Here is a 72089-nt window from a genome sequence, read left to right on the forward strand (position 1 = left end):
TAAGTTATGCTCACATATTAGAAAATGTCTTCTAATATAAATACGAGCTACAGAAAGAATATAGCGAGAGAAGATCCAGCTGCTTCATGTATTCGCATTGCCCACAGCAGCGGAACGAGTTTGAATAGATGTTATTAAATTATACGTTTTCTCAAAATCACCGCCTATCATCATTTATTTATTTCTTTTCTTTTTAACCTTGATACTAAATGTAGCAAATTCTTTATCTTCTAATTTGCTACAACTTAAATCTTTTAGTACCCCAATATATAATTCTTAGCTTAAACTCTAAATATTTGAGCATGTCTACCATCTTTTCTTTCTCCAACAAAAATTAAAGAATACTAAAAACAATTTTATTTTTAAAAGGACTTTACCAAGTTTGATTTGAATACCTCTTGATCTCTTGATCGATGTTGATTCATTATCTTTTCTTCTATTTTTTTTTTGTTTTTGTGAAGAACCCTTTAAAAAAAGATCAAGATTTATTTCTGCTTTTAATGACCAACAAAATATTAAAAACAATTTTCTAGAGACATCATTCTTGGGCTCATTTCCGAGATGTTGAGATGTTGCTTCATTTATAAGTTATGCTCAAATAAATTAAAATGTATTCTAATATAAAAACGAGTTGGAATTGTGTTTGAATAGATGTTATTAAATTATACACTTTCTCAAAATCACCACATATCAACATTTATTTACTTTTTTTTCTTAGTATCATGATACTAAGGGAGTGCTTGATTCAAATAAAGGAATGAGAATAATAATAAAAATGAGATTGATAGATGTGTGGAATGAGAATGAGTATGATTGATAGAAGTGTAGTTTTGATTAAAATCTTGTAATAATTATCATTACCATTGATAGTAGTGGATTTGTTTATAGAAATCACTAATAATAATATTTTATTTGTACAATAATTAATTTTTATTTATATATTTATAAACTTTATTAATTTTATTTATTCCTATTATTACCCATTAAAAAATATATATAGATATATAAATTAATTAATTCAATATTATATATATATATAAATAAATAAATAAATAAGAAATAAGAGAAATAATTAGTAAAAAAAATTATTAATAAGTTTTATATTTAATATTTAATATTTTATTCTTTATATATATATATATATTAATTATTATCGATGTAATTTAGTTATTTATAGTATTATAAATTTTAATGGGTTTATTTGAATAAAGTTAATTTTATAATTTTTAATTTATAAAAATATATTTTATGAAAAAAAATTATTATCTTATACTAAAATTAATTAAACGAAAATCACTAAAATTGTAAAATACTATGCCATATAAAACAATAAAAACCAATAAATATATGAAATCACACCTAACAAACACATTTTATATATATCCATTCAAATAAAGAAAAATTCATATTTAAAATTTTATTTGTAATGAATCTTATACAAAATTATAAGTACTAATCTGAGAAAAATGAAAAACATGTAAAAAAAAATATGGAGAAAAGAAAAACAATAGAAGAAAATATATGGAGAAAAGAAAAACAATAGAAGACGGTGAAAAAAATAATAGAGTGAGGAGAGGAGGAGTGGATGAGGGGATTAAATTATTTCCGAGTTCACGAATTTATTTTACTATTTATCAATTAAAACTACGTACCAAACATCCATATTTAATCCCTTCTTATTTCAAAGTAAAAAAACACTTACCAAACACGCTTTAAATGATAGCAAATTCTTTATCTTCTCATTCTCATGTGCTACAACTTATGAATCTTTTAGTACCTAATATAATGATTCTTAGCTTAAACTCTCTAAATGTTTGAGCATGTCAACCTCTCTCATTCTTCTTCTTTATATATATATATATATATATATATATATATATATATATATATATATATATATATATATATATATATATGAATATTAAGAAATTATTGAAAAATAGATAAAAGTAAAGAGTTGATTAATTAATATAAAAGAAAGAGAGATAAAATATATTAATATTTAATTAATAAATATATAAATAAAAAAATAAAAATTAACTCTATTTACTAAAAAGGGTTAAATGAGTCTATTTTTGATAGTAAATATGTTTAAATGATCTTTTATTAGTTCAGTAAACTTTTTTTCTTTACTTATGGATGAAAATGGAGACTCTTATGTTAGAATCCAAAAAAATAATTGGGCAGCATAGGGTCGTGAATAATGAAAGCTTGGGTGTTTTTCAGGTTTTTTTGGTTGATTGGTGTGTTCCGTCTGTGTCGGTATTTTTTGAGGTGTGTTGTTTTTCTTCTCCGTGTGTTTTTTCTTCGCACTCCTTACCTATTTTTATACTCATAAGAGTCATTAAGCTAGAGTTGCTAGGTTTGTGTCTTGACCTTTTAGACTTCCTTTTAAAAAAAAAAAAAAATGAAACCTGCAAAGTTAAATAAAAATATTAATCATAAATCAATTATTTCATAATCAATTATAACTAATCATATCTTTTCATTTAAAAAAACTCAGTCTTCTTTTCAACACAGCTCATAATATTTTTCAAAGATCCTAATTAATTTATATTTTATTTTAAAAATTATTTAATGTAAAAGGAAAAAACAAAGCCAATATTAGTTATTAAAACAATTTATTAACTAAGATTTATTTAGTTTAACTAAAATCTATTTTAAAATTTTAAATTAATTTTGAAATTTAATTGTAAAATATATTTTTTTCAAAACTAATTAAGTATTTTGATTAATAGATCTTAACTATAATAATAGCCCAAATTATTTCAATTTGAACTATTATCACCTTATTATATATTTTTTTATTAATAATTTGAAATCAAATATTTTCGGAATCCTATAAACATATCAATGGTTCCAAAAGGTAATTGTTAATTTAATAATCTATGCAATGAGCTCATATATGGATTTTGTATATCAATATCATCGAGATTTATTAAAAATATAAACTATGTAATTAAGGAGTGAAAAATAAGTATATACAAAATGCCCCTCTTTGATAAAGTTGGTAAAAATCACTCGATTTGGAAAATGTATTTTCAAGTTTGAGAAATAGGCACTGCATTTGGAAATTTCCAATTTATAGTTTACTTCAGATTTATTCAACAAAGAGAGTAAATCTAACGAGTCCATTGGGAGACTCGCGTAATGACTCTTTGTCTTTTAGACCGTGGTAGGGTGATCGATCATTTCACCTTTTGATTCAGCCGCAAAGGTGGACTGTGGAGAAAGTTCCACTTTTAGAAAATTAAAAACGGATCTGTTCTTATCCTTTAGGCGATGCGTTGTAGAAGACGATCACCGGTTGAAACCACGCTATTTTAAGGTTATCTGGAGAATACAGGACGCGCCGTTGGCGCTCTTTCAAGCCACATGCGTTCCATTGTGTTTTGATGGATGGAGCTTATGTTCACATTAGTTGTACCGGTGCATCTCAGACGCACACTTCTTTGGTTATAACCAGCTAAGCGGGCGCGTCTAAAGCGTTGAATGAGATTCCAACGTCCATCTGATGTCTTTGGTCCTTGCTGTAGCCAATTTCACAGATGTTAGTTCTTCTTCATTCAAAAATAAATAAATATATATATTAAATCCTTAAATATTTGTTTGAAATTGATTTTTTTTACCTTTTGACTTTAATTTTGATCTTTTTAAATACATAAAATATTAAAATAAAGATGATTATATTTTGTATATTTTTAGGGATAAATAAATAATTTTTGGGATGAAATGGTTACCTCATTTCATTCTAAATTATTTATTTTAATTCCTTAATTTTTTTTCTAAAATTATTTTAAAATAAAATGAGTAAAACGTTTATTATTATATATATATATATATATATTTGTTTATTTTGATCATTTCTCTTTATTAATTAGGCTATTATGTTGATAACTTAAAAAAAAAATACCCGACACTCAAAATATATATATATATATATATATTTTTTTTCTAAATTAATAGATAATAATTTTTAGGTAAATATAAACAAGTAGCTTTTTTTCTTCTATTCCATTTTTTTAATCTTCTCATATACCATTAATTTCTGTGATTCTCTTATAAAAAAAATGATAGGTCATTAGTGCATGCATAACATTTTTTTTTTTTTTTTCTCAAGACCAAGAACTTGATTAGTTGGGTTTATTAAAAAAATATTAATTTATTAGAATATAAGATAATATATATATATATATATAAAAGATATTATCACAATATTATATTCATTAGTATATTATATTATATTATATTATAATATTAGTTATTATATTATATTATATTATAATATTAATTTCTATATAAATTCAATAATGTCTATATAATAGACATAACCGAAATATATATCATTTAATACAATCTTTCTTTCTTAATTCTAAGAAACCTTCATCAAATCTAATTTTATCCAATTTTTCATATATCTCAATTCATAACCAAATTATTAAAATATCATTTGTTTAAAAGAAAATATTATCAACATATATTAATATTTTTTAATTCTTTTACCAAAATATACTTACATTTTCAAAACCTCACCCATAAACATTTTGTTTACTTCTTTTTAACATTGATACTAAATGTTAACAACTTCTTTTTCTTTTCGATCCTTTATATTCGTCATGCCGCAACTTATTAATCTTTTTTACCCCCCATAAACATCTTGTTTACTTCTTTTTAACATTGATACTAAATGTTAACAACTTCTTTTTCTTTTCGATCCTTTATATTCGTCATGCCGCAACTTATTAATCTTTTTTACCCTCTTATACAAAATCTCTAACCTATACTCCAAATTATTGGAGTTGTGTCTTTTTTTTTTACCATCATATATGTTAAAATAAAGAAAGATTTTATTAGAATGATATAATGAATTATGTGGTCTATTATATAGACATTACATTCGACTTATAAGGAAATTAATAATATAATATAATATACTAATGATATTATCACAATTTATAATATTACATTATATTATCTTATATTCTAACAATATACATAATTACTAGCTCTACTTTATTTTCATTTTCCGACAAAGAAAAAAGATACTTAATTTTCTTAAAAGAGTTCTACCAAATTTGAATAGGAGACCTCATGATCGATGATATCAATTGTTAATCTTTTCTCCTACTTTTGAATCTTTTTGAGACGAACCCTTTCTAAAAAGACCAAAATTAACTTTTTTTTTAAAGACCAGCGAAATACTATTAACAATACGTAAAAGGGCCCAAGTTTTAAGACATAATATTTTTGTACCCTTCGATATTGAATCCCTAGCTTGAACTCCAAGTTGTTGAAGCATTTCTTCTTTTTGTAAACTCCCATATAGAATCCCTAGCTTAAACAATTTTTTTTTGGAGAATGTCTATATTCTTTATTTTCTCTCAAAAGAATCAATTCTTCTTTTCTCTCATAAAAACATGATCTTACATGCAGTAGTATGCTTACTGTAACAAAATCAATTGTAATTAATTGAGAAGAAAAATTACTAAAGTGTAAAAAGAAATTGCAACAACTCAAATAGTGTTAAAGAACAGTGGGAAAATACATTATATATATATATATATATATATATTTTTTTTTTTTACAAGAGTATTAATTATTAGACTTGAAGGAAACAAATGCAAATGCAATTAATTAAAAGGACAAGAACATTGTTGTGTTGTCAACCATGGACAGAATACTTGACAACAAAAGAATAGTATTACAGCTGTTCATTATTTATGACTCCATCCGCCAGCTGCATCCATCAAGTCTTTATGAATACGTGGAAGAATAATGAGATTACAAGTCATCTTTATCCATGTGGTCTCCATGCACAACCAAAATTCCTTTGTATAAATGATTATCAGATCATCTCCTTCAACATATCCACCAACCAACTGAAACAAAAACAAATACTCACCAAATTCGTTAACCTTAACAAAAATGATGAAGCTCACAATTGTTTCAGCTCTTCTCGTTGTGGTTGTCCTCACCATGGGAGAGGCTTCAACCGCCTTTAGGACTATCATCATTGAGGAGGAGACAGCAACTGGGAGCAACCCGAGGGGAATGGAGGATATGTGCGTGGATCAGTTGATGAGTCAACAAATGTTGTCTCAATGTCAGATGTGCGTAGAAAAGATGGTGCACAAGAGTTTGATGAACCCAATGAGAGGGGAGGAGGAATGCATGGACATGTGCTGCCAGCAACTTAGGAGCATGGACGAGGAATGCAGGTGTGTTGGATTCAAATCGGCCGTGCGCATGCAGATGCAGAGAGTCACCTCTAAGAGGATCGATGAGAAGATTATGCGCGAAGCAGAGAGGATGTATTCTCAATGCAATCTCTCCCCTCGCACTTGCCATATGAGGCATCGTAGTGCGTAGATCCAGATGTTGAGATAAGCGTCAACCCAAAATAAGCGATACATGTTCATCTTGTCTTCTTGTTGATTATATGAGATGTACACGAAGAAATAATAAGGAAGCACATTATCATGTGCACTTTTTTTTATTTGATCCTACTTACCTTTGGTATTCATCTCATTTTATGAATAAAGAAAATATGAAAACACATTAATACTTAAAGAGTTTAAGTCAACAACATATCCCGTAGTCGCTGCCTCCTTTTGGAGATTTTCGGCCAGAATTTCTGGCGACGGAATCTTGAACTTCTTCCCCGGCATGTTCGGCACAATTGCTCGGTCACGCTGCGTCAGAATCAAGATCGTCGGCACGGTCGAGATCGGCACAATTGCTCGGTCACGCGATTTAGTTTATATGGTAGTCGGTTACGGGAAACTTACGTCCGGCACGATATGAACGTCTAGCACGTTCGGCACATCGGGGAAAAATCGTCTAGGGTGTGAAAATAAGGTCGTTTCAAGATTGTTGTTCCGACTTTAATCCATTGTTCTAAAGTCTTATTGGAATATGAGTAAAAAGAAAAAACAACAATAAGTAAAAAAAACTATAAAAAGAAATGAACAAAAAAAAGTGCTTCCCAAAAGTCTTTGGAAAATAATACAGGGATCAAGGAGAAAAAAAAACCCACCTAAAACTGAAATTTACTCAAGAATTCTTGATGAATATGAAGTAATAGTAAAATGGTCTGTTGCAACAATAAAGGAGTTAATAAAAACTCCTAAATCGAAGACCTATACTATCAAAAGTAATTTTATATGAAAAATCAATGAAGTCTGAAAAACAACATTGGGATAAAAGCTGAAAATCATGCATATAAAGGAAAAATCTACTTGGACAATGTACATACAAAAGTGGAGGTACTGAATTCTCCTTTTGAATTTAAATTGTTTGCTGTAGTAATATAAAATTGTGTTGGAGAATGAGAAATGTAGTGGTGGGAAACTACATAGGAAAGAATATAGACTCCTTCATAGTCACCAAAAAAGCACTTATGAAACAATGAGAGGAAAATGGACCAGAGAAAATTTCAGTAAATGTACATGATCTTTATAAACGAAATTTAAGAAGGGATCAAATTTGGATGAAATTTTGAAAAATGGACATACATATATTGGATCCAACTGCATGAAGTTGGAAAGATGGTTTGAATATTTGAACATTTTAAGCATGCATAAGGAAACATCTTAGATATGGTTCAAATTTTGAAATATCCCTGTACACATGTATAATGTAGAAACTCTTAGTCATTTTGCAAATTTATTGGGTAGACAATTATATATGGACCCAATTACTGAAGGAGGAGAACATATTTCATTTGCTATAATTAGCATTGAGGTGCATCCTTGAAGCACATTGAGAGATAAAATAACAGTGGCTGACAGGAAAGAAAAATATACTATCATGGAAATCACTTATGAGTGGAGGCCACACATGTGTTCATTCTGTAATACTTTCCAACATGTCAGTACAAAATGTGCTCAAGCTAAGGAAGAAGAGCAGAGTTTACTAAAAGACGAGGAAGAAAAAATGCAGGAAAATAAAATAGAGGAGTTTAACAACAAAGAGCATAATGTGGAGGAAAAGTAGGAAGTTGAAGCCAATGAGGACTCTAAAAAGGAAGAAATCAATGTGATTGAAGAAAAGAGGGTAAATGAGACTTTGATTAAGAAGATGATAAATATTATAATGAAACAGAGGTTGAAGAAAAAGAATGAAGTTGATTTTCAAACAAGTCAAGTTGTAGTAGAGGAAACCAAAAAGAAAGATACTTAGACTAATCAAGTTGAAGCAGAGGACACCAAAACTCATGTTGAAGGAAAAAATGTAAGAATCCTGAAATTTAAGTAGATGATAACAAAGATAAGAACATTGAAGTCCTGAAAAAGAACTCTTTCTATCAGATTAGCACGGGTTCATACAAATAAATATTACACAATGGGAATAATAAAGCTTCATCGCATTCTTCAATTCAATCTTCTTACATCGCAAGAGAAAGGGGAATCGAAAGGGGAAGGGGAAGGGGAAGGGGAAGGTCTTATGAAGTAACATGTTTATATAGAAATAAACACCCTGATTGGGATAGTTAGGATCTGTTTTTTTATTGTATTTTTTTCATTTATAATCTTTGTTGTTTGTTTTTGCGAAAGATACTAATCAGTTTCTTTAGGGTCTTTTGATTGTCATCCTTTAATCATAGCTATGGTTTGTCTAGATTTGATTTTTGAACCTCCCAATTTTGGGATTTTTTATGAAATGGTATTTACCGTTTTCCAAAAAAAAGACGATGCCCCAACCCATTTAGAGAAATAGTCAATGACTACGAGTATGAACTCATGTCCATTGGAAGTATGGGATAGATTTTCCCAATGACATCAATACCCCGTGTAGAAAAGGGCCATGGTGATGTTATATTGCACAACAAAGATGCTGAAGTATGCTTTAAAATAGCATAGATTTGACATTGTTGATAGTTTTTCACATAACTGACACATTATTAGTTTTGCCAATAATATCCGAGACAACGTATTTTCTTGGCAAGAGTTAGTCCATTCATGTGTGGACCACACACTCCAACGTGTACTTCTTCTATGATCCGTCGTGTTTCGGGACCATCAATGTAGAGCATGTTTTGACCATTAAAAGATTGTCTACATAGCTTGTTAGCTATCCAAACATAGTTGGTGGAATAATGGCGCATGACTCTTTGTTTCTTAGCCCGAAAATGGGACGGATATTCTTCATACTCTATGTAATTTTGAAAAATATCGAACCATGGTTTGGTGGGAACTTGAATGGAGGCTACCACTCCAACAGTATCGAAAACGGGCTTTTGTTTCTGCATGATTTTAAGAGGTTTGACCTTAATCCCAACATGAATTTGGGTCATAGCTACTAGTGTAGATAAAGCATCGGCAAAGCGATTTTGGCTTTTTGTCACGTGTACAAAAGACACGTGATCGAACTTTTCGTTATAACGGAGGAGGCAAGTGTGATAGGGTTTAAGATTTTCCCTCTTACTTGCCATATTTCGTTGACATGGGATATAACCAAGTTAGAGTCGCTAACTATATCTAGTTTGATTGCTCCTCTTTCATATGCAATCTTGAGACCTGTGAGACATGCTTCATACGCAGCCTCATTGTTGGGTAAAAAATATTCTAACTTAATAGAAATGAGATTATATGTCCCTTTGGGATCTACCAAGAGAATTCCAATTCCATAGCTATGTTTGGATGAAGCTTCGTCAAACATTAACTTCCATGTGTCTAAAGAGATAGACATTTTGGAGTCATCAAGAAAGTCGAGTTCAAATGAAGGCTCGACCGTGATAGGTTGATCAACTAAGAAGTCTGCTACAACGTTTCCTTTAATGGATTTATGAACCGTGTATACAATATCGTACTTAGAGATCATCATCATCCATTTAGCGAGTCTAGGCGACAATAGCGTTCGCTAAAATAGATAATGGATTGGAATCATTCGGGATACTAGTTTGACTAGGTGGGTTGCATATAGTATCTCAATCGTTTAGTGATCCATGCAAGTGCCCAACACACTTTCTCGGGTGTCTAATAATTCAATTCGTACCTAGTAATTCTCTTGTTTAGGTAGTACACGACGACTTCGAGTTTATCCTCATTTTCTTGAGCCAACAGGCTGCCCATAACTGAGTATGTTATTGTGAGATAAAGAATTAAGGGAACACTAGGCTTGGAGGCATAAGGACAGTCGATGACTTTAGAAAGTCTTTAGTTTTGTCAAATACTTGTTAACAAATTCATCCCATTGGAATTTTTTTATCCTTTTTCAGTAACATGAAAAGAGGATCATAAGTGATAATCAACGTGTTGATGAACCGACTAATAAACTGGATTTTGCCATGGAAGCCTCGGACTTCTCTCTCATTTCGTGGGGTAAGCATAGCCGTAATCGCCTCGATTTTGGAGGGGTCGAATTTTATTCCGCGTTGGGTAATGAGAAATCCTAGCATCTTACCGATGGTGACTCCGAAAGAACACTTCTTTGGGTTCAACCGAAGCCGATATTTTCGAATTCTTTGCAAGAATTTTTCTAAGTTGGGAATATGTCCCTAACGATCTTGGGATTTTACGATCATGTTGTCTATGTATACTTCCACCTCTTTATAGATCATGTCGTGTAAGATCATTGTTACTACTATTTGATAAGTAGTCCCGACGTTTTTTAGACCAAAGGACATGACTCTGAAACAGAACGTGCCTACCTCTATAATGAATGTAGTTTTCTTCTTATCTTCTTCAGTGATCAGGAATTGGTTATATCCTGAAAATCTATCCATGAAAGACAACAGTTGATTGCCAACTGCATGATCGACTAGAATGGTGATATGGGGAAAAGGAAAACTATCCTTAGGTCTAGCTTTGTTCAGATCGTGGTAGTCTACAGTCTACACGCACGCGCATCCTTCCATCCTTTTTCAAAACGGGAACCACATTGACTATCCATATGGGGTAGTCCACAGTTTCAAGGAATCCTACTTCCAACTATTTTTTGGACTTCATCCTTAACCTTGGCAAAAATTCAGTTTTTATCCGTCTTAACTTTTGTTTAACGGGTTTGGCCTCTAGATAGAGGGGTATACAATGTTGGACAATACTAGGGTCTACACTCGGCATGTCTTTGTAAGACTAGGCAAACACGTCTTTATTGGTCTTTAGTAATCCTACCATCTCATGAATTTCGGCGTCACTCAGACTTTGTCCAATCAACACGATTTGAGGATCGTCTTGCGTATTGAGGTTTATCTCAATTGTCGTTTAAGCTGCCGAAATGATTTCGTTCTCGTGTTCCAAGATGTTTTTTATTTCAAAAATAAATTCAGACTGAAATGAAACATCATCATATGAAACATATTTGAAACTGCACTCTAGAGTTTTATTGGATGCTTTATTATAAAAAACAGATGACATCTCATCAGGATTGTCATTACAGACGTCTTTATTTATACAACATCAGACACTTTCTTACAAACTAGTTTTTTCACAAACTAAAAAGGGGGTGTTGTTATCATCAACTTCCAGGTTAACTTTAGGAGTCTTGTTAGTTGATGGTAGGTTTGTGGAATTATTCTTACAAGAACTTTCATCATCCGAGCCTTCTGTCGTCACATCGAGATCGTTCCTTACCATCTTTTCCAGGTTTTTATGCCTATAAGCAGTCTTTTTTCTAATCATGTTAACGAATGAGTTAGGATGGTGAGAACAATCTAAGAAAAATTAGAAACATAGATAGCGTGTTTGTGAATCTTGATTAAAGAAAGGTTTGGGGAAGACAAAATACAAGCTTCCCCTTGTCGAACAAACTGTCCATTTAAGGTTGGAGGGATAGGTATATATTGCTTAAATATTTTACTTTTTCTAGAACCTTCACAACCTATTAGAGTATATCCGATACCGATATTGTCTGAGTCGTAACAAGACTAGGGAAAGGAAGGCATGCCAATGACATTTGGTCCTAGCCCATTCCTGGGAAATATTCCATCTTCTACATGAGATGCTTGGATATGAGGCTATATGAAGTGAAGTTAGGAACTTGATACGAATCATGGCTTCGCCTAAATATAAGACAAATATCGAATCCACTCAGTTACATGCCTGGGTCGCTGGAATGAGTTGAGTCGATGATGGTGGTGACGTATTTTTTACCTTCTATAGTGATGAGTTTACGGTTCTCCATGAATCATATTTTTTGATGTAGGGTAAACAAGAGCTTTAGCCTGACGCAACCAAGTTGTATCCAAGATTAGGTTGTACGATGGTTGCATATTGATTACACATAATTCTACCTCAAAATGTACGTCAGCTACATAAATCATGGTTCAAAAACTTCCCATGATTTCTCGACGAGAATTATCAAATCCTTGGACACACTAGTCTAAGGGAAGGATTTTATTGGCAGAAATGTCGATTTGTTGGAGGGTCTTTCATGGACATATATTCAATGTTGATCCGATGTTGATCAGAGTCATAGGAATGACTTTGTTGGTCATTTTATAGAGATGTAAAGTGCCTTAACATGGATTTCTTCAGGAACATGTATATCTTTGTCTTCGAAACCTATCATGTTGATCTGTGGAGTTGAGGAGATGATACCAACCAACTCTTCAAGAGTAATGTAGATTGTTATACTAACCTTGCTAAGTTCATTTAACATATTCTACATGTGTTCGATAGAATACATCAACATTTCTCAGATGGAAATGTTGGCGCTCGTTTTCTTAAGTTGAGTAAGATGACTATTGCATGGGTTCTGAGCTCTGGGCTCATTGTCTCTTCTTGGGCCGTCAGATCGTCTAGAAAGATTAACTGTATTTGCAGGGGTTATTTTGTGCTTGAAAGTTTAAATTATTTAGATAATCTTAATATTATTTGTTGGATGAAAGTTGAATAATATATAATACTTTCAAGTAATAATATAGAGATTCTTGGGCTCATTTTCTAGATGTTGCCTCATTTATAAGTTATGCTCACATAAATGAAAATGTCTTCTAATATAAATACGAGCTGCAGACTGCGTTTGAATAGATGTTAATAAAGTACACACTTTCCCAAAATCACCCAGGACTATCAATATTTATTTACTTTCTTTTCTTTTTAACCTTGATACTAAATGATAGTAAATTTTTTATCTTCTCATGTGCTACAACTTATCATTTGCTACAACTTATGAATCTTTTAATACCCAATATATCATTCTTAGCTTAAACTCTAAATGTTTGAGCATGTCTACCTTCTTTTATTTCTCAAAAAAAAAAAAAGTATACTGAAAACAATATTTTTTTAAAAGGACTTTACTAAGTTTGATTTGGAGATCTCTTGTTCGATGTCGATTCATTATATTTTCTTCTATTATTTTTTTTATTTTTTTTGAAGAACCCTTTCAAAAAAATCAAGATTTATTTCTGTTTTTAATGACCAACAAATATTAATTTTTTTTTTCTAGAGACAGCATTCTTTGGCTCATTTCCTAGATGTTGCTTCATTTATAAGTTATGCTCACATAAATGAAATGTCTTCTAATATAAATAAGATCTATAGACTACTGGAGTGGAACTGAGTTTAGATACATGTTATTAAATCGCACACTTTCTCAAAATCACCATCTATCAACATTTATTTACTTCTTTTGCTTTAAACCTTGATACTAAATGGTAGCAAATTCTTTATCTTATCATTTGTAATAACTTATGAATCTTTTAGTATCCAATATATAATTCTTAGCTTAAACTTGTTTGAGAATGTCTACCTTCTTTTCTTTCTCCAACAAAAATACTGAAAACATTTTTTTTTAAAGACTTTACCAAGTTTGATTTGGAGACCTCTTGATCGATGTTAAATCATTATCTTTTCTTCTCTTCTTTTTTTAAGAACCCTTTCAAAAAGGATAAAAATTTATTTTCAAAAAGGATAAAAATTTATTTCTGTTTTTAATGACCAACAAAATATTAAAAACAATTTTTAATATTTCTGGTAGCAAATTCTTTATCTTCTCATTTGTAACAACTTATGAATCTTTTAGTACCCAATATATAATTCTTAGCTTAAACTCTTTTGAGCATGTCTACCTTCTTTTCTTTCTCAAAAAAAAAATACTGAAAACAATTTAAAAGGGCCCAACCGGTGACCTCTTGATCTGCAGTCAAATGCTCTACCACTGAGCTATGGACCCCTTATGAAAATAAAAATTACTCAAAACTTATTCATCATTCGATTGGATACTCATAAGAGTCATTAACCGTGTCGGTGTTTTTCAAGGTGTGATTGTTTTTCTTCTCTGAGTCTTTTTTCTTCGCAGCCTTTGACCTCTTTTTATACTCATAAGAGTCATTAACCTAGGGTTGCTAGGTTTATGTCTGCTCGATTTGGGCCATTTAGACTTCCCTCTTTTTTTTTCAAAAAAAAGGAAACCTGCAAAGTCAAATATATATATATATTATTTCATAATCAATTATAACTAATCATATATATTCATTCCAAATAAACTTGTTTTCTTTCCAAGACAACTTCATAAAGGCGCAACCATGGAGACTAACATGAGTAAAAACATGATGTTTTTTCTTTTAGCCACCAAAGTACAAAAAAACTTAATGTGTTTGCAGACAGAATAAGTGGTTGCGAAGGAGATGAATCTGTGGCATTGTCGATTTAAGCATTTAAACTAGAAAGGGTTAAAACTGCTGTCACAAAAGAAGATGGTTATTGGGCTTCCTAATCTGAAGGCCACAAAGGAGATTTGCGATGTTTGCCTGATCGGAAAACAACACAGAGAGAGGATGTCAAGAAAATGTTCATGGCGAGCATCGAGGCAGCTTCAACTAGTTCATTCAGATATATGTGGGCCTATCACTCCAATTTCGCATAGTGGAAAGAGTTGTATACTGAGTTTCATTGACGATTTTTTTCAAAAAACATGGTGTATTTCCTCCATGAAAAATCTGAAGCTTTCGCTACTTTCAAGTTCTTCAAAGCGAGCGTAGAGAATGAAATTGATGGATTCATAGCTTTCTTGAGGACAGATCGGGGTAGAGAGTTTACATCTAATGAATTTGGAGAATTTTGTAAATTCCATGACATCAACCGTCAATTAACAACAACATTCACACCACAACAGAACGACGCCGCGGAGAAAAAACCGGACAATCATGAATGCAGTCCGATTTATGCTCAAAGACAAACAAGTTCCTAAGATGTTCTGGTCCGAGGCTACCAGATGGAGTGTGTATGTCCAAAACCGATCTCCAATGGTGGTGATAGAGGGAATGACTCCCAAAAAAGCTTGGAGCAGTACGAAACTGGTGGTGGAATACTTTCGCGTGTTTGGGTGCATAGGGTATGTGCATATACTAGATAAAAAGAGAAGTAAATTGGATGATAAAAGTAAGAAATGTATTTTTCTAGGGGTTAGTGATGAATCAAAGGCATTAGGCTATATGATCCAATGACAAAGAAAATTTGAATAAACAAAGATGTTGTGTTCGATGAAAGAAACGCCGGGATTGTGATCAAACTGATGTAGAAGGAAAAATTCTTGAATGTGGAGACGAAGAAGGAGAGAACGTAGAAGAAGGAGGAGATGATGCGATAATTGTTACAAGTCCTATGATGTCAAGTGGAGATTTGTCTGCGTCGAGTGCATCGGGTGGTAGCTCGACTCCACCAAGTCCAGTTTTGAGTCCAAGTTCGACGTCTTCTCCAAGCTCAAGCAACAATTCTCCAAGAGCATCTGAAAGAGAAGCAACTGGAGGGACACGTCCACGCAGAACACCAAGAACACCAAAATACTTGGCTGATTATGTTGTAGGATATGGAGAAGACGGAGACTTTTCTGCCATGCTACTGATGATGATATCAGAAAGTGATCCGGTTCAATTTGATGAGGCAATGAAAGACAATGTTTTGAGAGAAGTTATGGAACGCGAAATCAAATCGATTGCGAGGAAAAATACATGTGAGCTAACCACTTTACCTAGAGGCGTCAAACCAATTAGAGTGAAATGGGTTTATAAAACCAAGCTGAATGAAGATGGTGAAGTCGATAAAAACAAGGCGAGGTTGGTAGCAAAAGGTTATGCTCAATGCTATGGCATAAACTATACCGAAGTCTTCGCTCTAGTTGTAAGGCTCGACACAATTCGAACCATACTTGATATTGATGCACAATCGAATTGGGAGATTTTTCAGTTGGATGTCAAGAGCGCGTTTTTACATAGAGATTTGAAGGAGGATGTGTATGTGAGATAGTCAGAAGGGTTTATAAAGAAAGGGAAAGAAGTAAAGGTGTATAAGCTGAAGAAGGCACTATATGGGCTTAAATAGGCCCCGCGAGCGTGGTATAGACGAATTGAAGGATATTTTCTGAAGGAGGAATTTGAAACATATCCCAGCGAACACACTTTGTTTACTAAGACAAGAGGAGGTAATATTTTCGTTGTTAGTCTATATGTCGATGATTTATATTTACCGGGAATGATAAGACTATGTGTGAAGAGTTTAAAAAGTCGATGACGCTGGAATTCGAGATGTCAGATTTAGGAAAAATGAAGCATTTTATTGGGATTGAAGTGAAACAGAGTAATGCAGGAATCTTTATTTGCCAAAGATGATATGCTCGTGAGGTTTTATCAATATTTGGGATGGAGGAAAGCAACACAATTAAAAATCCCATCGTGCCGGGAACGAAACTCACAAAAGATGAAAATGGTGAGAAAGTAGATGAAACCATGTTCAAACAATTGGTTGGGAGCCTCATATATTTAATAATGACTCGATTTGATATATGAAGTGTGTCTTATAAGTCGATTCATGGCAAGTCCAAGGATGTAACATTGTCTTGCTGTAAAAAGGATTCTACAATACTTGAAATGTACGACTGAACTTGGTATTTTTTACAGGAGAAGCAAGAGAAAAAGTCCAAGACTCTTGGCTTTCACATATAGTGACTACACTGACGACTTATATGTTCGCAAGAGCACAACCGGATGCGCGTTCTTGATGGAATCAGATGCAATATCTTGGGCATCAAAGAAACAACCAATTGTTGCACTTTCTACCATCGAGGCAGAATACATAACAATTGTTCTGTGCTTGTCAGTGCGTTTGGCTTAGAAGAATTTTAGAGAATATTGGAGTTGAGGAAGAATCAGCAACTATGATTAATTGTGACAACAATTCCACCATACAACTGTCAAAGCATCCAGTTCTTCACGAGAAAAGAAAGCACATCGAAGTAAGATTTCATTATCTAAGGGAGTTGGTGAATGAAAAAACTGTCAAACTAGAATACTAATTAACAAATAATAAAGTCGCGGATATCTTTACCAAACCGTTGAAGTTGTAATTGCTTGGAATAGTTAGCTTGTCTGAAATAAGCTAAATTCAGAGGCATTAGCTGAAAGGAAGGTATGTTGGAGTTTGAATAAGTTATTGGTTATTTTGTAACCGTCAATAGTGTCAAGTTCTTTATTGAGATCATGTATTAAAGTAATGGGATTGAGGTAGTGATGCGGTGCGAGTCGAAGAGGCGTTTATGCGAAAGTTGCAGCATCCGAAAATATCTCGCAAGTGTCAGATTTCGACGATTGCCTAGTGTTTTTCGGGCGGAAACGTGGTGCTGTGAAGAAGTCATGGCTTTGCCATGAGGTATGATGGTTTAAGGCCATCTGACGACGTTTAGGGGCTCAAAATCGCATTTTTATTAGTTTAGGGTGTTTTTTGCAATTTATTAAAAGTTGTTTATTTCTTTTGTAAGCTAGGGTTTGAGTATTTAAAGAATCTTAAAACACTTTGTTATGGGAAGATTATTAATCAGAAAACGAGGTTTCCTCAATATCTATCGACTTTCGGTATTCGTAAGAATCAACGAATCTTGATAAAGGTTCATCCTAGCCACGCACGCTGCATCAGTTGGTATCAGTTTCCAGTCGACCCTGAGGTATGCCGCCCCGAAGACAGCCGCGCAACCCTACCCCTGGTGCTGATGATGGTGACCTTGCTGAGTTGCGACGTGAAAACGCTGAGTTTCGCCGTGATAACGACGATTTGAGGCGGCAGGTTGAATGGTTGACGCAACGGATGGATGCATCTATGCACATGCACCACCCTGAAGATGATGTTACGATGACAGATGAAAACCCTCTCGGTGGTCTTCGGAATCGATCCCCTGAACGCCCCAATCATCGCTGGGAGCAGGCTTTCAGGGTGGACATCCCTAAGTTCGATGGTAGTCTATCACCGGAAGAGTTTATTGATTGGCTTTCTCAGGTTGAAGAGATTCTGGATTTCAAGGAAGTTCCTGCAGATCGTCGTGTACCCCTTGTTACGATCCGCTTACATGGTCGTGCACAAGCATGGTGGCAGCAGTTGAAACAGACACGTGTTCGTCATGGTAAGGCAAAGCTCACGAATTGGGACAAATTCAGGAAGCATATTGGGGCTGCGTTTCTACCATATAATTACGAACGTAACCTGTACCAGCGGTTCCAGAATCTTCGTCAGGGTTCTCGTTCTGTGGATGACTATTCCACTGAATTTTACACCTTTGTGGCTCGTGTTGACCTGTCTGAGTCCCCTCTCCAGTTGGTTTCTCGCTATATTGGTGGCCTTCGCCTCCAGTTGCAGGATATTTTGAATATGTTTGATCCATTGACTGTTTCTGAAGCACATCAGCGTGCTTCACAGGCTGAGAAACAACTAGCCAGGCACGGTTCGGGTAGCTTTGGAAAACAGGTTGTCCCCACTAGTGGCATTGGTTCTTCTTCCCAGCCGGCCCATCCCACCCCAGCCCCCCCGCAGGGACGTCCCGGTGGCTTGCGTTGTTTCAATTGTGGTGAAGTTGGCCATCGCCAAGCAGAGTGTCGCAACCCAAAGTCCACCAATCGTGGTCTTTTTACCGAGGTGGATGATCCTGACTCTGCTCTTCCTTCAGATTCAGCCCCAGTGTATGATGTTTATGATGATGAGGCAGCGGAGGAGTATGTTTCTGGTGATGTTGGCCCCCTTTTGGTGATTCGTCGATCATGTTTAACCCCTCGTGCTCCTGACAACGAGTGGTTACGCAATAATCTGTTCCATTCCACTTGTACCATCGGTGGCAAAGTTTGCACCTTCATCATTGATGCTGGGAGTTGTGAGAATGTGATTTCTGAGGTTGCAGTTTCGAAGCTGGGTCTGTCCACTGAACCTCATCCCAAGCCTTATCGCCTGTCCTAGCTGAGTCAAGGTACGGATGTTACAGTTTCCAAGCGCGTACTTGTTAATTTTTCCATTGGTTCCCATTATCGTGATGCTGTATATTGTGATGTGGTTCCTATGGATGCTTGTCACCTTTTACTTGGTCGCCCTTGGCAGTTTGATCATTCTGTTATACATGATGGGCGTGCTAATACCTACACGTTCTTATTTCATGGTACCAAGATTGTGTTGATGCCAAATCAGCCCAAGAAGGGTGCTGCCCCCACTCATCATGCGTCCCCCCCTGCCACCTTGTTGTCTCGGGGTCCTTTTCAGACCGCCATGGTCGAATCGGACATGGTGTTTGCTCTATTTTGTTCGCTGATTACCTGTGGTGCTAGTTCTGAGGTGCCTATTCCAGTGCAGCCGCTGTTACAGGAGTTTGCAGATGTTTTTCCTGAGAATCTGCCTTGTGCCTTGCCTCCTTTGCGTGATATCTAGCATCACATTGACATGGTTCCAGGTGCTGCCCTACCCAACCGTCCTCATTACCGCATGAGTCCCAAAGAACATGAAGAGTTGCGTAGACAGGTGGAGGACTTGCTGGCTAAGGGACACATTCGAGAGAGCCTTAGTCCCTGTGCTGTCCCGGCCCTTCTTACCCCAAAAAAGGATGGGTCTTGGCGTATGTGCATTGATAGTCGTGCTATCAACAAGATTACAGTGCGTTATCGGTTTCCTATTCCCCGGTTGGATGACTTGTTGGATCAGTTGGGTGGTGCTTCTGATCGGGACACTCGCTTTGTGAGTCACTTTTGGAGGAGTCTTTGGCGTTTGGTTAATACTCAGCTGAATTTTAGCAGTGCCTATCACCCGCAAACTGTTGGCCAAACTGAAGTTGTTAATAGGTCTTTGGGGAACCTTCTGCGCAGTTTAGTTGGGGATCATCCTAAGGCTTGGGATCTGAAGCTGCCTCAGGCCGAGTTTGCTCACAATCATATTGTTAATCGCTCCACTGGTTTCAGTCCTTTCCATGTGATTTACGGGCTGTCTCCGCGTGCTCCTCTTGATTTGTTAGCGCTGCCCAGCAAGGTGCGTCCTCATTCCACTGCTGCGGATTTTGTTGGTCAGTTGGCTCAGGTTCATCAGACCACTCATGACCGCTTGGTTGCTGCTACTGCCAAGTACAAGGAGAAGGCTGATTCGAGAAGGCGTGCTGTTGATTTTGAAGTTGGTGACTTTGTGTGGGCTAGTCTGACTAAGGATCGTTTTCCAGCTCATGAATATAGCAAGCTTGTTGCTAAGAAGATTGGTCCTGTTGAGATTGTGGAGAAGATCAACCCCAATGCTTATCGTTCACGCCTTCCCAGCCATGTGCGTACCTCTGATGTGTTCAATGTGAAGCATCTTGTTCCTTTTGTGGGTGAGTCTTCTTCTGATGAGGATGATGCGGTTCCAGATTCGAGGACGAATCTTTTCTACCCTGGGGGGAATGATGCGGTGCGAGTCGAAGAGGCGTTTATGCGAAAGTTGCAGCATCCGAAAATATCTCGCAAGTGTCAGATTTCGACGATTGCCTAGTGTTTTTCGGGCGGAAACGTGGTGCTGTGAAGAAGTCATGGCTTTGCCATGAGGTATGATGGTTTAAGGCCATCTGACGACGTTTAGGGGCTCAAAATCGCATTTTTATTAGTTTAGGGTGTTTTTTGCAATTTATTAAAAGTTGTTTATTTCTTTTGCAAGCTAGGGTTTGAGTATTTAAAGAATCTTAAAACACTTTGTTATGGGAAGATTATTAATCAGAAAACGAGGTTTCCTCAATATCTATCGACTTTCGGTATTCGTAAGAATCAACGAATCTTGATAAAGGTTCATCCTAGCCACGCACGCTGCATCAGGTAGCATGTAGTGGAGTCAGTTCCATAATTTTTAGTTTATTTTAAACTGTTTCCTTTGTGTTTATATAGATTATCACTTTTCAGTTTAACAATTTAGCATGGGACATCCATACTGAAGTAAATAAAAGAGGGGAAGAAATCAGAGTGTTTGGATTCAAATCCTTGACCACAACCCACTAGCATCTGACATCTACTTAGCATGCTCTACGTCCATAGCCTATGCTCGATCCTCCCTACCCTTCTTCAACATCCGGATCTCTTCCGAGCCTGGCCCAAACCTATATAACTCTTTATCTAGGGCTGACCCTGAGGTAAGGCAACCTATGCAGTTTGTCACGGGCTCAGTCTTTTCACTGATGATCCGTGCAGCACTAGTTACGATCTTCGCAAGAACGAGTAACTAGTCAGCCTTACTCGACGCAACACTCGGCGTTTAATAGAATTGACACAAGAATTCTAGAGAGAGGGAGTAACTCTTACAAAGAATAGTATATTACTCGAATACTTGGTGATTTACAATGTAATACTTCACAGGTATTTATAGGACTAATTCTAGCTGTTACATTGATTATGCACTAATTTAGGGATTCCTTATAATTATCAATCAAGGACATTCCTAATTAAGGACATTCCTTTTATATGTCAATTAGTGATGCACTAATCAAGGAATTCCTTTTAACTCTCAATTAGGTGTGCTAATCAAGGACCTTCCTTCCAGCTTCCTTCCAGTCTAGAATCTTCCTTGGGTTGGGCTTAAGAGGGCTCAAGCCTCCTCCTCTTCTTGGGCCAGGAGGATTGGGCCGTGACATTCTCCTTAAGCCTCCTCTTCCTGGGCCAGGAAGATTGGGCTGTGACATTCTCCCCCACTCAATCTGGCGACGTCCTCGTTGCTTCCTCCTTGTAGGCTTGGTTGATGTCTCCACATGAGATAAAAGTTTTGAGCGACGTGCTGGTTTTCTAACCCGTTTCTTCTATAAGAAAGGGCCTTTGTATTGCCTCACAAGCCCCTTATGAATTTTTGAAAATTGTCTCTCTTGATGGAGGAGAAATTTTACTATTACTCGGTTTCCTCCGAACTCCAAGTGTCTTCTCTTCTTTTCCTCCCATTTCTTCATTCTTTTGGCGGTCTTGGCTATTTCGCACTTCTCTTTCTTGAATGGAAACTCCTCTGGTTGCCTCTTCAATTCCTCCAATTTGGGAGGTTTAATGCGATAAAGAACCGTCGCCGATGGTTTAGTAATTTGACTAACTCTTCTCTGTGATCCACCTCTCTCTTATGGTGGGATTTCTCTGATAATCCAGAGGGTATTACATCATGACCTTTCTCTAGGACAGTTGTAACTTCTGGATGTATCTTCTCTTTAGACGTCGTTTTCTCATCTTCTTTCACAGTGACAAAAGATGATGGGTAGGTGTCCTCCGCACCTTTTGAGAGTTGCATGGCAGATAGGTGCCTAGTTTCTCTCTTGCCCTCTCTTGTTAGAGGTATTGTGCGAGTATTACATTGCTCTAGAATGTACATCATATTGGCAGAAGGGAGTAGGATGACATTTACCTTGTCTAGGAACTCTATGCCGAGAACCATTTTGTAGTCATTCATGTCGATAATGGAGAAATCCAGAAGGCCGGTCCACTCCCCCAAGCTGATCTTTACATTACGAGCAACTCCATAAGTCGCACTTGGTGCCGAGTTGACTGCTTTAAGCCACCCTTTCTCTTTAGTGTACTTAACCCCCAGTCTTCTCGCCTCCTTTACCTCTAGAAAATTGTTGTTGGCTCCCGTATCCAACAAAGCTTTAACCATGTGGTTTCTTACTCTAGTTTCCACAAATAGTCGTCCTTTCTTCGCGGACTTTGACTTATCAAACTTTACTGTAACGACACTAAGTAGGTTTAACGACCCCAATCGAGCTTCATCGTGAAGACGTTCTTGCTCCTCCATCAATGCTGATAGTTTGTTCTTCATTGGGCACTCTCTTGCTTTGTGCGGCCCTTCACAAAAGAAACACTTTATCCGGGGTTTCTCTCCACGTTTCTCGTCCCGATCTCCTTTACCATTGGATTTGATAAACTTAACTGAGTCTTCATTGTTATGGAGATGGTCTCCACCATTTTCCCCATTGTCATTCCTCTCATAGGTCGACTTTGGTTTCTCTTGCCTTCTCATCTCGACAAGAGATTCAGCCACGGCAATTGCGGATCTTAGATCTTGGACACTACGTCGTTCCAATTCTAACTTCGCCCACATTTATAGACCGTTAGTGAAGGCAAACAAGGCTTCGTCGTCTGAGTAGTTAGGGATCTCAAGGAGAGTAGCGATGAACTCCTTGACATACTCTTGATACTCCCTCTTTGTGAGAGCCGCCGCAACTTGGCCCTTGCTTCTCGAATAGCGTTTTCAGGATAGAACTGTCTCTTGAGTTCCTCCTTGAATTCACCCCAGGTATTGATAGAACACGTACCTTTTCCAATATCGCTACTCCTTCGCCTCCACCATAGCATCACAGTGTCTTCCAGGTATGTCGTGGCAGTATCTATCTTTCTCGCCTCTTCTACTAGGCCGAGTGCTTTGAAATATTGACCCAGACTCCATAGGAAGTTGTCAATCTCTTTCGCATTCCTCTCGCCTAAATACGCTTTAGGCCTTGGAATGTCTATCTTTATTGGATTAGGGACTCCTACAGGCGCGCGTCCGCACTCTTGCGCAACCGCCTTCTTGAGTAACGCTACATCCTCTTCGGTAGTTTGTAACTTATAAATCATTACCTCGAGTTTCTCAGTCAAGGTCCTAATTTCACCAAGGAGGGTCTGCTCCACGATCTGAGCTTGTTCTTGACACTTGGACAAGCCTTCAGTCAGGGCACCTTGCATTCCTCCTCGGAGTTTGTCTATCTCCTTCTCAAGCTCGGCAATGTGTTCCTCTAAGTCCCCGTCATTATCTTGTCCGTACGCCACGGTGAGTTCTACCTTCTCCAACCTGGCGATAATGTCAACGATAACATCTCTTGATCTTTCTCTGTCTTTGGTAGCTTTAGTTCCTCCCGCCTGAACTTTGCAAGAGTTCTTACCATCTTCTCTAGTCCCGTGGGGAAGATTCTCTACTTCGTCCACGACCTTTGAAGTTTCTTCCGATCTCCTCGTCATTTCAGCTCTGATACCAATTGTCACGGGCTCAGTCTTTTCACTGACGATCCGTGCGGCACTAGTTACGATATTCGCAAGAACGAGTAACTAGTCAGCCTTACTCGACGCAACACTCGGCGTTTAATAGAATTGACACAAAAATTCTAGAGAGAGGGAGTAACTCTTACAAAGAATAGTATATTACTCGAATACTTGGTGATTTACAATGTAATACTTCACAGGTATTTATAGGACTAATTCTAACTGTTACATTGATTGTGCACTAATTTGGGGATTCCTTATAATTATCAATCAAGGACATTCCTAATTAAGGACATTCCTAATTAAGGACATTCCTTTTATATGTCAATTAGTGATGCACTAATCAAGGAATTCCTTTTAACTCTCAATTCGCTAATCAAGGACCTTCCTTCAAGTCTAGAATCTTCCTTGGGTTGGGCTTAAGAGGGCTCAAGCCTCCTCCTCTTCTTGGGCCAGGAGGATTGAGCCGTGACATTCTCCTTAAGCCTCCTCTTCCTGGGCCAGGAAGATTAGGCTGTGACAAGTTGCATAGGGCCCCAATTTTTTAATATTTAATAATATTATTAATTATATATTATATTATTAATCTTATTTTTTCTTTTTTTATTTAATATTAACTTTTTAATCTTTTATTTCCATATTATAATATATTAATTATTTATATCTCATTTTATATTATTAAAATTAAAAAAGTTATTAAAAAAAATTATTTCTTATTTTAAAGGTCCCAAAATTTATATTTGCGTATGTTGTATTAGTTCTCATGTTCTATATCTAATACTTCGAATTAGATACTCCAAATGATTTTATTAAATTCCAAAATATAAAAAATGATTTAAAATAATAGTATTGATAATTTTGCAAATTATCTCTAATTTAGGATCCGTTTGAAATAATTCCTATATTTTATCAAATTTTATTAGTCTTTAATTCGAGCTCTATCACTCATATTTTTCATACACGATTCTAATGATTTTCTTGACCATCCTATATACTAATATTAATTCTTTTAAATGGTATGAAGTTTTAATAATTTATTTTCCCTCTCGCTACAAGTATATCTTGCCTTATTTAAACATAGTCTACTATGAATCTTTTAATCATAGGCTAGAGAATCAGATTTCAGCCTCTTATAAGCATCTCTATGTTTTAAATTATCATTTTTTTTTAAATTATCATGTCACAAACAGAGCCAGCCCTGACGTTTGGGATCCTTAAACCTAAAAAAAAAAAAAAAGTGATTTTTGATTTCTAGAAAGAAAGGATAAAAAAAAAAGTTTTTATAAAATTTGAACTAATAATAATTATATATTTTCTTCCCAAACCATTAGACAATTTAAAAATTATAAAAATTTATTCTTTATTTTATTTAATGTACTGCATGAATACCTAAAACAAAATATGCCGTAAAAGTCAGAATTTGTTTTCCTTATCATTATTATCCATCTATCTATTAATTTTAATATTTTTTCTTTTGCATGTCTTATATTTTACTTTTCTTAATTTCTTTTAACAATATAGTAGATTAATCATTGAAATTAAATATATATTCATTTTATCTCAAAGTTTAAATTTATTTATATTTTAAGTTAATTAAATATAAGTTTATTACTAATATCAAATAAATTATATAAAATTAATACTAGATTAAATAAAATAAATAATATAATAAATTGTTTATAATTTGTATTTCAAATTAAATTAATGTATTCATAATTTTGTAGGTTAAAAATCAAACAAGTGATTAATATTTTGGATTCAGTTTCTTCTGATACTGAGGCGGCCGAGGAACAAAAGTTGTAGTTGCCGTGAAGAATCAATCAAAATGTAAAGAGAGTATGGATTTTGGAAAGCGAAATCGAAGAGAGACAGTAGAGAAGAGACGGCTCTAGCAAGAGAGGCTATTGATTTCGAGTTTTATTTTTGAAATGTCGATTGATTGGGCTTGAACGATGAACGAATACAACTCTTACCATCCTACCTTGAACGATGAACGAATTTCCTCAAGTAAATCACCACTCTATACAGGTGTATGTTCATTGCTCTCCAATTCCTAATTATCCTCTTATGTCCCTTATAATTTGTGTTTTATGATCGATAGTCTTAACTTTGTTTGTTGTTATATAGTATTAGGAATGAAGGTTCGACTAACATCGGTTGCATCTTCCTCACGAGCTTCTTCTTCTCCATCCTCTGATCGGTTACTTCTATCCTCTTTCTTTTGTTCATTCCCTCTGTTTCTCCATCCCTTAGCTCAACCACATATTCCTAAGTTGCTTCTTTTCTTCTTCAGCTTTTACTCTCACTAGTTCTTGAGAAGTAACACCTAAAGAAGCATAATATTGTGCAAATTTGAGATGATCGATTCATCATACAAATTGACACCCTATTTCCCTCTCAACTCAGTAAATTGTAAAGAATATTGGTTTGCCTGCACAATGATCCTGAAGTGTGTTATATTATGTCTAAATGTGCTAAGCATATGCCTTATATTTGATTGGAAATTCATTTCTTGGTAGAAATTTCCTAGCACCTTGGTTTTCATATTCTGGGTATTCATATTCTTATTGTTCTTATTATATATAATTATAATATATTTTTTCATGGAGATGGGGATCATGAATATGATTCTCCAAATTGAATTCTTTTGTAGTTGACATGATTCTTTCTTTGTATTGGGCTAAAATTAAACAACAAGGTGACTGTGAGTCTGATGTAAACCAATATGATTCAGGTATTGGACTCAAATTCTTCAAGAAAACTCCAATATTTTTTAGTTCAAACATCAACAATAGTCAGATTAATAAGCTCCATGGATACACTTCAAACCCCTCAATGATATTGAGATACATATGGCTTAGTGAAATTCTTATTTATGTCAGAGGCTATTAGGCCAAAAGTAATATTCATTGTGATGTCATTTCAAAAGCTTACAACATGCTTTGGGATGATGTATGTTATTTACTCATAACTGATAATTAATTTTAAATTTTCTTTCTTCAATGTGATTATTATTTCTTTCCAGTTTGATATATCTTATGATAAATTCATATGCAGAATTGATGAGAAGCATGAAAAGATTGTAAAGGAATTCTATTACAGTAGTGACATTTTACAGAGCGGATTATGAGGGATTTTATTGTATTAACTACGAGGAGTATAAGGTGAGATTCTTCATTTTAACTTGTACATCTTGCATTTTTTTGAACTTTCTTCTTACATTTTCTTTGTTAATTTTAGAGGCTTTACAATTTTTTACAATTTTTTTTGTTAAATTAATACAACATGATGGATGAGTTGTTCAATCAATTAGTAATTTTAAAATATGCCCTGTGCACTTTAAGCCACGTGTTTCAAGAAAATATGACAATTACTTTTTTTTTTCTTTCAAAGAACCAGGAGAAATTGGAATAGACTCTAGCGCAGAGAATCTAGAGTCTGTGCAGCCACCTTATCGTTTAAATGAAGTGTTCGTTTAAATGAAGTGTTCGTTTAAATGAAGTGTGATTATGAAGATTTTTAGAAAAGAACTATTACTATAATTTATGTTCAAATGAAACTTCTTTATTGAGAGCTTTGATATAAAGAAGAATTTATAATGAGATGTTATTTTAACTTTTGTAAGTACAAAACTGGATCAAAAGTGGCTTCTATTTCTCGAACATTAGCGGATTGGGGTATCATAGTTCCCCAATGACAACAATCAGACCATTTATGTTTGGTCTGATGCTTTACTTGTGGTATAGTCACTTCCTTTGTCTCTTTTGGTCAAGTTGCATTTAATTTCGTCCTCTCGATTTCTATCACATTTTTGTTAGATTAACATTTTTGATGTTTGGATTATTGTTTATTTCACAAATAACTTTTCAACTTTCACTACTTTTCACTACTTTTCACTCTTTCAACATCAAATATAAACGGTTATATTTCTACACTCTTGGAGGACGAGCAATCCAGTTTAGAAGTCGTCGTTATTTCAGGTTGACCCGCTTCACTATATAGGAAAGATATAATGATATTCATGCTTAAATTTATGATTTCACCTAGTTAGTATTTTTTCTCTATTAGGGTCTTGGACATTATTTATTTTGTGCCAAATAATCTAAATCTAGGTTTTAACCTTTTATTATTTTATTTATTTATTTGAAACTTAATTCCGGGGATGTCGTTAGAAATAAAATTTTATTTTTTTGAGAACATGTTATTTTAACCATTTATTTTCTCGATCTGTAGGATATATTGCGATTTCATGCTGTCTACTGGCCAACAATGTTAATGTCAGATGGATTAAGCCTCCCAAAAGAGTGTTTGGCCATGGATTTTTGACCAAGATGAGTTATTGACAAAGGTGAGTAGTTTTTTCCATTCTTAAATATTGTTATTCTTTATTATAGATTGGGTTCAACAATGATAAAATGACATAAATATAGGAAATCATTAGAGGGGAATTCGATTGAACCAAATGAGTTGGTGAGTAGATTTGGTTCAGAGTTGGTACTTCTTCTTTAGGAGTGGGAGTTTGGAAATGAAGGGGATCATCGTCAATGCTCATCTCATCTCGTCAATTTATCATCTTTAAAATATTTTTAGTATTTTAGGATACAAATTAGTTTAATTAATTTTTAAATCATTAAAATATTATTAAAAAAATTAATATCTAATTAATGTTTTTTTATTTGACTATGATACGATTATATAAAATAATATTGTTGAGAATATTCATGATTTTTTTTTGTTATTATTTAAATTGTAAATAATGACTAAAAAATGATCTTTTAAATATTATTTTTATTATTGTTTTGTTTTAAAAGAAAATACAAAAATAAAAATTCAGAATAAATTGTTAAAATAAATTTTAAAAAAATCAAAAAAAAAAATATAAATCAAAATTATTGAAAATTAAATATATTTTTGGCGACGCTTAAATTAATGTTACAAGCGTTTAATATTATACGTCAATATAATTTGGAGACGCTTTTAAGGGTTGATAGAAGTTTTTTAAACGTCGCCCGAAGTCTAGTTGAAGTTTCGTAATAGAGATTGTCTTTTAGACAGACTTGGATACAATGCTGACGCTTTTCTTATGTGTAAAGAAAAAATTAAGTGACAACTCTTGACCGACAAGTTTGAAGATCTAAAAATACGTGTAATCTAATTTTAAGGTTTGCATTTTTACACACTTAATATTTTGCTTGAAAAACTATTTAACGACTAATTATGAGCCTAAACTTTTCAAAAAGACCCGATCGATTTATTTATTTCAAAATTCAAGTTATATTTTATTTATTTCTTTAGAAAACACGGTGCAAAATTTTAACCGTACAATAGATATAATTATATGGTTTCTTTTCTTATTTTCAAACTTTGGTAACATTACTTCTTTAACCAATTTAAAAAGAATATTTTTGGAAGAAGATTCAAAATGATACAGAGAATTAGTTATTCATAATAAATACAACTAGTTATGAATTTATAACACCATCAAAACAGTTCTTCTAAACCTCCAATATCCAAATAACAAAAATAAATACAATTTTATCTTTAATCTTTCTCTAACAGATAATAAACCTAACATGATTAAGAGCAATGACATAATATCTTCATTCCATCTTCATTCCTTCTCAAAAAGTTAGATAGTCTGGTTCGCTTAACTGAAAATAAACATAAATTCACAACTTTATATGATTTTTAATATAAATTATTCTGTAGTATAAAATTTAAAATGATTACTTACCTCTTTCATCATTAAACTAATAAGATCCTCATCGAAAGAGTTATCATCGATGTTCTTTTCCAGCTCTTCTTCTATGTGCCTCATATAACCATTATTGGTCCATTGATTTTCATCATAAATACGACTTTCCATATGTAATGGATTCTCAACAATTGTTGACAAATCCTTTTGCGAGGGATTGAATTTAATCCCATTGTCTTCATTTTGACCTATAAATTTGAAAAGAGATTAGATATTTTTCTATAACTTAGTTTGTTATTTCTCTACATTATAATTTTTATAATAATTAAAAGAAATAAATAAGTTACCTAAATTTGATATAGGCAGAGACATTGCTACAATTGAGTTTTGGTCATTGGTTGGAGGCAATTGAAAAGGAATATCAGCAACACCAAAAGATTTTGGAGGAGGTAGATATGGTTGAAGTCCAATAAAATGATTATTGGTCGGACCGGTACAAAATACTGTATTATTTGGAACGGAATGAACGTTTGTCATGTTGAATCTATTCCACATACAAGTACTAGGTGTCATAACAGAAGTAGATGCCATAGGTTTTTGAATATTTGTAGATGTGGGAGATGCCATGGTCCTCGTGGTTGGAATCTTTCCTTTCTTTAATCCATTTTTGTAATTCTGTTCATAATGCAAGAACAAACTAAATGTTTAAAATATGAATTTTTTATAACATTGTTTAAATTAGTTACCTGTAAATGACTAGCAATGTGGCCGCGATTAAGTTGAGGTTCATTCATCATTTCCAATATTTTATTCGGAACCGCTTCTACAAAATTTCAAAAATAACGATTACAAATTTGATCTGTAACATGTAATATATATATATATATATAGGTGATGGAATAATTTATTACTTGAACCGAGTTTATCAACAACATCAGAAAATTTGTCTTGTAAAGGTTTCGACCATGAGACCCTAGGTTTCTTTGGAGCACACTCTTTTTCTTCAATTTTGTTTTCCCTTTCTCTTATCATGGGAGTTTTAGGATTCATGAAAGTCGTCGATCTAGGAGGATCGAACAATTTCTTCCTGAGAACATGTTGCCAAATGTTTCTAAGAACCTCTATACGAACAGGCTTTACAAGGTAGTCTCGAGCTCCATTTATCACACCTTTTAATACCATATCTTTGTTGTCGTTTTCAGATATAACTATAAGAAAAAAATAATAATATCAATTTTGACATGATCTAGCATACATGAAGAAAAAACAGATCAAAAATTTAGTGGCGCACCTATGATCGGAATGCCAATTTCAAGTGTTATGATCTTCAAGAACTCAAAATCAACCATATGTTTGGTTTGAGTAATGAGAATGTCAAATTCATCTTTATTCTTCCTCAATAGTTCAAGAGCTTTAGTTGCTTCCATTGTTGCAGTAACTACAATTCCAAAATAAAAACATTAATTATAATAATTAAATTAATATAGAAAATAATTTAACATATATAAGTGTTTTGTTTTATCTAATAATAATTTTGTTTGAGTTTAACATGTTGGCCGATATAGAAAACTAATTGTTTTGTTCTATTTATCATAATTTTAAAAGAGATCTTTTTTTAAAAAAAAAAAATTGATAATTGTGGTGGGAAAAACAAGACTTTATATGTTTTCACAATAATCAATATTGAAAGATTGCTAACTATGATAAGATAAATTGTTGAATAACATTGATACATTGAAATAACAAAATACCTTTATATTTGCATGTATGAAGATCCGTACACAGTAGTTTCAAGCAATCAACATTGTCATCTACGGCGAGAACTCTTAAACCTTCGGGAAACTTCATAACGTTAGTGATTGTTGACATAATTGTATTTAAGTAGAATTGTATTCGTCTTGAAAATAGATTCTTAATTGAATTGTATATATATAGTGTAGATGAAATTCAAATTAAGGAAGTCGTGTAACTAATTTAGGAAGTTTACATGTAGATATATTCCTTTTTTTAGTTTAGATATTTCCTAAACTCATATCATTCTTTTTTTTTAACTTAGATATTTTCTAAACTCATCTACCATAATTATTATTATTATGGAAGATATGAGTTTAGAAAATACCTAAACTAAAAAAGGAATATGTCTACATGCAAACTTCCTAAATTAGTTACGCGACTTCTTTAATTTGAATTTCATCTACACTATATATACAATTCAATTAAGAATCTATTTTCAAGACGAACACAATTCTACCTTAAACATAAAAAACTCAAATTTAAATTTTGAAAATTCAAAAATCGGGTTTTCTGTTCTTGGGCTAATCTTCAAGAACAACTGCCAAGAAAACTTCCCAACATGTTTCTAATGATGTTGGACAACTATTTGGATAATTTTTTATCCATCCCGATCATGTTTGATTAAAATAAAAAATTTCAAAATAAATTAAAATTTTGAGTTCTTGAATTGGTCAAAATGAACTGCCAGTGTTCATTTTTAGTACCAAAAACCCGATTTTTGACTACAAACTTTTTTTGAACAAATCGATCATCACTCAGGTCGATTGATTCCTTGTGATGATGTTCTAAATGTTCCTAGGAGTTTTATGAAGCTACATAGACCCTTGGATCGAAGAATCTAAGCCTCCATCAAAATTATAAAACTTGAAATTTTAATATTTCTTGAGGACTAAGAGGTACGACTAGGACCAAGAGGTCCGACCGATGACCCAGGATCGAGAGGTCCGACTGATGATTTTTATTTCCGACCGAGAAAGCTAACATAGGATCGAGGAATCTCGCACCCGACCGAGAATTCCCAAACTTGGGACTAACCGATGGTTTTTACACCCCGATTGAGAATTCTAGCCAAGAACGAGAATCCTTAGCACCTAGACCTAGGCTTTTTAGCTAGGACCGATAGGTCCGACCGAGGATCATAAGCCCTGACCGAGAGGCTATTGACCTAGGATGGAGGGTCCTTACCCCTCGACCGATAAAAACGAACCCAAGACCTAGGACATCGGTTCTAAGGTCTGTTAGGTTCCCATTTTCCTAACCCAAAATTATTTTTATAATTTTGAAACCCAAACCATTTTCTAAAAATCCCGAAAAATTAAAAAAATGATTTCAAAATATTTTTGGGATATTTTCACACAATATTTAGACAAAGGACGATTTAGGATTTATGTTTAAAGCCTAATGACTTTAAAAACTAATGTTCTTCAGGTCTTTTTCTCCATAATCAACGTCATCTGTAACTGGTATGAGCATTTAAATAATTGTTGTTATAAGTCTTTAAATACGCACAAACCTACGCATGTCTATGACCAAAAGAATAATCGGTTAAATAAAAAGTTATACAACCAATTTTCAAATTTTCAAAAGTCAAATTTATATGTAGAGACCGTTTTTAAACTGGGTCAAGAAAATGAAGTGCGAAAGCTCTTTCTCGAGTATCAACAAACTTGTACTAAAATGAAACTTTAATTAAAAATATGGATGAACACATAAGCCTTTTTTATTGATTTTAGGTTAAGGGGAGGACTCGGTCCTAAGGCAAAAAACTCGGTCGGGCTCCAAGGTCCTAGGCTAAAACCATCAGTCGCGGGCTCGGTCATTCCTCAAGAAAATTGGCCGCGGTTCTTAGTCCTGGCTGAAGAAAATCGATCGCGGTCCTCGATCCTGGCTGAAGAACACTGATCGCGGTCCTCGGTCCTGGCTCAAGAACACTAGTCCTGTTAGTAAATCATCGGTCTTGCTCCATGGTTCTGGAAAACTTTTACCGGTCTTGAACCACGGTCCTGTGTCTGTTTTCTCGGTCATAGGCTAAAACCTTATAACTGAATTTTCTTATATTAGCCCAAAATTTTAGAAGTCCATAACTTTTAATTGGGATCATAAAATCATGATTTGTAAACTACTGTAAGCTCATATGTTCACGAAGAACAAAATTTCTAACATAAGTCACAATTTTGAAGCCCTTACAAGGATCAATTTTAAAACACCATTTATAAGTCAAATCTTGGGATCTTTTAAATTAGGTCATTTTAATATCCGATTTGTATTTCATTAACTTTGAAATGATGAATATAGTTGATCTAAACAAAAACAAAATATCATAACATAATTAGAATAGTTTTTGAAAATTGAATCAAAATCCAAAAAATTACAAACACTCAATTTGATCAAACATGATCAAAGTGATGAAATAGTTGCTTGGAATTCATCCTAACATGTTAACAAACACGTATAACAACTAATTGGATCAAAAAAATCTGCATTAAAAGCAAGAATACAGTAATTTCCAAAATCTAATTTTCAAGCTTTATTTTTAAAATTTTAATTTGATCAAACATGATCAAAAACGTGATTATAGTTGCTTAGAAATCATTCAAACGTGTTAACAAACATGTATAGAAACTAATTGAACTAGTTTTCAAGTTATATTTTTTGAAATTTTTTATATTTGTGGATTTGATCCGATTTTTTTCAAAATAAAGCTTATATATGATATATAAAATGATTCTAAATAAAGAAATTTCGGTATCAATGTTAAGAACAAGATCAAACCGATCAAACATAAGAAATCTAAAAAAAATTCAAATTTTAAATCACAAATCATGATACAAATGATTTTAAAGCATACCAACAACTAGAGAACAGTCCTAAGAGATGTTTTATGCTTTTTCGAAGCTTGGATCGCGATTGGGATCATCGGAGACAGTTTTTACAGAAACTATTCTTCGCCGGAATTTGGATCCGTCAATTGAAGTTGTAAGAGACTGTGATTATTTGATGTATTGGTAGTGGAGGGGTGAGGGAGTATTTATACTACCCTAAGGTCGGTCGTGGATAATTCGGGATGAATTTGACCTCCGACAATCTTATCCCTAATTTTATCCCCGCAACTGGTAGCCTTATCCAGGGCAGGATACGGCTTCTAAATAAAGCGTTATTGTAGGTGCTGACGAGAGGAGCACGTGGCCAAAAAATCAAGGAATTTGATCGCCTATGGAGGAAGCTAGAGTTTCTGAAAGATCGCACATAGGCGAGGTTGCGTTTCCAGCGAGCTCTACGTCCTAACAAAGAAGACGAAGGAAACAACGTCGTTTTGGGTGACGGAAGTTCCGTTTGGTTCCGTCCGCGGTCAGCCCGATTGACTAATTGGGTTAGTCTATCACGTTAGTTGATCGAGTGCGGACGCGTGCACACTTGATCCGTTATAGCAGGAGTCTGGCACGTTTTGGACTGTATTTGGGCGCTCATCTGATGGTCCAGAATCCTGGTGCAAAGATTCAATAAAATTTCAGCTACAAATGATTATTCAATTTTATTTTTATTTAAAATGTTTTTAAAAATCAATTTTTAATCCCTTTTAAATCCATTTTTCACCAAAAATTTCACAAAAAATATTTTTAGAATCATAATAACAATTATGAATATATTTTATTTTATTAGTATTTTTGGGAATTATGGGTATTTTATTTAATTGCTTTAAGTCATAAATTAAACATAATTCTTGATTAAATCACAATTAAATATTTTTAACCTCTTCTTTGGTCTAATTTGTGTAAATAAATACAATATTTTATCCTCAAATTATTTTTGGAATTTTAGAAACTTTCCTTAATTAGGGTTTAATTATCACAATAATTAACCATGAATTAGGTTTTAATTCCTTCTTCAAGTTATTTTAAATATAAAAATCCAAAATATTATTTTAATATTATTAAAATTAATTATATTATTTACAGAAGTCAAATATTCGATGATCGTACCAAGTTGGAAACAACACATTTCTTCCTACAAGAGATGGCCCTACTATGGTGGAAGAGGCGTGAAACAGATATTGAACGAGACATGTTGCGAATGGAGACGTGGGAGGATTTCAATACCGATTTCAAGCGCCAATTCTTCCTAGAGAATGCTGATTTTGAGGCACGGAAGAGGTTAAGTCAACTTGTGCACAACAGGACCATCAAGGAATATGTGAAGGAGTTCCAAGATTTGATTCGCAAGTTACCTAGTCTAACATAATAGGAGGCCATGTTCGCGTTTGTTAATGGCCTAAAGACTTGGGCACGGTTAGAGTTGCAAAGGGCCGAGGTGAAGAACGTCTCCGAGGCAATGGCGGTTGTGAAGAGGCTGATCGAGCTTAGGGTGTTTCTGGATAGGCCGAAGCTCATCCGAGGTGATGAGGAGAATGGTGGTGAAGATTGCCCACATGACAAAGAGAAATGTGGGGGAGACCGTCCACCCGAGAAGGGGCATGCACAACAACTCGGAGAGGCAAACCTACTAATCGAGTAAGTCAAGAGTTTATCATATTTGAGGTGCTCATAATCACATAAAGTTTATGTGCCCATTCAAGGGGAGAAAGTTTGTAGCAGTTAAAGGAACCGAGTCCTTCGAGGAAGAGGAGGGGACTCTAGTAGGATCCTTAAGACTACTCAATGATTTGAAAACTAGTGTTGCAGAGCCGATCAAGGAAACAAAGAGGGGTTCGATGTTCGTGGATGCTTTGATCGGGGGAAGGTGCATCAGGGCACTATTGAATACATGAGCAACTCACAACTTCATGCTTGAAGGAGTAGCCAAGGCGTCGGGTCTTCGCATCAACCTAATGAGAGGGACGATCATGTCCTTTAATGTAGCCAAGTCGGTGGTCGGGGAGGCTAAGAAAGTGACACACTAAGATTGAAGACTGGAATGGGATAATCTTGTTTATCTTAGTCCCTATGGAAGACTTACGATGTAGACATGTAGTGTTGGAACTACAATGGTTCGATCATGTATGCGCTTGTATAATGTCTTTTCTAATTTCTTAATCATTTTGGATCACAAGAAGACTAGTGTGATACCAACAAGAAGAGAATTAGAGAGAATGGGCGTATTCTCGATGATGCGATTTAGCCGAGGTCACAAACATGGTAAATGGACGTTTTCCACTTTTTCTAGAAGGGATGATATGGACGATTCCAAGGGAAAATGGGAAGTACTCAAGGGAGTCCAAAGAGCATGCAGGAAGGCCTTCGAGGGGCTCAAGGCTAAAGGCGCCAAAAAACCATCAAATATGGCCACAAGTAACGTTGGTCGAAGTCAGTCTACCTTCACTCTCGCCAAATCCTTAGAAAATGAAGTAGACCGTGCTCGAACATCTTTGGATGAAGCAACCAAGAAGATGAAGAAAAGAGCAGATCTGGAGAGGTAGATGCGTGTAGTTGAGGAAGGGGACAAAGGAAAGGGGAAATTACCTCGCAACTATTGAAGTCTTTGTGATCGGTGCTCAAGGGGCAAGCCCCTTGAGCACCGATACGAGGGATCGTGGAAATTCGAGAGACGTGTGGGAAACGTCTCATATCGGTTGGAGTTGACCACAATAAATTCATCTGAGCATCGGTCTAAGGTCGAGACGAGAATGGCCACGACTTAGGTGGGGGAGAATGTCACGGCCCAATCAAATGGGGTGACTAAAACCCAAAAGATGAGAAGTCCTTCATGCATATATCCTAGAATGTTCTAGAATGCTCTAGATATTGCTAGGTTTTGGTATGTTTTTCTCTTTTTTGGAACTCTTTAGAATTCTCTAGGAGTTCCTAGTTTAGGTAAGGTCATGGAACTCTCTAGAATTTTTAGAAATTTCTAAACTATATAGATAAGAGAACTCTCTAAAATTCTCTAGAAGTTCTCAAGAGTATGTAATTAGTAGAATTCTCTAGTGTCTCTGGGAATTCTTGGGTCTAGGTTAGGTAATAGAAGTGTTTAGAAATCTCTAGATTGAGAAGGATCTAGAAAGATCTATCCACTTGTATATAAACAAATCTTGATCATAAACTAAGCATCTCATAATTTTGTACCTCACACTTGTAAAGTATTAAACAAAAGACAAGTTATTCTCCTAATTCTTTTTCCCTCAAAGTGAGCATAATTTAAGAGACTCACTAGCTAGTATTGTGAAACACTTAGGCCTTGTTCTCTTTGGGTTATTTGAAAAAAACTCAAACAAAATCAATTTTCCAATCAATCATTTCTCAACAATCACATCACTCATTTCATTAACCAAAATACTAAAATACCCTATATTTTAAATTATTGTTTTTTATTTGATATATATATATATACCCTTTAAGTCATTTTACCAAAAATAATCATCATTTTCTTAAAATCATCACCAATCATTATTATTTTCTCCCTCTAAATTTTAAAAAAAAAACAAAAATGAATAAATTAAAACTACCCACTAAAATTTAATCCAATACTCGTTAATTATAGCCGAGCCAATATAGTGAAAAAATAATCAATCCAATCATTTTATATTTAATGTAGAAAGTGACCATGATGTTATATATATATATTATTATTATTATTTTCCTTTTCAGCAAGAACCAACCAAATGTAAATATATATATATATATATATGTACTTGTGAATAATCAGATCCAGGATTGGATATGTATTACTTATTTAATTTTAAAAAATTAAATTTTAAATAAAAGAATATTATAATAATTGACAAAAACTAAAAACTAAATAACCTACATTTTCATTTTCGTAGATAAATTTTTTATTTGTTTATTACAAATCCACAACAAAATAAAAATAAAAATAAATAAAAGCCCTCCATATAGAAATTATTTCTTGCAACTTATATACATGAAACATCAAAAGTAGCCAAAAGAAAGTAATCATCAAAGATAATCCAACCAAAAGAAAGATCATCAAAGATAGCAGAAAGACATAGCTAATTATGGTTAATAGTCATTGCTTTTATATCTTGAATCAATCGATTAAGATCACGCGACGAGGACCCATCTTCTTCAATGGATTGTCTAGCTAGACGAGCCATCTGATCTGAACACCGATTAAACTTATCCGACATGATTTCCCGAACCATCTTCTCAACCTGAAATCGATCCCTAGTATCCTTCATATCCAAACCCAATTTCCAAACCTCACCCACAAACCTGCTGTTCAATTGCTGATCCACAAAGTATGGCCAACAAAGCATCGGTTTCCCTTCGTATATACTCTCTAGAGTTGAATTCCAACCACTATGTGTCAAGAACCCACCAACTGAAGGGTGACTTAGAACCTCCTCTTGTGGCGCCCATCCCACTATGTATCCCCTGCTACTCTTCTCCTCTCTCAACCATCCCCCGCCTCCGCCGCCGGTAATCGCGTCATCTCTGATGACCCATAAGAACCTGTGTCCGCTATTCACCAATCCTTGACGGAATTCGGTCATTTGCTCAATTGTAAGGACTACTATACTACCGAAGCTAACATAGATGACTGATTTCTCCGGTTGGGCGTTTAGCCAGGACAGGCAGCTTCTATCTTCTTCATCACGGAAGTTGGAAGATCTCGACGATGTTTCCGTCGATAATTTGTAGTTCAGATGGGCGTGGAGAGGTCCGATTGTGTAGAGATTTGGACATAGAGTGCGTATGTGAGACAGAAGTGGGCCTTCAAGTTCTTCGAAGCTGTTGAGTATTAATCCATCTGCTCGAGGGGAAAGATTAATCTCACTCAAGTATAATCTCAGATTTGGATCTGTTAAGTCACCGGCACGGCAGAAACTTGGTAGATCTCGACGCCGGAGGAATCCTTCCATCCCGGGAACACTTTTAATCGGAACATCCAAATCATCATCATCAAAGGGTAATTCGCCGGCTTCGAATAATTTTGGGAGACAAAACACCAGCCAAAGGAAACAAGGACTAATGGTTCTAGTACAAATTATGGGTATACCCAATTCCCTCGCTACTTCGATTGTAAATCCCAATATCCCATCTCCTATCACACAATTCACAGGCGGTCGGACGTGTTCATAATCATCGGTGCTTTTCCTCCGAAGCATTTCCTTGAATAACGGTTTGGTTGTGTTCTCCAAGGAATCGAAGATCTCCATGAAAGTATCGGCGGTTCGAGGATGGTCTTCCGGCAGGCCATCGGAGATGGTGTCAAGGTAGAAACCTGGGTACCGACTGAAATGGGAATGGATCTTGCTGTTGCGACGGTTGATGTGGTCGGTGACGAGGAAGGTAACATGAAGACCGCCGATACAGAGGAGTTCGGCGAGTTTCAGGAGAGAGTTCACTGGTCCTTGTAGAGGGAGAGGGAAGATTAGGACATGAGGAGGAGGAGGAGAGAGACGACTTTCTTTTTGCTCCATTTCTGTATCTGTCTCTTCCTCAATTGCCTTCATTGTATTTATTGATTAATACAAGAGTTTCTCTTCTATTATCCTATTATCAAATATAGATTTAGTTGTAATTTGTTAAGTACTTAGTTATTTTGTTGAAATTTGTTTCAAGATTTGTGAATTAGTTTTAATCTTCTAACTGTATTCAAGTTTTATTAGTTTAATTAACAATGGAAATAATAACTATTTTATAATACATTTTTAATATAGTAACTAAAGGAAAATTATTAACTTACATATGTTAAGGCTTTTATTACCCTTTATATCAAAGATGTAAACAATCTTAATTTATTGAAAAAATAACAAACTCATTAGTTTCAATCAAAAAAAAAAACAAGTGGTTTGTAATTCTATTTAGTTATTTTTTATTTAGTTTCTTAGAAGAAAAATGATTGGGAGAGGGAATTTGAGGGAGAGAATAGGGGAATGAATGATGTGGCGCAATTTGATTAGTAAAAAAAATAACAAAATTTCTCCTTATTCTCTATCTCCTCACCCTTTATCATTTTTCCAACCAGTAATGTAGTAAGAGCATCTCCAACGCATGACCTGTGCCCGCATGGGACAGCGTGGAAAAGGGCAGGTCATTGGTTTTTTTCATTTTTTGCATTGGAGATAGAAGCAAAAAGAGGGCAGTGCCCTCTATGCCGGTCATGCCCTCCTCTGACTTTTTCATCATTATATAATATAATATATTATATAATATAGGAATATTAGTTATATATTTAATTATAATATTTTTTCATACTATTTTTAAGTAACAATATAATAACATTAAATAAATATATATTCTAAAGTTTTACTATAAGATAGGAATATTAATTATATATTAAATTATAATAATATTAATTATATATTTAATTATAAAAATATTATAATATTTTATTATACTATAAAAATATTAATTATATATTCTTAAATTTTCCTATAATATAGGAATATATGTTATATATTCTCAAATTTATTCGTTTTTAATATTATTTAATTAAATTAATATATTTTTTATTAATTATATTAACACGTGAGTTTAAAATCTCAAATTTTCCTATAATATAGCTATAATATATATAATATAGGAATATTAGTTATAATATTTCTATATTATAAATTAATATTATAAATTAGTTATTTATTTAAAATATTATAAATAAAATTTATTATTTAGATAAGAGGGCGGGCAGAAGCATTGGAGTGTTTTGGACAACTATAATGTGTGCCCCCTTTCTGCTGATGTGGAATATTGATTTCACAAAATAAGAGGGCAGAGGTCTTGTGCGCTGCTGATGCTCTAACACATCATTCCCTCCCCCATTTATTCCCTCAAATTCTCTCTCCCTATAACTCATCTTCTTAGAATAGTTAGTATTATTTTGATAATTTGTTTATCCTCGATAAAAAAAAAATCACATATATATATAAAATCAATATGTAAAAGGGCTCGTACAACAAAATCTTTTTTACTCTCGATATTAAAAGACCAACGAAATACTTAAAAACGATTTGTAAGGGACCAATTTATATAACATAACTTTTGTATCCTATAATATAGAATCACTAGCTTAAATTCCAAGTTGTTGGAGCATGTCTTTTCTATTAGTACCTCAATATAGAATCCCTACCTTAAACTCCATATTTTTGGATCATGTCTATCTTTTTTATTTACGTTTATTTTTTCTTAGTTATGAATCTTCTTGTGAAGAACCCTTTTCAAAAAGACTCATTTATTTTTTTAAGACTAAAAGAATACAAAATAATTTGTAAAAGAGCCCAACCGGTCGAACCAATGACCTCTTAATTTGTAACTCACAACTTCTTGTTTCATCTTGTTTCATCTGATTGTGCCTATCCAAGTTATAACCGTTGACATTTTTTAAATGCCCTACCATTAAGTGATGGACCCTCGTGAAAGTTGTAGTACAACAAATTTTTCATCCATCTAATCCTTTATTTTGTTATAGATGTCGCTACTTATAAATTTTGTTTAGCGACGAACTTGTTAGAATTTTAAAATAATTCATAAATTTCATTAATGAATATAAACGAGAATTTAGATAATAAAAATAAATTAAATTTACACAAAATTTAAACTTGAATTAATGTAAAATTTGATTCAAATAATTAAATTATTATAATTAACTTTTTAATTGTTTAATTAACAAACAATGATTAGAGAAAAAAAATAATAAATTGAATTAATTCAATGTTGTTAACTGTAATCTTCATTAGAATATTTGCTACCAATTTATTAGCCATTAGAAAAATAATGTCAAAGTGTTTTTCGTAATGAAGAGGAAATGCAAAGTGCGATGAAGATAATCAATGACAACTGTTGGATCAATGATTAATGGTTGATTTTATTTTTATAACAATTTATTATTTCAATAATATAAATAGTTCTTCTAACTAATTGTCACATTATATCAAAAATCAATATATTATCTTATTATTTCTTACTCTATAATTCTAAAGGTTTTTTTCTTATCATTGTGAATGTTCTTCAAGTTCTTGACTTGACTATCTATGTAGAAACCCGGTGATTGGATTCAGGTATCTTTGTTATTTTTTATGTGTCGTGATTCCAGTGTAGAATCACTACTATATTTGTTGGGAGACAACCATCTGCAATAAGCTTCATCACAAATGGGAGACGATAGAACTGTTTTAAGGAAAATGTGTTTAAAACATGCCCCAAATCAATATTGTATACGAGTGATTTTATTATATTGTAATTAATTAATTTTTTTGTAACATATTATATATATTTTCTATAATTTTTAAGATAAAAATATTAACATTTTCAAAATTTTCATCCCATCTAATTCTCAATCTTTTATCCTACTTATGAATCTTTTGGTGATAACCTTTTTAAAAAAAAAAGACCAAGATTTAAATTTTTTTAAAAATCAGCCCAATACTATTTTTTTTTGTAAAATGGACCAACTAGTTATTTGGGAGTACTTAGAATTCTATAAGAGGTTTATAGCTCAACGATAAAAGTTGTACAACATAATTTTTTTTACCCATCTGATATAAAATCCCTATATTAAACTCTAAATTATTGGAGAATGTCTTCCTTTTGTACCTTCCAATCTTCAAATCACTAGTATAAACTCCAAGTTTTGGAGCATTTCTACCTTATTTTCTTTCTCCAACAAAAAATACTTAGAACAATTTTTTATAAGTGCCCAACAAAGATGAATGCCCAACAAAGATGAATGCATCTTTTTTCGACCAAACACTAAAAGTACTTTGTTATTATTTTAAAAGAAATGTATCAAACACATGCCCCAAATTAATATTGTAATCTAGTGATTTCGTTTTTGGTACAATATTGTATTTAATTAATTTGTTGTAACATCATTTTATATAAATTTTCTATAATTTTGAATACAATAATACTTATATTTTGAAAATTTTCATCCAGCCCAATTTTCTATCTTTTCTCCTAATTATAAATCTTTTTGTGATGAACTTTTTAAAAAAGAGACCAAGATTTAAGTTTTTTTTAAAGATCAACTGAATATTATTCTTTTGTAGAAGGGCCCTACTAGTTATTTGTGAGTACTTCTATAAGAGATTCATAGTCAATAAAACATTTGGTTGTGTATTAAGAGGTCACACGCCATTAGTAAAAGGGCACAAGTTGTACAACATAATTTTTTTTACCCTCTTATACAAAATCCTTATATCAATCTCCAAATTGTTGGATAATGTCTTCTTTTTGTCCCTTAGAATCTTTAGTTTAAATTCCATGTTTTGAGAGCATTTCTATCTTCTTTTCTTTCTCCAACAAAGAATACTAAAAACAATTTTTTTTATAAGGCCCGACCATGATTAATGCATCTTTTTTCTTATTTACAAATCTTTTTGTGACGAACTCTTTTCAAAAAGACCAAAAAGACCAATATTTTTTTTAAAATCAATAAAAATATTTTGTTACTGTTTTAAAGGAAAATGTTTCTAACCTATACCACAAATCAATATTATATTTTGGTAATTCCGTTCTTTGTACATTGTATTTAATTAATATTTTGTAACATAATTTTATATATATTTTCTGTAATTTTGAAAACAAGAATACTAACATTTTCAAAATTTTCATCCATCCAATTCTCTGTCTTTTCTCCTACTTATAAATCTTTTTGTGATGAACCTTTTCTAAAGAAGATCCAAGATTTAAGAGTTTTTTAAAGATCGGCCGAATACTATTTTTTTAAAATGATTCCAATTAGTTATTTGTGAGTACTTCAAATTCTATGAGAGGTTTATAGTTCAATGATAATATATTTGATTGTAAATTAAGAGGTCACGAGCAAGTTGTACAACATTATTTTTTTTACCCTCCAATACAAAATCCCTATATTTAACTTCAAATTATTAGAGAATGTCTTGTTTTTTTTTTTTTTTTTATCTTAGAATCCCTAGTTTAAACTCCAAGTTTTTGAAGTATTTCTACTTTCTTTTCTTTCTCCAACCAAGAATACTAAAAACAATTTTTTATAAGGGCTCGACCAAGATGAATGCATCTTTTTTCTTATTTGTGAAACTTCTTATGACGAACTCTTTTCAAAAAGAGCAAAACTTAATTCTTCTTTTATTAAATGCTAATAAAATATTAAGTCTGTTTAAAAGGGCCCAACCGGGTTCAAACCGGTGACCTCTTGATCTGCAGTCAAATGCTCTACCACTGAGCTATGGACCCTTATGAAGTTTAAAATACTCATAAATTCATGAAATTTGAAGAGCCAACAACTTTTTCATCAATATAATTCTTTCTTAAGTTAGATGTAGCTATTTATGAATATTTTTGTTATGAAATCTTTCCAAATTATTCATCCATCCGATTGGGAGTCAACCGAGTTATAACTGTTGACATGGTGTAAATACTCTACCACTAATCATACGATTTTTTATGGACAAAGGTGAATAGTGCCTCTTGTTCGGTGAGACTGGGTAACTCTAGCATCAACTCTTGGAACTCTCTCACATACTCCTTTATGGATTGGGAGTGTGTAAGTTGGCTTAAACGCTTTCGAGCTTCGAAATCCGCGTTTTCGGGGAAGAATTGACGTTTGAACTCGGTCTTGAAATCCACCCATATTTCCATTCGTAACGTACCTCGTTCAATGTCAGTTTCACGTCTCCTCCACCACAACAATGCCATATCTATCAAGAAAAAGGCGCCGTTTACAACTTGATGCGATCGTCAAGTATGTTGGATGCCTTAAAATATCTCTCCATATTCCATAGAAGTCGTCCACTTCTCTTGCGCTCCTTGAGCCTTTGAATGAAGTTGGTTTGGGAACATCAATTCGTTGAGGTGCCGCACCTCAAAGTTCCCCTCCTCCATTCCACCCAATCCGCCCCTCCAAGCCTTCGATCCTACCCCTTATTTCCCTTTGGAAGGCATCGATCATGCCTTGGACTTCTCCACGGATTGCTTCAAATACCTCATTCCGGATATCATCAACATTCACTCGAACCATCCCAAACACTTCGTCTCGAATGCTATGCTTCGAGTTGTTGATGATTCACATGATTTCGTTCTCCAGCTTTTCACCTTCCTCATCGAGTACTTTCACTCTATCGGCCACCGTGCTAAAAACTTCGAGAGCTTCTTGGTGCTCGCTCATGCCTTCCTCAAGTCGGGTCACCCGAGCTTCCATGGCGCACTTCTCTCGACGGACTTGCCCCTCCTAGGCACTTTGTCCGCTAGTTCGACGATCGGAACCTTCGTGACGTTGACACTCGAATCCATCTCTTGCAACTTGAGTGCGGAAGCACAACCTTGCTCTGATACCACTTGTCACGGGCTAAAAGTAGATCCGTGTGGCACTAAGTTAGATCGAAGAGATTCTAACTTAGTAAGCATTTTTTAACAAGAAAACTCAACGCAAGATTACTTAGAGAGAGAAACAAATCTTTGAGAATAAGAATTGTATTCAACTACTTTAGAAGGTGTGACTACATGTATTTAAAGGAGATTGTGTAAATTACAAGTAAAACATTAAATGCATTAATGATGGATAGGTGGGTGGTGGTTAAGGAGAAAACATTAAATGCATTAATGATGGGTAGGTGGAGTGTGGATAAGACTTTAAGATTGAGTGTGGTTTTGGTTAAGTCTTGTTTGGTTCCACTCTTCTCCCTTCTTGGATTTGGGCCATGACTTGCTGGACCTTTACTCCTCTTGATTGGGCCCTCCCACAAATGAGCCGTGATAGTGATAATAGGGCCCCAATTTTTAAATATTATTAATTATATATTATATTATTAACTTTTTAATTTTTTATTTCCGTATTATAATATATTAATTATTTATATCTCATTTTATATTATTAAAATTAAAAAAATTATTAAAAAAAAGTTATTTATTATTTTAAGGGTCCCAAAATTTAAATTTGCGTTGGCACCAAATTCTCTTAACCTCTATCAGTTGTTGTGTTTTATTAGTTCTCATGTTCTAAATCTAATACTTCAAATTAGATACTCCAAATGATTTTATTAAATTCCAAAATATAAAAAATGATTTAAAATACTTGTATTGATAATTTTCCAAATTATCTCTAATTTAGGATCAGTTTGAAATAATTCCTATATTTTATCAAATTTTATTAGTAGTCTTTAATTTGAGCTCTATCACTCATATTTTTCATACACGATTCTAATGATTTTCTTGACCATCCTATATACTAATATTAATTCTTTTAAATGGTATGAAGTTTTAATAATTTATTTTCCCTCTCGCTACAAGTATATCTTGCCTTATTTAAACATAGTCTACTATGAATCTTTTAAATCATAGGCTAGAGAATTAAATTTCAACCTCTTATAAGCATCTCTATGTTTTAAATTATCATTTTTTTTAAAATTATTATGTCACAAACAGAGCCGGCCCCGATGTTTGGGATGCCCCGATGTTTGGGATGACCCAACCTAAAAAAACGTGATTTTTGATTTCTAAAAAGAAAGGATAATTTTTTTTTTTATAAAGTTTGAACTAATGACAAAATGATAATTATATATTCTCTTCCCAAATCATTAGACAATTTAAAAATTATAAAAATTTATTCTTTATTTTATTTAATGTACTGGTGAATACCTAAAACAAAATGCGGTAAAAGTCAGAATTTGTTTTCCTATCATTATTATCTATCTATCTATTAATTTTAATATTTTTTCTTTTGTATGTCCTATATTTTACTTTTCTTAATTTTTTTTAACAATATAATAGATTAATCATTGAAATTAAATATATATTCATTTTATCTCAAAGTTTAAATTTATTTATATTTTAAGTTAATTAAATATAAGTTTATTACTAATATCAAATAAATTATATAAAATTAATACTAGATTAAATAAAATAAATAATATAATAAATTATTTATAATTTGTATTTCAAAATTAATGTATTCATAATTTTGTAGGTTAAAAATCAAACAAGTGATTAATATTTTGGATTCAGTTTCTTCTGATACTCAGGAGGCGGCCGAGGAACAAAAGTTGTAGTTGTCGTGAAGAATCAATCAAAATATAAAGAGAGTATGGATTTTGGAAAGCGAAATCGAAGAGAGACTATTGATTTCGGGTTTTATTTTTGAAGTGACGATTGATTGGATTGGGTTTGACAACTCGCAAAGATCGGTTGAATACGACTCTTACCATCCTACCTTGAACGATGAACGAATTTCCTCAAGTAAATCACCACTCTATATGTGATTCAGCTGTAAGTTCATTGCTCTCAAATTCCTATTTATCCTCTTATGTCCCTTATAATTTGTGTTTTATGATACTCTTAACTTTAATTGTTGTTATATAGTATTAGGAATGAAGGTTCGACTAACATCGGTTGCATCTTCCTCACGAGCTTCTTCTTCTCCATCCTCTGATCGGTTACTTCTATACTCTTTCTTTTGTTCATTACCTCTGTTTCTCCATCCCTTAGCTCAACCACATATTCCTAAGTTGCTTCTTTTCATTCTTCAGCTTTTACTCTCACTAGTTCTTGAGAAGTAACACCTAAAGAAGCATAATTATTGTGCAAATTTGAGATGATCGATTCATCATACAAATTGACACCCTATTTCCCTCTCAACTCAGTAAATTGTAAAGAATATTGGTTTCCCTGCACAATGATCCTGGAGTGTGTTATATTATGTCTAAATGTGCTAAGCATATGCCTTATATTTGATTGGAAATTCATTTCTTGGTAGAAATTTCCTAGCACCTTGGTTTTCATATTCTGGGTATTCATATTCTTATTGTTCTTATTATATATTTTTTCATGGAGATGGGGATCATGAATATGATTCTCCAAATTTATTTCTTTTGTAGTTGACATGATTCTTTCTTTGTATTGGGCTAAAAGCCTAAAACTAAACAACAAGGTGGCTGTGAGTCTGATGTAAACCAATATGATTCAGGTATTGGATTCAAATTCTTCAAGAAAATTCCAATATTTTTTTGTTCAAACATCAACAATAGTCAGATTAATAAGCTCCATGGATACACTTCAAACCCCTCAATGGTATTGAGATACATATGGCTTAGTGAAATTCTTATTTATGGCAGAGGCTATCAGGCCAAAAGTAATATTCATTGTGATGTCATTTCAAAAGCTTACAATATGCTTTGGGATGATGTATGTTATTTACTCATAACTGATAATTCATTAAAAAAATTCTTTCTCTTAATGTTCATTACGAGGTTCGGTTATTATTTCTTTCCAGTTTGATATATCTTAGGATAAATTTATACGCATAACTGATGAGAAGCATGAAAAGATTGTAAAGGAATTCTATTACAGTAGTGACATTTTACAGAGCGGATTATGAGGGATTTTATTGTATTAACTACGAGGAGTATAAGGTGAGATTCTTCATTTTAACTTGTACATCTTGCATTTTTTTGAACTTTCTTCTTACATTTTCTTTGTTAATTTTAGAGGTTTTACAATTTTTTTTTGTTAAATTAATACAACATGATGGATGAGTTGTTCAATCAATTAGTAATTTTAAAATACGCCCTGTGCACCTTAAGCCACGTGTTTCACGAAAATATGACAATTACTTTTTTTCTCTTTCAAAGTACCAGGAGAAATTGGAAGAGACTCTAGAGAATTAGAGTTAGAGTTTGTGCAGCCACCTTATCGTTTAAATGAAGTGTGATTATGAAGATTTTTAGAAAAGAACTATTGCTATACTTTATATACTTTATGTTCAAATGAAACTCCTTTATTGAGAGCTTTGATATAAAGAAGAATTTATAATGAGATCGTTATTTTAACTTTTGTAAGTACAAAACTGTATCAAAAGTGGCTTCTATTTCTCAAACATTAGCGGATTGGGGTATCATAGTTCCCCAATAACAACAATCAGACCATTTATGTTTGGTCTGATGCTTTACTTGTGGTATAGTCACTTCCTTTGTCTCTTTTGGTCAAGTTGCATTTAATTTCGTCCTCTCGATTTCTATCACATTTTTGTTAATTAACATTTTTGATGTTTGGATTATTGTTTATTTCACAAATAACTTTTCAACTTTAACTACTTTTCACTCCTTTCAACATCAAATATAAACGGTTATATTTCTACACTCTTGCAGGACGAGCAATCCAGTTTAGAAGCCGTCGTTATTTCAGGTTGACCCGCTTCACTATATAGGAAAGATATAATGATATTAATGCTTAAATTTATGATTTCACCTAGTTAGTATTTTTTCTGTATTGGGGTCTTGAACATTATTTATTTTGTGCCAAATAATCTAAATCTAGGTTTTAACCTTTTATTCTTTTATTTATTTATTTGAAACTTAATTGCGGGGATGTCGTTAGAAATAAAATTTTATTTTTTTGAGAACATGTTATTTTAACCATTTATTTTCTCGATCTGTAGGATATATTGCGATTTCATGCTGTCTACTGGCCAACAATGTTAATGTCAGATGGATTAAGCCTCCCAATGGATTAAGCCTCCCAAAAGAGTGCTTGGCCATGGATTTTTGACCAAGATGAGTTATTGACAAAGGTGAGTAGTTTTTTCCATTCTTAAATATTGTTATTCTTTATTACAGATTGGGTTCAACAATGATAAAATGACATAAATATAGGAAATCATTAGAGGGGAATTCGATTGAACCAAATGAGTTGGTGAGTAGATTTGGTTCAGAGTTGGTACTTCTTCTTTAGGAGTGGGAGTTTGGAAATGAAGGGGATCATCGTCAATGCTCATCTCATCTCGTCAATTTATCATCTTTAAAATATTTTTAGTATTTTAGAATACAAATTAGTTTAATTAATTTTTAAATCATTAAAACATTATTAAAAAAATTAATATCTAATTAATATTTTTTTATTTGACTATGATACGATTATATAAAATAATATTTTTGAGAATATTCATGTTTTTTTTGGTTATTATTTAAATTGTAAATAATGACTAAAAAATGATCTTTTAAATATTATTTTTATTATTGTTTAGTTATAAAAGAAAATACAAAAATAAAAATTCAGAATAAATTGTTAAAATAAATGTTAAAAAAATTAAAAAAATATATAAATCAAAATTGTTGAAAATTAAATATATTTTTGGCGACGCTTAAATTAATGTTACAGGCGTCTAATATTAAACGTCAATATAATTTGGAGACGCTTTTAAGGGTTGATAGAAGTTTTTTAAACGTCGCCCGAAGTCTAGTGGAAGTTTCGTAATAGAGATTGTCTTTTAGACGGGCTTGGATACAATGCTGACGCTTTTCTTATGTGTAAAGAAAAAATTAAGTGACAACTCTTGACCGACAAGTTTGAAGATCTAAAAATACGTGTAATCTAATTTTAAGGTTTGCATTTTTACACCCTTAATATTTTGCTTGAAAAACTATTTAACGACTAATTATGAGCCTAAACTTTTCAAAAAGACCCGATCGATTTATTTATTTCAAAATTCAAGTTATATTTTATTTATTTCTTTAGAAAACACGGTGCAAGATATAATTATATGGTTTCTTTTCTTATTTTCAAACTTTGGTAACATTACTTCTTTAACCAATTTAAAAAGAATATTTTTGGAAGAAGATTCAAAATGATACAGAGAATTAGTTATTCATAAGAAATACAACTAGTTATGAATTTATAACACCATCAAAACAGTTCTTCTAAACCTCCAATATCCAAATAACAAAAATAAATACAATTTTATCTTTAATCTTTCTCTAACATTGGATAATAAACCTAACATGATTAAGAGCAATGACATAATATCTTCATTCCATCTTCATTCCTTCTCAAAAAGTTAGATAGTCTGGTTCGCTTAACTGAAAATAAACATAAATTCACAACTTTATATGATTTTTAATATAAATTATTCTGTAGTATAAAATTTAAAATGATTACTTACCTCTTTCATCATTAAGCTAATAAGATCCTCATCGAAAGAGTTATCATCGATGTTTTTTTCCAGCTCTTCTTCTATGTACCTCATATGACCATTTTTGGTCCATTGAGTTTCATCATAAATACGACTTTCCATATGTAATGGATTCTCAACAATTGTTGACAAATCCGTTTGCGAGGGGTTGAATTTAATCCCATTGTCTTCATTTTGACCTATAAATTTGAAAAGAGATTAGATATTTTTCTATAACTTAGTTTGTTATTTCTCTACATTATAATTTTTATAATAATTAAAATAAATAAATAAATAAGTTACCTAAATTGGATATAGGCATAGACATTGCTACAATTGAGTTTTGGTCATTGGTTGGAGGCGGTTGAAAAGGAATATCAGCAACAGCAAAAGATTTTGGAGGAGGTAGATATGGTTGAAGTTCAATAAAATGATTACTGGTCGGACCGGTACAAAATAATGTATTATTTGGAACGGAATGAACGTTTGTCATGTTGAATCTATCCCACATACAAGTACTAGGTGTCATAACAGAAGTAGATGTCATAGGTTTTTGAATATTTGTAGATGTGGGAGATGCCATGGTCCTCGTGGTTGGAATCTTTCCTTTCTTTAATCCATTTTTGTAATTCTGTTCATAATGCAAGAACAAACTAAATGTTTAAAATATGAATTTTTTTATAACATTGTTTAAATTAGTTACCTGTAAATGACTAGCAATGTGGCCGCGATTAAGTTGAGGTTCATTCATCATTTCCAATATTTTATTCGGAACCGCTTCTACAAAATTTCAAAAATAACGATTACAAATTTGATCTGTAACATGTAATATATATATATATGTAGGTGATGGAATAATTTATTACTTGAACCGAGTTTATCAACAACATCAGAAAATTTGTCTTGTAAAGGTTTCGACCAGGAGACCCTAGGTTTCTTTGGAGCACACTCTTTTTCTTCAATTTTGTTTTCCCTTTCTCTTATCATGGGAGTTTTAGGATTCATGAAAGTCGTCGATCTAGGAGGATCGACCAATTTCTTCCTGAGAACATGTTGCCAAATGTTTCTAAGAACCTCTATACGAACAGGCTTTACAAGGTAGTCTCGAGCTCCATTTATCACACCTTTTAATACCATATATTTGTTGTCGTTTTCAGATATAACTATAAGAAAAAAATAATAATATCAATTTTGACATGATCTAGCATACATGAAGAAAAAACAGATAAAAAATTTAGTGGCGCACCTATGACCGGAATGCCAATTTCAAGTGTTATGATCTTCAAGAACTCAAAATCAACCATATGTTTGGTTTGAGTAATGAGAATGTCAAATTCATCTTTATTCTTCCTCAATAGTTCAATAGCTTTAGTTGCTTCCATTGTTGCAGTAACTACAATTCCAAAATAAAAACATTAATTATAATAATTAAATTAATATAGAAAATAATTTAACATATATAAGTGTTTTGTTTTATCTAATCATAATTTTGTTTGAGTTTAACATGTTGGCCGATATAGAAAACTAATTGTTTTGTTCTATTTATCATAATTTTAAAAGAGATCTTTTTTTTAAAAAAAAAATTGATAATTGTGGTGGGGAAAACAAGACTTTATATGTTTTCACAATAATCAATATTGAAAGATTGCTAACTATGATAAGATAAATTGTTGAATAACATTGATACATTGAAATAACAAAATACCTTTATATTTGCATGTATGAAGATCCGTACAAAGTAGTTTCAAACAATCAACATTGTCATCTACGGCGAGAACTCTTAAACCTTCGGGAAACTTGATATCGTTAGTGATTGTTGACATAATTGTATTTAAGTAGAATTGTGTTTGTCTTGAAAATAGATTCTTAATTGAATTGTATATATATAGTGCAGATGAAATTCAAATTAAAGAAGTCGTGTAACTAATTTAGGAAGTTTACAGGTAGATATATTCCTTTTTTTAGTTTAGATATTTCCTAAACTCATATCATTCTTTTTTTTAGTTTAGATATTTTCTAAACTCATCTTCCATAATTATTATTATTAGGGAAGATATGAGTTTAGGAAATACCTAAACTAAAAAAGGAATATATCTACATGCAAACTTCCTAAATTAGTTACACGACTTCTTTAATTTGAATTTCATCTACACTATATATACAATTCAATTAAGAATCTATTTTCAAGACGAACACAATTCTACCTTAAATATAAAAAACTCAAATTTAAATTTTGAAAATTCAAAAATCGGGTTTTATGTTCTAGGGCTAATCTTCAAGAACTGCCAAGAAAACTTCCCAACATGTTTCTAATGATGTTGGACAACTATTTGGATAATTTTTGATCCATCCCGATCATGTTTGATTAAAATCAAAAATTTCAAAATAAATTAAAATTTTGAGTTTTGAATTGGTCAAAATGAACTGCCAGTGTTCATTTTTAGTACCAAAAACCCGATTTTTTACTACAAACTTTTTTTGAACAAATCGATCATCACTCAGGTCGTTTGATTCCTTGTGATGATGTTCTAAATGTTCCTAGGAGTTTTATGAAGCTACATAGATCCTTGGATCGAAGAATCTAAGCCTCCATCAAAATTATAAAACTTGAAATTTTAATATTTCTTGAGGACTAAGAGGTACGACTAGGACCAAGAGGTCCGACCGATGACCCAGGATCGAGAGGTCCAACTGATGATTTTTATTTCCGACCGAGAAAGCTAACATAGGATCGAGGAATCTCGCACCCGACCGAGAATTCCCAAACTTGGGACAAACCGATGGTTTTTACACCCCGATTGAGAATTCTAGCTAAGACCGAGAATCCTTAGCACCTAGACCTAGGCTTTTTAGCTAGGACCGATAGGTCCGACCGAGGATCATAAGCCCTGACCGAGAGGCTATTGACCTAGGATGGAGGGTCCTTACCCCTCGACCGATAAAAACGAACCCAAGACCTAGGACATCGGTTCTAAGGTCTGTTAGGTTCCCATTTTCCTAACCCAAAATTATTTTTATAATTTTGAAACCCAAACCATTTTCTAAAAATCCCGAATAATTAAAAAATGATTTCAAAATATTTTTGGGATATTTTCACACAAAATATTTAGACAAAGGCCGATTTAGGATTTATGTTTAAAGCCTAATGACTTTAAAAACTAATGTTCTTCAGGTCTTTTTCTCCATAATCAACGTCATCCGTAACTGATATGAGCATTTAAATAATTGTTGTTATAAGTCTTTAAATACGCACAAACCTACGCATGTCTATGACCAAAAGAATAATCGGTTAAATAAAAAGTTATACAACCAATTTTCAAATTTTCAAAAGTTAAATTTATATGTAGAGACCGTTTTTAAACTGGGTCAAGAAAATGAAGTGCGAAAGCTCTTTCCCGAGTATCAACAAACTTGTACTAAAACGAAACTCTAGTTAAAAATATGGATGAACACATAAGCCTTTTTTTATTGATTTTAGGTTAAGGGGAGGACTCGGTCCTAAGGCAAAAAACTCAATCGGGCTCCAAGGTCCTAGGCTAAAACCATCGGTCGCGGGCTCGGTCATTCCTCAAGAAAACTGGTCGCGGTCCTTAGTCCTGGCTGAAGAACATCGATCGCGGTCCTCGGTCCTGGCTGAAGAACACTGATCGCGGTCCTCGGTCCTGGCTCAAGGACACTAGTCCTGTTAGTAAATCATCGGTCTTGCTCCATGGTTCTGGAAAACTTTTACCGGTCTTGAACCACGGTCCTAGGCTAAAACCTTATAACTGAATTTTCTTATATTGGTCCAAAATTTTAGAAGTCCATAAGTTTTGATTGGGATCATGAAATCATGATTTATAAACTACTGTAAGCTCATATGTTCATGAAGAACAAAAGCTCTAACATAAGTCACAATTTTGAAGCCCTTACAAGGATCAAATTTAAAACACCATTTATAGGTCAAATCTTGGGATCTTTTAAATTAGGTCATTTTAATATCTGATTTATATTTCATTAACTTTGAAATGATGAATATAGTTGATCTAAACAAAAACAAAATATCATAACATAATTAGAATAGTTTTTGAAAATTGAATCAAAATCCAAAAAATTACAAACACTCAATTTGATCAAACATGATCAAAGTGATAAAATAGTTGCTTGGAATTCATCCTAACATGTTAACAAACACGTATAACAACTAATTGGATCAAAAAAATCTAGAATAAAAGCAAGAATACAGAATTTCCAAAATCTAATTTTCAAGCTTTATTTTTAAAATTTTAATTTGATCAAACATGATCAAAAACGTGATTATAGTTGCTTAGAAATCATTCAAACATGTTAAAAAACATGTATAGAAACTAATTGAACCAGTTTTCAAGTTATATTTTTTGAAATTTTTTATTTTTGTGGATTTGATCCGATTTCTTTCAAAATAAAGCTTATATATGATATATAAAATGATTCTAAACAAAGAAATTTCGATATCAATGTTAAGAACAAGATCAAACCGATCAAACTTAAGAAATCTAAAAAAATTCAAATTTTAAATCACAAATCATGATACAAATGATTTTAAAGCATACCAACAACTAGAGAACAGTCCTAAGAGATGTTTTATGCTTTTCCGAAGCTTGGATCGCGATTGGGATCATCGGAGACAGTTTTTACAGAAACTATTCTTCGCCGGAATTTGGATCCGTCAATTGAAGTTGTAAGAGACTGTGATCATTTGATGTATTGGTAGTGGAGGGGTGAGGGAGTATTTATACTACCCTAAGGTCGGTCGTGGATAATTCGGGACGAATTTGACCTCCGACAATCTTATCCCTAAATTTATCCCCGCAACTGGCAGCCTTATCCAGGGAAGGATACAACTTCTAAATAGAGGGTTATTGTAGGTGCTGACGAGAGGAGCACGTGGCCAAAAAATCAAGGAATTTGATCGCCTATGGAGGAAGCTAGAGCTTCTGAAAGATCGCACACAGGCGAGGTTGCGTTTCCAGCGAGCCCTACGTCCCAACAAAGAAGACGAAGGAAACAACGTCGTTTTGGGTGACGGAAGTTCCGTTTGGTTCCGTCGGCGGTCAGCCCGGTTGACTAATTGGGTTAGTCTATCACGTTAGTTGATCGAGTGCGGACGCGTGTGCGCTTGATCCGTTATAGCAGGAGTCTGGCACGTTTTGGACTGTATTTGGGCGCTCATCTGATGGTCCAGAATCCTGGTGCAAAGATTCAATAAAATTTCAGCTACAAATGATTATTCAATTTTATTTTTATTTAAAATGTTTTGAAAAATCGATTTTTAATCCCTTTTAAATTCATTTTTCACCAAAAATTTCACAAAAAATATTTTTAGAATCATAATAACAATTATGAATATATTTTATTTTATTAGTATTTTTGGGAATTTTGGGTATTTTATTTAATTGCTTTAAGTCATAAATTAAACATAATTCTTGATTAAATCACAATTAAATATTTTTAACCTCTTCTTTGGTCTAATTTGTGTAAAATAAATACAATATTTTATCCTCAAATTATTTTTAGAATTTTGGAAACTTTCCTTAATTAGGGTTTAATTATCACAATAATTAATCCTGAATTAGGTTTTAATTCCTTCTTCAAGTTATTTTAAATATAAAAATCCAAAATATTATTTTAATATTATTAAAATTAATTATATTATTTAAAGAAGTCAAATTTTCATGCTTACAATATTTGATGATCGTACCAAGTTGGAAACAACACATTTCTTCCTACAAGAGATGGCCCTACTATGGTGGAGGAGGCGTGGAACAGATATTGAACGAGACATGTTGCGAATGGAGACGTGGGAGGATTTCAATGCCGAGTTCAAGTGCCAATTTTTCCTAGAGAATGCTGATTTTGAGGCACAGAAGAGGTTAAATCAACTTGTGCACAACAGGACCATCAAGGAATATGTGAAGGAGTTCCAAGATTTGATGCGCAAGTTACCTAGTCTAACAGAACAGGAGGCCCTGTTCGCGTTTGTTAATGACCTAAAGACTTGGGCACGGTTAGAGTTGCAAAGGGCCGAGGTGAAGAACGTCTCCGAGGCAATGGCGGTTGTGAAGAGGCTGATCGAGCTTAGGGTGTCTATGGACAGGCCGAAGCTCATCCGAGGTGATGAGGAGAATGGTGGTGGAGATTGCCCACATGACAAGGAGAAATATGGGGGAGACCGCCCACCCGAGAAGGGGCATGCACAACAACTCGGAGAGGCAACCGACTAATCGAGTAAGTCAAGAGTTTGTCATATTTGAGGTGCTCATAATCACATAAAGTTTATGTGCCCATTCAAGGGGAGAAAGTTTGTAGCAGTTAAAGGAACCGAGTCCTTAGAGGAAGAGGAGGGGACTCTAGTGGGATCCTTAAGACTACTCAATGATTTGAAAACTAGTGTTGCAGAGCCGATCAAAGGAACAAAGAGGGGTTTGATGTTCGTGGATGCTTTGATCGGGGGAAGGTGCATCAAGGCACTAGTGGATACAAGGGCAACTCACAATTTGATGCTTGAAGGAGTAGCCAAGGCGTCGAGTCTTCGCATAAATATAATGAGAGGGACGGTCATGTCCTTTAATGTAGCCAAGCTGGTGGCCGGGGAGGCTAAGAAAGTGACACACTAGGATTGAAGACTGGAATGGGATAGTCTTGTTTATCTTAGTCCCTATGGAAGACTACGATGTAGACATGTAGTGTTGGAACTACAATGGTTCGATCATGTATGCGCTTGTATAATGCCTTTTCTGATTTCTTAATCATTTTGGATCACAAGAAGACTAGTGTGATACCAACAAGAAGAGAATTAGAGGGAATGGGTGTATTCTCGATGATGCGATTTAGCCGAGGTCGCAAACGTGGTAAATGGACGTTTTCCACTTTTTCTAGAAGGGATGATAGGGACGATTCCAAGGGAAAATGGGAAGTACTCAAGGGAGTCCAAAGAGCATGCAGGAAGGCCTTCGAGGGGCTCAAGGCTAAAGGCGCCAAAAAACCATCAAATATGGCCACAAGTAACGTTGGTCGAAGTCAGTCTACCTTCACTCTCGCCAAATCCTTAGAAAAGGAAGTAGACCGTGCTCGAACATCTTTGGATGAAGCAACCAAGAAGATGAAGAAAAGAGCAGATCTGAAGAGGTAGAGGCGTGTAGTTGAGGAAGGGGACAAAGGAAAGGGGAAATTACCTCGCAACTATTGAAGTCTCTGTGATCGGTGCTCAAGGGGCTTGTGCGCAGATACGAGGGGCTGTGGAAATTCGAGAGACGTGTGGGAAACGTCTCATATCGGTTGGAGTTGACCACAATAAATTCATCCGAGCATCGGTCTAAGGTCAAGACGAGAACGGCAACGACTTAGGTGGAGGAGAATGTCACGACCCAATCAAATGGGGTGACTAAAACCCAAAAGATGAGAAGTCCTTCATGCATATATCCTAGAATGTTCTAGATATTGCTAGGTTTTGGTATTTTTTTATCTTTTTTGGAACTCTTTAGAATTCTTTAAGAGTTCCTAGTTTAGGTAAGGTCATGAAACTCTTTAGAATTTTTAGAAATTCCTAAACTATGTAGATAAGAAAACTCTCTAAAATTCTCTAGAAGTTCTCAAGAGTATGTAATTTGTAGAATTCTCTAGTGTCTCTAGGAATTCTTGGATCTAGGTTAGGTAATAAAAGTGTTTAGAAATGTCTAGGTTGAAAAGGATCTAGAAAGATCTATCCACTCATCTCATAATTTTGTACCTCACAATTGTAAAGTATTAAGCAAAAGACAAGTTATTCTCCTAATTCTTTTTCTCTCAAAGTGAGCATATTTTAAGAGACTCACCAGCTAGTATTGTGAAACACTTAGTTCAAATAAATTAAAACTACCCAATAAAATTTAATCCAATACTCGTGAATTATAGCCGAGCCAATATAATGAAAAAGTAATCAATCCAATCATTTTATATTTAATGTAGAAAGTGACCATGAGGTTATATATATTATTATTATTATTATTTTCCTTTTCAGCAAGAACCAACCAAATGTAAATATATATATATCCTTTATATCAAAGATGTAAACAATCTTAATTTATTGAAAAATAACAAACTCATTAGTTTCAATCACAAAAAAAAAAAACAAGTGGTTGGTAATTCTATTTAATTATTTTTTTATTTAGTTTCTTATAAATAATTAGTATTATGTTGATAACTTATTTACTCTCTATAAAAATTCACAATATATATATATATATATTGAATCAATTTGTAAAAGGGCCCAAGTTGTACAACAAAATCTTTTTTACCCTTATACTAAAAGACCAACCAAATACTTAAAAACAATGGGTAAAAGAGACCAATTTATACAACATAACTTTTGTATCCTCCGATATATAATCACTAAGCTTAAATTCCAAGTTGTTGGAGCATGTCTTCTTTCAGTATCCTCAGATATAGAATTCCTAGCTTAAACTCTAAGTTTTTGGATCTACCTCCTTTTTTTCTCCAGCAAAGAACAAAGAAATACTAAAACCAATTTTTAAAAGACCTCCAAGTTATACAACATAACTTTTGTATCCTCTAATATAATTACTATCTTAAATTTCAAGTTGTTGGAGCATGTCTTGTTTTAGTACCTTGATACATAATCCCTAGCTTAAACTCCAAGTTTTTGGATCAAGTCTACTTTCTTTCTCCGGAAAGAAGAAAGAAATACTAAAATTATTTTTTTATAAGGTCCTACCAAGTTTGAAGCGAAGACCTCTTGATTTATGTTTTTTTTTTTTTTTTTATAATTTTTCAAAAACACTCAAATTTACATTTTTTTTAAGACCAAAAGAATACAAAATAATTTGTAAAAGAGTCCACGAATTCGTTTTTCTTATAATTTTTCAAAAAGACTCATATTTACATTTTTTTTAAGACCAAAAGAATACAAAATAATTTGTAAAAGAGTCCAACCGAATTCGAACCAATGACCTCTTAATCTACAATCAAATATGAAATACTCATAACCGAGTTTGAACCAATGACCTCTTCATCTGCAATCAAATTTAAAATACTCACAACTTTTCATTCATTTGATTTTGATTGTGCCCAACCGAGTTATAACCATTGACATTTTATAAATGCTCTACCACTAAATTATGGACCCCTCATGAAAGTTGTAGTACAACAACTTTTTCATCATTCTTTTGCTAGATGTCAGCTACTTATTGTTTAGTGATGAACTTGTTAGAATTTTGAAATTCTCTCTTCTAGCCTAGCGACAATAAGACGTGGATATTCACCATAAAGTTCTACGCCGGATTAAATGGTTAAGTGTGTTTCGAGTTACCTACTTAATCTATTATACTATGAATTAAAATAAATTTGATTCAAATAATTAAAAAATTTTAATTAATTTTTTAATTCTTTAATTAACCATTAATGATTTAAGAAAAAAAGGGAAATGCAAAGAGCAATTATAATCAATTATAGCCGTTGGATTAATGATTGGTTTTATTTTTATGACAATTTATTATTTCAATAATATAAATAGTCTTCTATCTAGCTAATTGTCACATCATATCAAAACTAATACATTATTTTATTATTTCTTACTCTAAAATTCTAAAAGTTTTTTCTTATCATGGAATGTTATTCGAGTTCTTGACTTGATTATCTCTGTTGAAACCTGGTGATTGGATTTAGGTATTTTTGTCATTTTTTATGTGTAGTGATTGCAGAATCACTACTATATTTGTTGGGAGACAACCATCTGCAATAAGTTTCATCACAAATGGGAGACGATGAAACTGTTTTAAGGGAAATGTGTCTAAAACATGCCCCAAATCAATATTGTATAGAGTGATTTTATTATATTGTATTTAATTAACTTTTTTTGTAACATATTATATATATATTTTTTATAATTTTTAAGATAAGAATATTAACATTTCCAAAATTTTCATCTATCTAATTCTCAATTTTTTATCCTACTTATTATGAATCTTTTGGTGATGAACCTTTTCCAAAAAAAAAACCAGATTTAAGTTTTTTTAAGGATCAGCCCAATACTATTTTTTTTTTAAATGCACCAACTAGTTATTAGATAAAACATTTGATTGTATATTAAAAGGTCACCAACAATTAGTAAAGGGCAAGTTGTACAACATAATTTTTTTTACCCATCTGATATAAAATCCTTATATTAAACTCCAAATTATTGGAGAATGTCTTCCTTTTGTATCTTTGAATCTTCAAATCCCTAGTATACACTCCAAGTTTTGGAGCATTTCTACCTTCTTTTCTTTCTCCAACAAAGAATACTCAGAACAATTTTTTATAAGTGCCCAACAAAGATGAATGCATCTTTTTTCTTAATTACCAATTTTTTTTTGTGACGAGCTCTTTTCAAAAAGACTAAAAGGAATACCAAAAAGATCAATATTTAATTTTTTTTAAAGGCCGATAAAATACCAAAAGTACTTTGTTACTATTTTAAAAGAAATGTGTCACACATACCCCAAATTAATATTGCAATCTAGTGATTTCATTCTTGGTACAATATTGTATTTAATTAATTTGTTGTAACATCATTTTTTTTATAAATTTTCTGTAATTTTGAATACAATAATACTAACATTTCCAAAATTTTCATCCACCCGATTTTCTATATTTTCTCCTACTTATAAATCTTTTTGTGATGAACTTTTTCAAAAAGAGACCAAGATTTAAGTTTTTTTAAAGATCAATTGAATACTATTCTTTTGTAGAAGGGCCATACTAGTTATTTGTGAGTACTTCAAATTCTATAAGAGATTCATAGTTCAATAAAACATTTGATTGTGTATTAAGAGTTCACAAGCCATTAGTCAAAGGGCACAAGTTGTACAACATCATTTTTTTACCCTCTTATACAAAATCCTTATATCAATCTCCAAATTGTTTGGATAATGTCTTCTTTTTGTACCTTAGAATCTAGTTTAAATTCCATGTTTTTGGAGCATTTCTATCTTTCTTTCTTTCTCCAACAAAGAATACTAAAAACAATTTTTTTTAAGCGCCCGAACATGATTAATGCATCTTTTTTCTTATTTACAAATCTTTTTTGTGACGAACTCTTTCCAAAAAGACCAAAAGGAATACCAAAAGGACCAATATTTTTTTAAAACCAACAAAAATATTTTGTTAATGTTTTAAGGGAAATGTTTTTAACATATTCCACAAATCAATATTGTATTTTGGTAATTTCGTTCTTTATACATTGTATTTAATTAATATTTTGTAACATAATTTTATATATATATTCTGTAATTTTGAAAACAAGAATAATAACATTTTCAAAATTTTCATCCATCCGATTCTCTGTCTTTTCTCCTACTTATGAATTTTTTTGTGATGAACCTTTTCTAAAAAAGACCAAGATTTAAGAGTTTTTTAAAGATCGGCCCGAATACTATTTTTTTTTAAAAGAGTCCAATTAGTTATTTGTGAGTACTTCAAATTCTATAAGAGGTTCATAATTTAATGATAATATATTTGATTGTAAATTAAGAAGTCACAAGCAAGTTGTACAACATTATCTTTATGTACCCTCCAATACAAAATCCCTATTAGAGAATGTCTTGTTTTTTTTTTATCTTAGAATCCCTAGTTTAAACTCCAAGTTTTTGAAGCATTTCTACTTTCTTTTCTTTCTCCAACAAAGAATACTAAAAACAATTTTTTATAAGGGCTCGACCAAGATGAATGCATCTTTTTTCTTATTTGTGAAACTTCTTATGACGAACTCTTTCCAAAAAGAGCAAAACTTAATTCTTCTTTTATTAAATGCTAACAAAATACTAAGTCTGTTTTAAAGGGCCCAACCGGGTTCGAACCGGTGACCTCTTGATCTGCAGTCAAATGCTCTACCACTGAGCTATGGACCCTTATGAAGTTTAAAATACTCATAACTTCTTCGTCCATCGGTTTGGGAACCAACTGAGTTGCACCCATCAACATGCTGTAAATGCTCTACCACTAAGTTTTGAACCCATCATGAAATTTGAAGAGCCAACAACTTTTTCATCAATCTAATTCTTTCTTAAGTTAGATGTAGCTACTTATGAATATTTTTGTTATGAAATCTTTCCAAATTATTCATCCATCCGATTGGGAGTCAACCGAGTTATAACTGTTGACATGGTGTAAATACTCTACCACTAATCATACGATTTTTTTATTATCTTTTATCTCCTACCTTTTAATCTTTTTATGATGAAACCATTCCAGAAAAATATCAAAATTTACCTATTGTTTTAAAGACCAATGAAATACAATCTTTTAATTGTGACCTCTTAATCTACTCAAATGATTTACCGTTGAGCTATGAAACCCTTATGGAATTTGAAGTACATTGATAAATACTCTACTATTGAGCTATGGACCCTAATGAAAGTTGAAATACCAACAACTTTTTCATCAATCCAATTCTTTCTCTTTATTACTTATGATTTTTTTTGTGCTGTCCATTATAAAATCGTTGGGTTAAAGGCCCAAATGTTGGGGCTTGTAAAATGATATTTAGAAGAGACCAACCATTTCAAACTGGTGACCTATTAATGTATAATCAAATACCCAAAACTTATTTATCCTTTCGATTCTATGTTAGATGCCGTTACTTATGGATTTTTTTGTGAGGCCATTACAAATATCCTAGCTTAAACTCTCAAATGTTAGAGCATGTCTATTTTCTTTTCTTAGTTCTCTTTAAAAAGAAGATAGATCACTAGCACATATTCTTGTTTCTTTTAAGTAACAACGGAAAGTCAAGATTTACTTTTTTTTTATTAATGTGAATACAAAGTACGAGCAACTTCTTTATGTTCTCCTACATGTGGTGCTAGTGGAAAACTTTGACTCTTTCTTTATTTGAAAATATGAATTCTAGGTTATATGACGCAGCTTATGAATTTTAATCTCTCTTACAAAATCTCTAACTTAAATTTTTAGTTGTTGGTCTACCTTTTTTTCAACAAAGACCAAGGGAATACTAAAAACCGGGGTTGAACTTAATCAGCTCTTGATATGAAGTCAAATGCTCTACCATTGAGAGTTATGAATCTCTAATGAAATTTGAAACTCTAGATCTACAATCAAATGTGTTTACCTTTCTCTTTGTTTGTATGGTTGAAACTCTTAAAAGACTAATTTATTTATGAATGTCGTGACTCAAAATTTATTGAAATACTTTGATTGTATTTAATATTAATAGTAATACAGCTGCAACCCTTTGAGTGCCCTGTTTTTTCTATTATATAAACCAGGCCATCCAGCCTTCTCCTCTGCCATGCATGCCATTAGAAGTCTTCTCTCAAGGTAACTAATAATAACATAATCTCTTTTTATCTTTCTAATCTTTTTGTGTGAATAATATCTTGAAAACTATTCTATTATATCGGCAGATGCAGGTTTTTGTGAAAACTGTAGCAGGGAAGACAATTAAACTTGTGGTTGAGAGTTCTGTCGACACAATTGAATCTGCGACGGTCAAGATTGAGGACATGACTATTAAACTTGATGTCCAGAAAGAGCCCACTTATCAATTTGAGATAATCATATTAAATACCATTGATTACCAGAAATTTACACTCATTGTAGCGAGTTCAGACACTATTCATAGTGTTAAAGCTAAAATCGAAGAGAAAGTTGAAGGCTATCCACTTCACGAGCAACGTTTGCTATATGATAATACGAGGCTGGACGATTCTCTTACTCTGAATGATTACCACATTTATTCTAAATCTACTCTTGATCTTTGTCGACGAATTTGATTATGAATGATGAGCCATGTATGCATGATATGAGTTTTATTAATCTTTTGTTAATAAATTATGATTTCAAGTAAAGTTTTTCTTTTGATCACTATATATACAATGAGCTATTGACTTCTAATAGAAATTCAAATACAAATCACTTCTTCCTCCATCTGATTCTTTTATCTTTTGTTTTATGTTGTAATAACCTTTTTTCTTTTTCCATCAAAGATGGCTATTTATGAATTTTCTTGTGTTGCTTTTAATGAACCCGTGGCTTAAGGTCCTAAATCATAAGCTGTGAAATATTATTTTAAATGGCCCAACCAAATTCAAACCTTCTTTTTCTTTCTCCAACAAAAACAAATGGAATACAAATTAACTTTTTAATGCGGTTTTACTGGTTTCTGCTGGTTTTACTGGTTTCTGCTAATGATCTCTTATTCTCCCATCAATTACTGAGGATGACAGTGTACTTGTATAACCTATATCCAAGGGTATTTGTTGATTGAGTTCGGGTATTTTAAATCGTGTTTGGAAATGGGTGGGTATAATGTTTGTGCTTAGGCTTTAGGGGACAGTTTGTACTACTAAGTAATGGAATTTTTTATGAAATCTTTCTTCTTTGTACCTTTAGTTCTTTTTTCTTTCTCTAACAAAGACCAAGGCAATGCTAAACACAACATTTTAGAAAGGCTAATGTGTAGTCAATTGATCTCACCAACTTCTTCATCCATTTGATTTTTTTTTTTTTTATATATATTTTGTAGGTTCTATTTAAGAAAAGTATAAATCTTCAACCATAATCTTGTTTTTTCTAACAATAATTAAGATTTACTTATTTATCTTTCTCCTATTTTGTTTACTTCCTTCAATTCTTCTCTTTTAAAAACTAAAGTTATGAATCTTACCTTTAATAAGTATTCATACCTTCTTTTCTTTTTCTAACAAAACCAAGCGAATACTAAAAATAAGTTTTCCACTCTAGTTGTTTTTTAGTGTTCTTGTGACTTCTTCGGAGGCTTCTGGCACATAGAAGTTGATGCTTCCAGCGCTCCCGGTTAGAGATGGCAATGGGTACACGTATGTCCGATATCGCGGTTGTTGTTCCCTATTGTTGCTTACTCCCGACCGATAGAAGTTATCTAAGGCCAAAACCTACACCCGGGGATCGAGGAGACTAGCCATGGCTATTTTGTACTTTATTTTATTTTCTGCCGTGCTCTTTCTTAGACTTAGAGTTAGGTTTTATTTTTGGTTTTTTTTTATGTAGTTTGTGACTTGCTTTATTATAGGTTAGAAAATATTAAATTCATTTAAAAAATGTAAAGCATACATATTTTAAAAATGACCAAGATTAATTAATAAAGATCCTCCCTCGGTTCAAACGTCGAACTCACACGAATTTCTAAATGTGGCGTGCATACACCTAATTTATTTCTTAATTATAAAAATTATGTGGCGACTCTGTAGTTTAAGATTATAAAATTAAAAAAACATAAATAAGACCTATAATTACCTCCCATTAAAAAACTCTCAATCTCTCCAAATTCTACAAAGATAGTATATTATGGGTACGTAACTGCAAAGACATCACTCTCAACTTTAAATTTTAATCACATAAAATCAACTATTCTCACAACAATTAAATCTAGAGTAGAAGTATAAACAATCGGTGTAAGCTCCAAGTTCCAAACTAGGCGACTTTTTAGTCGTGCACACAATAGAAAATTTAAACATCAAGAGGCAAAATATAATCTAGTCAATCCATTTCACATCCATTCTCATTTTTTTTATAACATAAAACACAAATTCTTAATTAACGTGATAATAAGATTTTTTTATGTCTAACTTGACAAAAGTAAATTTGTTGAATTCTCGATTATGAATGCACTCATTAGCTATTAATATGACATCATAAATTTGATGACATTTTATGAATATCATATGATTACTAGAGATAACCTTCTCCAACACCCTCCGCACCCTGTTGAGAGAATATTTTGAAATAATCTTACAAAAAGACGAAACAAAACTAATAAACCTAAATTTTTTTTGAGGTGAATAATCCCAGTAACTTTAGGAATGAGAGAATCAATTTTTATTAAATGATGAGAATCAATAAAAATGATTAATTGCTTCCATAATTCTAGTCTTGAACAAAACCATTTTTTTATAAAAAAAAAAAAAAAACTTAAACAAACCGCCGCATCCCGTTTTATCACTTTCGCACTCTTAATAACCTCCTCAACCTCCTTCGTCGAAAAATGAGATTCCAGCATACCTTTTTGTTCTCTACTAATGAAATTAAAAGAAATATAATTCAATTTAGGTCTATCTTTAAAGGTTTTTAAAACAAACCCTTATAGAACTTGACAATACTCGAAAAGATTTCTGGTTCATTATCATGAACTTTTCTATTGAGCGAGATCAAATTAATCACATTATTTTTGTTGGAACGTTAGATATCTAATGAAAAATTTTGGTGTTTATATCCATACTCTTAGTCATTAGTTCTAGTGCTCAAATTTCTTCCTAAGACATAGTGAAGAACTTAATAACAATGTGAATTGGAGAACTAATCTCTTCCGCAAAAAACATACGAATTTTCTCAACCCGTCAAATAATTAATCTCATTATATAAGTTATTGATTTTAACTCAAATTATAACACAATTTCTACGAACCAACTTTTGAGAAGTTTATGCAGATCCTTAAGTTTCCAAAGAGGTTACTCGACGGAGAACAAACAACGTCTAACTCACCCACCAATTTCACACGAGATATAAAGTTTTTCTTGATTAATCATTTATTTTCTAGTAAATGGTTGACATATCCTAACCATTACCCGACATTCCATCAAGATCAATTGGTAATCTAAACAACTCCATTAAATGACCTTTTAAAAATATATATAAATTCCTAAAAAAAAATTGATTAACTGGTTAAAAATATGTAGATATGAAATGAACATCACTCCATTGCCACTTATTTGTGGCTACACTATAAAAAAGACTTTTAAGCGTTATATCTTTAAATTTTCTCTTTCTAGATTCATTTTCTATTATGTTTTGTTTTAGATTCATTGATACAAAAATACAAGTTTTTCTCCGTTAAAAAGCATACAATATTGTCGAAGCTAGGAATGACAATAGAGCGAATCTGAGCGATGATGGGACATACCATACTTGTATCGTTCTTCTTTGATGATTTTTTTACTATCATTTCTATTTTTTTTTTATTTTGAGAAATCTCCACAGTCACGTTTATATCATATCCTCTCCAAAATTAAATTTTCTAAGATAAAATTGTGTGAAATTAATATAATATATTAAAAATTTATATTATTATAAAATAATAAACTTATAATTTTTATAAAATATAAATAATAAATTAATTAATAATGTTACATATTTAATTTAGTTTATTACAAAAAAAAATTATTTCAAACCAAACAATTTAGATTAAAAAATTAATATGAATTATCAAATAAACTTAAAATTGTGAGACATGTCAACATTAACTCTTCGTAATAAAAGAAGGGTTCTACATTCCACATCTCTAATTGGTTATCTAAATTGACTCTTCGATTCTCGTTCTCAATATTTATTGAAATGCATTTTTACCTACAAACCTTTGAGTGCTCTGCTTTGTATTTAATATATATAAACCAGACCATCAGCCTTCTTATCTGCCATTAGAAGCGCAGTGTAGAGCTCTTCTCTCAAGGTAAAGGTAATAAAACATAATCTCTTCATCTTTTCAATCATTTTTGTGAATAATATCTTGAAAACTATTCTATAATATTGGCAGATGCAGGTTTTTATCAAATCTGTAGCTGGGAAGACAATTAAACTTGTGGTTGATAGTTCTGACTCAATTGATTTTGCGACGGTCAAGATTGAGGACACAACTATTACAGTTGATGTCCAGAAAGAACCCACTGATCAATTTGAGATAATCTTAAAGACCCCTAATGGCCCGATTTTTACATTCAATAATGTAGGGAGTTCAGACACTATTCATAGTTTTAAAGTTAAAATCGAAGAGAAAATTAAAATCTATGCAGTTGACGAGCAACGATTGATATTTGAAGGAAAACAGCTGTGTGACGATTCTCATACTCTGAATGATTACCACATTCATAATAAATCCACTATTTATCTTATTCCTCGTGTAGGAGGTGGAACCTCTAAAAGGAAAAGATGATTATGAATGATGTGTCATGTATGCATGATATGAGTTTTATTAATCTTTTGGTAATAAATTATGTCTTAAAGTATAGATTTTTCTTTTGGTTACTATATATATATATAATGAGCTATGGACTCCTAATATAAATTGAATACCAATTACTAGATGGATTCTTTATCTTTTCTTATAACCTTCTTTTCTTTCACCATCAAAGAGGGCAACTTAAAAATTTTCTTGTGCTACCCCTGGCTTAATGTCCTAAATAATAAGCTGTAAAATTATTTTTAAAATGTCTCAAATCTTCTTTTTCTTTCTCCAACAAAAACAAACATTACAATTTTTTTATTTTTTTTTTGTCAAATTACAATATATAGTTAAACATTTTGTTTTTTAATGCAAGTCTTGAAGAACTGCAATACACATTCTAATAAAAATATGAAATATTGTAAATCTTAACTATAGTTTTACAGAAAATATTATCTAGAAAGAATTTAATGCAAAATATATTATTAGAAATGAAAAAATATAATATTTTTTCTAAAATTATATTAATATATTTTTGCAACTAAATTAGTAATTAGGAAGCCACAGAATAATGCTGATAATAATACTAACATATATTCACTTCATCACTTCAATGTTTGCAAAATCTTTTGTAATAGAATTTATTTCCATTAATTATTGTAACAAATACTATATAAATAAGGCTGTGATTATTGCAAATTAAATTCGTATATAATATTGATAAGTAAATCTGTAATAAACATTGCATTAATACAAATAAATAATATATTCGCAACTTATATGCATTTCTATTATAATATATTGCTGCAAATTATATTACAATTTTATATAATTGTTTTGTAAATATTTTTCAAAATATTGCTAATAATATAGCATTAAGTTATGCATTAATGGTTTTAAATATTTTCTTCAACCCATTTCTCTATCTAAACCCTTTCTTTCATCATGGTTTCAAACAAGCCAAGCTCATTCACTCCTTGCTCAGATGAGAAGGAAGCAGTACCTGTGCCAGCCACAAATACCGAATCTCGAATCTCCATCCGAGTTGGAGGCTACTAATTTACTGCTTGATGAAGCATTAGAAATAATCTATATACTTGACTCTGAAATTGAAAGACTCACCACAGGATGGAATGAGAAAGAAACATTGCAAAGGGAGATGAGTTTAATGTTGGCTAATATTGACAGTTTTACCAAAGTAACGGTCGAAGTCTTTAAGGGATGAAGAAAATGGTAATGTAACAATATACTATTCATATATTGATATATTTTACCCTTTTGGTTTAATTTGTTTATTATAATGCTAGGTTAATGAATTACTACAGATACAAAGTGATTAATCAACATTGTGGTGGAAGACAAAAATCAAAAGAATATCCATGAAGCAGACAGATCTGATGCAATAAAGAAGAGTAAGTTGCAATATTTATTTTAATGTTTATTGAATATTATGATGGTTTTTGTGTAACTTTGAATATTGTTTTGGTTGTTTGGTAATGCTTGTATGTTTAAACAATGGTTCTTAGAAATTCTAATGTCTTTGATTTAAATGGAATGTTGTTTTAGTAATCTATATATGTTATATATGTTATGGTTTTACGTTATATTTAGCCTTTATATATATAATAATGTCAATATTATTGCAGAACTTTTGAAATACATTATTCCTCTCTTTGTTAAAAAAACTTCTGTACTAGTGTGCACAATTTTTTGCACTAAACATTTAGAAAATTATACAACATTAGCGTTTGCATTAGAAAGAGGAACTTTATTGCGAAAACTAGTGCAGATCGATATACTGTAATTATTTTTAAACTCTCGGATAAAAATCCCCTGTATTATAGTGTACTAGTATTTGCATTAATCCACGTTCATGGCCTCATTGTTGTTATTTTTGCAATAACCATATGTCTTAATTATTTAAGAAATCTTGCCCTATTTGAGAGTGCAGTAAACTTTGCACTAAACATTGTTCAACGCCGAATTAGTTTAATTTTTGTAATATTGATAATACATATTATTGCGAAAACTAGTGCAAAAGAAATAAAATTTTTAGTAAATATTTTTCAGCTTTCTGTTATAATTCTTCTGTTTGAGAGTGCACTAAACTTTGCACTAAACTGTGTTTAACGTCGAATTACTTTAATCCTTGCAATAATGATAATACGCCATATTACGAAAACTAGTGCAGAACGAATGACATTTATAGTAAATATTTTTCAACTCTATGTTATATTTCCCATATTTGAGAGTGCAATAAATTTTGCAACCGTGTTCAACGCCGAATTACTTTAATCCTTGCAATATGAATAATACGCCTTATTGCGAAAACTAGTGCAGAATGAATGACATTTATAGTAAATATTTTTCAACTCTTTGTTATATTTCACTTGTTTGATAGTGTAGTAAACTTTTCACTAAATTATGTTTAACGCCGAATTGCTTTAATCTTTGCATTAATGTTAATACGCACTATTGCGAAAATTAGTTCAAAACGAATGCCATTTTTAGTAATATTTTAAAAGATGTAAGAAATTATAGATATTAATATACATATAACTTATTAATATACCTAACTTACATAATATTTTTTTCTTATTTATTTATGTTTAAATATATATATA

General features: G+C 32.6%; 6 protein-coding genes, 1 long non-coding RNA gene and 2 other non-coding genes across 9 annotated transcripts; 4 read left to right on the forward strand and 5 right to left on the reverse strand.

Annotated features, from left to right (window-relative positions):
- Positions 1 to 5925: 5925 nt before the first annotated feature.
- LOC124938895 (2S sulfur-rich seed storage protein 2-like) lies at positions 5926 to 6369 on the forward strand. The gene has a single exon (XM_047479416.1). The coding sequence runs from the start codon at positions 5926 to 5928 to the stop codon at positions 6367 to 6369; it is 444 nt and encodes a 147-aa protein (XP_047335372.1).
- A 23430-nt stretch (positions 6370 to 29799) lies between these two features.
- Positions 29800 to 31721, reverse strand: LOC124938896 (two-component response regulator ARR10-like). Its single transcript, XM_047479417.1, has 7 exons — positions 31625 to 31721; positions 31165 to 31311; positions 30785 to 31081; positions 30620 to 30696; positions 30221 to 30548; positions 29913 to 30121; positions 29800 to 29829 (listed from the first exon to the last, which is right to left on the reverse strand). The coding sequence occupies exons 1-7, from the start codon at positions 31719 to 31721 to the stop codon at positions 29800 to 29802; spliced, it is 1185 nt and encodes a 394-aa protein (XP_047335373.1).
- Positions 31722 to 38469: 6748 nt separating this feature from the next.
- Positions 38470 to 40111, reverse strand: LOC124939928 (7-deoxyloganetic acid glucosyl transferase-like). Its single transcript, XM_047480392.1, has one exon. It carries the CDS (start codon positions 40075 to 40077, stop codon positions 38611 to 38613), a length of 1467 nt encoding a protein of 488 aa, XP_047336348.1. The 5' UTR covers positions 40078 to 40111; the 3' UTR covers positions 38470 to 38610.
- A 4593-nt stretch (positions 40112 to 44704) lies between these two features.
- TRNAC-GCA lies at positions 44705 to 44776 on the reverse strand. The gene has a single exon. It is a non-coding gene; the product is annotated as a tRNA-Cys (tRNA).
- A 2851-nt stretch (positions 44777 to 47627) lies between these two features.
- Positions 47628 to 49201, forward strand: LOC124939929. Its single transcript, XR_007099426.1, has 3 exons — positions 47628 to 47969; positions 48064 to 48176; positions 48465 to 49201. It is a non-coding gene; the product is annotated as an uncharacterized LOC124939929 (long non-coding RNA).
- Positions 49202 to 51943: 2742 nt separating this feature from the next.
- LOC124938897 (two-component response regulator ARR10-like) lies at positions 51944 to 53302 on the reverse strand. The gene is made up of 5 exons (XM_047479418.1): positions 53185 to 53302; positions 52726 to 52872; positions 52346 to 52642; positions 52183 to 52259; positions 51944 to 51979 (listed from the first exon to the last, which is right to left on the reverse strand). Exons 1-5 carry the CDS (start codon positions 53300 to 53302, stop codon positions 51944 to 51946), a joined length of 675 nt encoding a protein of 224 aa, XP_047335374.1.
- A 10008-nt stretch (positions 53303 to 63310) lies between these two features.
- On the reverse strand, positions 63311 to 63382 carry TRNAC-GCA. Its single transcript has one exon. It is a non-coding gene; the product is annotated as a tRNA-Cys (tRNA).
- A 1515-nt stretch (positions 63383 to 64897) lies between these two features.
- LOC124938898 (polyubiquitin-like) lies at positions 64898 to 65266 on the forward strand. Its single transcript, XM_047479419.1, has one exon. The coding sequence runs from the start codon at positions 64898 to 64900 to the stop codon at positions 65264 to 65266; it is 369 nt and encodes a 122-aa protein (XP_047335375.1).
- Positions 65267 to 69060: 3794 nt separating this feature from the next.
- LOC124938899 (polyubiquitin 11-like) lies at positions 69061 to 69456 on the forward strand. The gene has a single exon (XM_047479420.1). It carries the CDS (start codon positions 69061 to 69063, stop codon positions 69454 to 69456), a length of 396 nt encoding a protein of 131 aa, XP_047335376.1.
- Positions 69457 to 72089: the final 2633 nt, after the last annotated feature.

Source organism: Impatiens glandulifera, chromosome 5 (genome assembly GCF_907164915.1).
Source record: "Impatiens glandulifera chromosome 5, dImpGla2.1, whole genome shotgun sequence".
Taxonomy (NCBI): domain Eukaryota; kingdom Viridiplantae; phylum Streptophyta; class Magnoliopsida; order Ericales; family Balsaminaceae; genus Impatiens; species Impatiens glandulifera.

Excerpts from the sequence above, each read along its gene's own strand:
- LOC124938895 (XM_047479416.1), top strand. The coding sequence starts at position 5,926 with ATGATGAAGCTCACAATTGTTTCAGCTCTTCTCGTTGTGGTTGTCCTC.
- LOC124938896 (XM_047479417.1), bottom strand. The coding sequence starts at position 31,721 with ATGAAGTTTCCCGAAGGTTTAAGAGTTCTCGCCGTAGATGACAATGTT. Across the intron at positions 31,082-31,164 it reads AATTGGCATTCCGATCATAG|TTATATCTGAAAACGACAAC; the intron begins GTGCGCCACTAA and ends TTTTTCTTATAG. Across the intron at positions 30,549-30,619 it reads ACATTGCTAGTCATTTACAG|AATTACAAAAATGGATTAAA; the intron begins GTAACTAATTTA and ends CATTATGAACAG.
- LOC124939928 (XM_047480392.1), bottom strand. The coding sequence starts at position 40,077 with ATGAAGGCAATTGAGGAAGAGACAGATACAGAAATGGAGCAAAAAGAA.
- LOC124938897 (XM_047479418.1), bottom strand. The coding sequence starts at position 53,302 with ATGTCAACAATCACTAACGATATCAAGTTTCCCGAAGGTTTAAGAGTT. Across the intron at positions 52,873-53,184 it reads TCATACATGCAAATATAAAG|TTACTGCAACAATGGAAGCA; the intron begins GTATTTTGTTAT and ends TTGGAATTGTAG. Across the intron at positions 52,643-52,725 it reads AATTGGCATTCCGGTCATAG|TTATATCTGAAAACGACAAC; the intron begins GTGCGCCACTAA and ends TTTTTCTTATAG.
- LOC124938898 (XM_047479419.1), top strand. The coding sequence starts at position 64,898 with ATGCAGGTTTTTGTGAAAACTGTAGCAGGGAAGACAATTAAACTTGTG.
- LOC124938899 (XM_047479420.1), top strand. The coding sequence starts at position 69,061 with ATGCAGGTTTTTATCAAATCTGTAGCTGGGAAGACAATTAAACTTGTG.